The sequence below is a fragment of the Rana temporaria genome, chromosome 9 (genome assembly GCF_905171775.1).
Source record: "Rana temporaria chromosome 9, aRanTem1.1, whole genome shotgun sequence".
NCBI classification, from domain to species: Eukaryota; Metazoa; Chordata; class Amphibia; order Anura; family Ranidae; genus Rana; species Rana temporaria.
This window is the reverse complement of record NC_053497.1, coordinates 184,004,834-184,076,328: the sequence shown is the minus strand read 5'-3', so window position 1 is coordinate 184,076,328 and position 71,495 is coordinate 184,004,834. Positions and strand designations below refer to the sequence as shown.

The following is a 71,495-nucleotide window of genomic DNA, read 5'->3' as shown; positions in this document are numbered from 1 at the left end:
GGGCTTGGTGCAGGGAAGGGGCAGGGGGCTTGGTGCAGGGAAGGGGCAGGGGGCTTGGTGCAGGGGGCTTGGTGCAGAGAAGGGGCAGGGGGCTTGGTGCAGGGAGGGAGCAGGGGGCTTGGTGCAGGGAAGGGGCAGGGGGCTTGGTGCAGGGAGGGGGCAGGGGGCTTGGTGCAGAGAAGGGGCAGGGGGCTTGGTGCAGGGAGGGGGCAGGGGGCTTGGTGCAGGGGGCTTGGTGCAGGGAGGGGGCAGGGGGCTTGGTGCAGGGAGGGAGCAGGGGGCTTGGTGCAGGGAGGGCAGGGGGCTTGGTGCAGGGGTAGGGAAGGATCTTGTGAAGGGATCTCAGTGATGGGATCTCTGTGGGGCTAGGGATCTCGGTGGGGGTAGGGAAGGATCTTGTGAAGGGATCTCAGTGATGGGATCTCTGTGGGGCTAGGGATCTCGGTGGGGGTAGGGAAGGATCTTGTGAAGGATCTCAGTGGGGGTAGGGATCTCGGTTATGGGATCTCGGTGGGTGTAGGGAAGGATTCATGATGGGATCTCGGTGGGGGTAGGGAAGGGTCTCGTGATGGGATCTCGGTGGGGGTGGGGAGGATCTCGTGGTGGGATCTCAGTGGGGTAGGGATCTCGGTGATGGGATCTCTGTGGGGGTGGGATCTCAGTTATGGGATCTCGGTGGATGTAGGGAAGGATCTCGTGATGGGATCTCGGTGGGGGTAGGGAAGGATCTCGGTGGGGTGGGGAAGGATCTTGTGATGGGATCTCGGTGGGTGTAGGGAAGGATCTCATGGTGGGATCTCAGTGGGGGTGGGGAAGGATCTCGTGGTGGGATCTCAGTGGGTAGGGATCTCGGTGGGGGTGGGGAAGGATCTCGGTGATGGGATCTTGGGGGGTAGGGAAGGATCTCGTGGTGGGATCTCAGTGGGGTAGGGATCTCGGTGATGGAATCTCGGTGGGGGTGGGGAAGGATCTCAGTGATGGGATCTCTGTGGGGGTAGCGATCTCGGTGATGGGATCTCGGTGGGTGTAGGGAAGGATCTCGTGATGGGATCTCGGTGGGGGTATGGAAGGAGGATCTCGGTGGGGATGGGGAAGGATCTCTGTGATGGATCTCGGTGGGGGTGGGGAAGGATCTCGTGGTGGGATCTCAGTGGGGTAGGGATTTGGTGATGGGATCTCGGTGGGGGTAGGGAAGGAGGATCTCGGTGGGGGTGGGGAAGGATCTTGTGATGGGATCTCGGTGGGGGGTAGGGATATTGGTGATGCGATCTTGGTGGGGGTGGGGATCTCGGTGGGGTAGGGATCTCGGTGATGGGATCTCGGTGGGTGTAGGTAAGGATCTCATGATGGGATCTCGGTGGGGAAGGATCTCGTGGTGGGATCTCAGTGGGGTAGGGATCTCGGTGATGGGATCTCGGTGGGTGTAGGGAAGGATCTCATGATGGGATCTCGGTGGGGGTAGGGAAGGAGGATCTCGGTGGGGATGGGGAAGGATCTCTGTGATGGATCTCGGTGGGGGTAGGGAAGGAGGATCTCGGTGGGGATGGGGAAGGATCTCGTGGTGGGATCTCGGTGGGGGTGGGTGGGGAAGGATCTCGTGGTGGGATCTCAGTGGGGTAGGGATCTCGGTGGGGGTAGGGATCTCGGTGGAGGTAGGGATCTCGGTGATGGGATCTCGGTGGGGAAGGATCTCGTGGTGGGATCTCGGTGATGGGATCTTGGTGGGGATCTCGGTGACGGGATCTCAGTGGGGGTGGGGAAGGATCTCGGTGCAGTAAGCGGATGCGGTCTGCTCTCTCCCCTCCCCCAGGCTGGGTGTGTCTCCTGAGAGAAGGGTGTAACTATCAGTGTGATGAGGAAGTGCAGAGAAGAAGGACGGACACCATGAAAAAGGCTTCCAGGTACACAGGGACTGGGAGATGACTGTAGGGACGAGGGACGCTGTGTAGGGATGAGGGTGAGGGACGCTGTGTAGGGATGAGGGACGCTGTGTAGGGATGAGGATGAGGGACGCTGTGTAGGGACGAGGATGTGGGGCGCTGTGTAGGGACGAGGATGTGGGGCGCTGGTGTAGGGACGAGGATGAGGGACGCTGTGTAGGGACGAGGATGTGGGGCGCTGTGTAGGGACAAGGATGTGGGGCGCTGTGTAGGGACGAGGATGAGGGACGCTGTGTAGGGATGAGGGACGCTGTGTAGGGATGAGGGACGCTGTGTAGGGATGAGGATGAGGGACGCTGTGTAGGGACGAGGATGAGGGACGCTGTGTAGGGACGAGGATAAGGGAGCTGTGTAGGGACGAGGACGAGGGACGCTGTGTAGGGACGAGGATGAGGGACGCTGTGTAGGGACGAGGGACGCTCTGTAGGGACGAGGATAAAGGAGCTGTGTAGGGACGAGGATGAGGGACGCTGTGTAGGGATGAGGGACGCTGTGTAGGGATGAGGATGTGGGGCGCTGTGTAGGGACGAGGATGTGGGGCGCTGTGTAGGGACGAGGATGAGGGACGCTGTGTAGGGACGAGGATGAGGGACGCTGTGTAGGGATGAGGATGAGGGACGCTGTGTAGGGACGAGGATGTGGGGCGCTGTGTAGGGACGAGGATGAGGGACGCTCTGTAGGGATGAGGGACGCTCTGTAGGGATGAGGGACGCTGTGTAGGGATGAGGATGAGGGACGCTGTGTAGGGACGAGGATGAGGGACGCTGTGTAGGGACGAGGATGAGGGACGCTGTGTAGGGACGAGGATGAGGGACGCTGTGTAGGGACGAGGATGAGGGACGCTGTGTAGGGACGAGGATGAGGGACGCTGTGTAGGGATGAGGATGAGGGACGCTGTGTAGGGACGAGGATGAGGGACGCTGTGTAGGGACGAGGAACGCTCTGTAGGGTGGAGGATGAGGGACGCTGTGTAGGGACGAGGGACGCTCTGTAGGGAAGAGGATAAAGGACGCTGTGTAGGGATGAAGGACGCTCTGTAGGGACGAGGATAAGGGACGCTGTGTAGGGATGAGGGACGCTGTGTAGGGATGAGGGACGCTGTGTAGGGATGAGGATGAGGGACGCTGTGTAGGGACGAGGATGTGGGGCGCTGTGTAGGGACGAGGATGTGGGGCGCTGTGTAGGGACGAGGATGAGGGACGCTGTGTAGGGACGAGGATGTGGGGCGCTGTGTAGGGACGAGGATGAGGGACGCTGTGTAGGGATGAGGGACGCTGTGTAGGGATGAGGATGAGGGACGCTGTGTAGGGACGAGGATGTGGGGCGCTGTGTAGGGACGAGGATGTGGGGCGCTGTGTAGGGACGAGGATGAGGGACGCTGTGTAGGGATGAGGGACGCTCTGTAGGGATGAGGGACGCTGTGTAGGGATGAGGGACGCTGTGTAGGGACGAGGATGAGGGACGCTGTGTAGGGACGAGGATAAGGGACGCTGTGTAGGGACGAGGATGAGGGACGCTGTGTAGGGACGAGGGACGCTGTGTAGGGACGAGGATGAGGGACGCTGTGTAGGGACGAGGGACGCTCTGTAGGGACGAGGATAAAGGACGCTGTGTAGGGACGAGGATGAGGGACGCTGTGTAGGGACGAGGATGTGGGGCGCTGTGTAGGGACGAGGATGTGGGGCGCTGTGTAGGGACGAGGATGAGGGACGCTGTGTAGGGACGAGGATGAGGGACGCTGTGTAGGGATGAGGATGAGGGACGCTGTGTAGGGACGAGGATGTGGGGCGCTGTGTAGGGATGAGGGACGCTGTGTAGGGATGAGGATGTGGGGCGCTGTGTAGGGACGAGGATGTGGGGCGCTGTGTAGGGACGAGGATGAGGGACGCTGTGTAGGGACGAGGATGAGGGAGCTGTGTAGGGATGAGGATGAGGGACGCTGTGTAGGGACGAGGATGTGGGGCGCTGTGTAGGGATGAGGATGAGGGACGCTGTGTAGGGATGAGGGACGCTCTGTAGGGATGAGGGACGCTGTGTAGGGATGAGGATGAGGGACGCTGTGTAGGGACGAGGATGAGGGACGCTGTGTAGGGACGAGGATGAGGGACGCTGTGTAGGGACGAGGATGAGGGACGCTGTGTAGGGACGAGGACGAGGGACGCTGTGTAGGGACGAGGATGAGGGACGCTGTGTAGGGATGAGGGACGCTCTGTAGGGTGGAGGATGAGGGACGCTGTGTAGGGACGAGGATGAGGGACGCTGTGTAGGGACGAGGATGAGGGACGCTGTGTAGGGACGAGGATGAGGGACGCTGTGTAGGGACGAGGATGAGGGACGCTGTGTAGGGACGAGGAACGCTCTGTAGGGTGGAGGATGAGGGACGCTGTGTAGGGACGAGGGACGCTCTGTAGGGAAGAGGATAAAGGACGCTGTGTAGGGATGAAGGACGCTCTGTAGGGACGAGGATAAGGGACGCTGTGTAGGGATGAGGATGACGGCTGTGCTGTGGGATGCTCTGTAGGGATGAGGGACGCTCTGTAGGGATGAGGGACGCTCTGTAGGGATGAGGGACGCTCTGTAGGGATGAGGATGAGGGACGCTCTGTAGGGATGAGGGACGCTGTGTAGGGATGAGGGACGCTGTGTAGGGATGAGGGACGCTCTGTAGGGATGAGGGACGCTCTGTAGGGATGAGGATGAGGGACGCTCTGTAGGGATGAGGGACGCTGTGTAGGGATGAGGGACGCCGTGTAGGGACGAGGATGAGGGACGCACTGTAGGGATGAGGGACGCTGTGTAGGGATGAGGGTGAGGGGCGCTGTGTAGGGACGAGGATGAGGGACGCTGTGTAGGGGTGAGGATGAGGGAAGCTGTGTAGGGATGAGGGACGCTGTGTAGGGATGAGGGACGCTGTGTAGGGATGAGGGACGCTGTGTAGGGATGAGGGACGCTGTGTAGGGATGAGGGACGCTCTGTAGGGATGAGGGACGCTGTGTAGGGATGAGGGTGGGACGCTGTGTAGGGATGAGGGACGCTCTGTAGGGATGAGGGACGCTCTGTAGGGATGAGGGGCGCTCTATAGGGATGAGGGACGCTCTGTAGGGATGAGGGGCGCTCTGTAGGGATGAGGGGCGCTCTGTAGGGATGAGGGGCGCTCTGTAGGGATGAGGGGCGCTCTGTAGGGATGAGGGTGGGGGACGCTCTGTAGGGATGAGGGACGCTGTGTAGGGATGAGGGACGCTCTGTAGGGATGAGGGACGCTGTGTAGGATGAGGGTGAGGGACGCTCTGTAGGGATGAGGGACGCTTTGTAGGGATGAGGATGAGGGACGCTCTGTAGGAATGTGGGGCGCTCTGTAGGGAGGGACGCTCTGTAGGGATGAGGGACGCTCTGTAGGGATGAGGGACGCTTTGTAGGGATGAGGATGAGGGACGCTCTGTAGGGATGAGGGACGCTTTGTAGGGATGAGGATGAGGGGCGCTCTGTAGGAATGAGGGGCGCTCTGTAGGGATGAGGGACGCTCTGTAGGGATGAGGGACGCTCTGTAGGGATGAGGGACGCTCTGTAGGGACGAGGATGAGGGACGCTGTGTAGGGACGAGGGACGCTCTGTAGGGATGAGGGACGCTCTGTAGGGATGAGGGACGCTCTGTAGGGATGAGGGTGAGGGACGCTCTGTAGGGATGAGGGTGAGGGACGCTCTGTAGGGATGAGGGGCGCTCTGTAGGGATGAGGGACGCTCTGTGACAATCTCTTATTTTCTGTCTTTACAGCAAAACCAAGCAGGTCGTCTTCCTCCCGGGTGAGTGACATCATAACACTGCATGTAGATGAAGGGTGGTAATTAGTGGCGGCGGGGGAGGTGAGACTCCCGGGGGGGGGGGGAAGATCTCGTCCTCATTAGGAGACCCCGCGAGACTCGGTGGAATGTGGCGGAGATGGAGAATGTCGCCGTCTGTCATTGTTCTAATCTGTGATCACCACTGTATACAATCCCCCCCCCCCACTGTACAAAATCCCCCCCCACTGTATATCACGTGCCCCCCCCACTGTATATCACGTGCCCCCCACTGTATATCACGTGCCCCCCACTGTATACAATCCCCCCCACTGTATATCACGTGCCCCCCCACTGTATATCACGTGCCCCCCACTGTATACAATCCCCCACTGTATATCACGTGCCCCCCCATGTATATCACGTGCCCCCCACTGTACACAATCCCCCCCGCTGTATATCACGTGCCACCCGCTGTATATCACGTGCCCCCACTGTACACAATCCCCCCACTGTATATCACGTGCCCCCCGCTGTATATCACGTGCCCCCCACTGTACACAATCCCCCCACTGTATATCACGTGCCCCCCACTGTACACAATCCCCCCCACTGTATATCACGTGCCCCCCACTGTATATCACGTGCCCCCCACTGTACACAATCCCCCCGCTGTATATCACGTGCCACCCGCTGTATATCACGTGCCCCCCACTGTACACAACCCCCCCCACTGTATATCACGTGCCCCCCGCTGTATATCACGTGCCCCCCACTGTACACAATCCCCCCACTGTATATCACGTGCCCCCCACTGTACACAATCCCCCCCACTGTATATCACGTGCCCCCCACTGTATATCACGTGCCCCCCACTGTACACAATCCCCCCCGCTGTATATCACGTGCCCCCCGCTGTATATCACGTGCCCCCCACTGTACACAATCCCCCCACTGTATATCACGTGCCCCCCACTGTATATCACGTGCCCCCCACTGTATATCACGTGCCCCCCACTGTACACAATCCCCCCCCACTGTATATCACGTGCCCCCCACTGTATATCACGTGCCCCCCATGTATATCACGTGCCCCCACTGTACACAATCCCCCCCATTGTATAGCACGTGCCCCCCACTGTATATCACGTGCCCCCCCACTGCACGTCGGGCCATATACAGTGGTATTGGGGCACACAGTCGGCCGGTTGGATTTTTTTTATCACACTTGCTCCGGAACCCCCCCCCTCAAGGAATGGATCTGTATTCACTCGACGTGAATGTAGAAGGCGGATTCACCGGCCACGAGCGGGTTACAGAGCGCGCCGCGTTCACACCTTTCCCAGAATCCTCCTGTCTGAACGGCGGCTGTTTTTAGCCCTCGCTCCCCGGTGGCAGCTGATTCATAATTTAGTTCTCTGCGTTCCGCCGCCGCCTCCTCATCCCGATTATTCCGGAACAAATACAAGACGTCACCATCCAGGCCGGAACAATAGATACCAAGATCCACAGCCTTCCGGAACAATAGATACGAGATCCACAGCCTTCCGGGACAATAGATACCGAGATCCACAGCCTTCCGGAACAATAGATACCGAGATCCACAGCCTTCGGAACAATAGATACCGAGATCCACAGCCTTCCGGAACAATAGATACCGAGATCCACAGCCTTCCGGAACAATAGATACCGAGATCCACAGCCTTCCGGGACAATAGATACCGAGATCCACAGCCTTCCGGAACAATAGATACCGAGATCCACAGCCTTCCGGAACAATAGATACCGAGATCCACAGCCTTCCGGAACAATAGATACCGAGATCCACAGCCTTCCGGGACAATAGCTACCGAATCCACAGCCTTCCGGAACAATAGATACCGAGATCCACAGCCTTCCGGGACAATAGCTACCGAAATCCACAGCCTTCCGGACAATAGATACCGAGATCATCAGCCTTCCGGAACAATAGATACCGAGATCCACAGCCTTCCGGAACAATAGATACCGAGATCCACAGCCTTCCGGAACAATAGATACCGAGATCCACAGCCTTCCGGAACAATAGATACCGAGATCCACAGCCTTCCGGAACAATAGATACCGAGATCCACAGCCTTACCGAGACACAATAGATACCGAGATCCACAGCCTTCCGGAACAATAGATACCGAGATCCACAGCGGAACAATAGATACCGAGATCCACAGCCTTAACAATAGATACCGAGATCCACAGCCTTCCGGGACAATAGATACCGAGATCCACAGCCTTCCGGAACAATAGATACCGAGATCCACAGCCTTCCGGAACAATAGATACCGAGATCCACAGCCTTCCGGGACAATAGATACCGAGATCCACAGCCTTCCGGAACAATAGATACCGAGATCCACAGCCTTCCGGAACAATAGATACCGAGATCCACAGCCTTCCGGAACAATAGATACCGAGATCCACAGCCTTCCGGGACAATAGCTACCGAAATCCACAGCCTTCCGGAACAATAGATACCGAGATCCACAGCCTTCCGGGACAATAGCTACCGAAATCCACAGCCTTCCGGAACAATAGATACCGAGATCATCAGCCTTCCGGAACAATAGCTACCGAAATCCACAGCCTTCGGAACAATAGATACCAAGATCCACCTCACCATGTCTGAGGAAGACCCTCGACCCAAGAACCTTCCCATCATGTCCACAGATGACCCCCCCTGTACCAGAGATCCCTCCCGCCATGTCCTCAGATGACCCCCCCCCCCGTACCAGAGATCCCTCCCACCATGTCCACAGATGACCCCCCCTGTACCAGAGATCCCTCCCACCATGTCCTCAGATGACCCCCCCCCGTACCAGAGATCCCTCCCACCATGTCCACAGATGACCCCCCCTGTACCAGAGATCCCTCCCGCCATGTCCTCAGATGACCCCCCTGTACCAGAGATCCCTCCCGCCATGTCCTCAGATGACCCCCCCCCCGTACCAGAGATCCCTCCCACCATGTCCACAGATGACCCCCCTGTACCAGAGATCCCTCCCGCCATGTCCTCAGATGACCCCCCCTGTACCAGAGATCCCTCCCGCCATGTCCTCAGATGACCCCCCCCCGTACCAGAGATCCCTCCCACCATGTCCACAGATGACTCCCCCCCCGTACCAGAGATCCCTCCCACCATGTCCACAGATGATCCCCCCGTACCAGAGATCCCTACCATGTCCTCAGATGATCCCCCCGTACCAGAGATCCTTCCTGCCATGTCCACAGATGATCCCCCCCACAATATCTGAGGAAGACCTTTGACCCAAGAACCACCCCACCATGTCCACAGGTGACCCTCCGTACCGGGGATCCTTCCCACCATAACCACAGGTGACCCCCCCTCCCCGTACCGGAGATCCCTCCACCATAACCACAAGTGACCCCCCCGTACCGGGAATCCCTCCCACCATGTCCACAGATGACCCCTGTACCAGAGATCCCTCCCACTATGTCCACAGATAACACCCACCCCGTACCAGAGATCCCTACCACCATGTCCACAGATAACCCCTGTACCAGAGATCCCTCCCACCATGTCCACAGATGCCCCCCCCCCGTACCAGAGATCCCTCCCTCCATGACACCCTTGTCAATCTAATGCCACATGTAACAATGCCACCTAGTGACAGAAGAGAGAGGTGCATCAAACCCAGATGAAAACATCTGGTACACTTCACCACGGGGCCTCGGACTGGATATTAGGCACCCCCTGTTGGGTGAACGGTGTGGTATTGTGGCACCCCTGTTGGGTGAACGGTGTATAATGTGGCACCCCCTGTTGGGTGAACGGTGTGGTATTGTGGCACTCCCTGTTGGGTTAACGGTGTGTATTGTGGCACCCCCTGTTGGGTGAACGGTGTATAATGTGGCACCCCCTGTTGGGTGAACGGTGTGTATTGTGGCACCCCCTGTTGGGTGAATGTGGTGTGGTATTGTGGCACCCCCTGTTGGGTGAACGGTGTGTATTGTGGCCCCCTGTTGGGTGAACGGTGTGTATTGTGGCACCCCCTGTTGGGTGAACGGTGTGTATTGTGGCACTCCCTGTTGGGTGAACGCTTGTGGCACCCCCTGTTGGTGGTGAACGGTGTGGTATTGTGGCACCCCCTGTTGGGTGAACGGTGTATAATGTGGCACCCCCTGTTGGGTGAACGGTGTGGTATTGTGGCACCCCTGTTGGGTGAACGGTGTGTAATGTGGCACCCCCTGTTGGGTGAACGGTGTGTAATGTGGCACCCCCTGTTGGGTGAACGGTGTGTATTGTGGCACCCCCTGTTGGGTGAACGGTGTGTATTGTGGCACTCCCTGTTGGGTGAACGCTTGTGGCACCCCCTGTTGGGTGAACGGTGTGTATTGTGGCACCCCCTGTTGGGTGAACGGTGTGTATTGTGGCACTCCCTGTTGGGTGAACGCTTGTGGCACCCCCTGTTGGGTGAACGGTGTGTATTGTGGCACCCCCTGTTGGGTGAACGGTGTATAATGTGGCACACCCCTGTTGGGTGAACGGTGTGTATTGTGGCACTCCCTGTTGGGTGAACGCTTGTGGCACCCCCTGTTGGGTGAACGGTGTGTATTGTGGCACCCCCTGTTGGGTGAACGGTGTGTATTGTGGCACCCCCTGTTGGGTGAACGGTGTGTATTGTGGCACTCCCTGTTGGGTGAACGCTTGTGGCACCCCCTGTTGGGTGAACGGTGTGTATTGTGGCACCCCTGTTGGGTGAACGGTGTATAATGTGGCACCCCCTGTTGGGTGAACGGTGTGTATTGTGGCACCCCCTGTTGGGTGAACGGTGTGTATTGTGGCACTCCCTGTTGGGTGAACGCTTGTGGCACCCCCTGTTGGGTGAACGGTGTGTATTGTGGCACCCCCTGTTGGGTGAACGGTGTATAATGTGGCACCCCCTGTTGGGTGAACGGTGTGTATTGTGGCACCCCCTGTTGGGTGAATGGTGTGTATTGTGGCACCCCCTGTTGGGTGAACAGTGTGTATTGTGGCACTCCCTGTTGGGTGAACGCTTGTGGCACTCCCTGTTGGGTGAACGGTGTGTATTGTGGCACTCCCTGTTGGGTGAACGCTTGTGGCACTCCCTGTTGGGTGAACGGTGTGTATTGTGGCACCCCCTGTTGGGTGAACGGTGTTGTAACGGCTACCCAGGCTAGTGAGAGGGTATCAGCCGTTGGAGAAGTCCTTTTCCCTGGCAAGCTGCGATATGCAGGTACCGCCGGTATATCCCATCGAACGCCCTTTCAAGAAACGAGACGGGCTACGTTTGCAGAGTCAAGCAGGACTGATTTTTAATGGTTCACTCTGAGATTTTATACAGTATTCAAGGCACAACAATCAAACTGTCCCCACCCACACATCACACCGTGGGGAAGCTTCAATCACCTTCTTTGAGCTAATTATAAACATTTCTTCATTACCAGAACTCAAACACAATGATCTCCTTGAATCAATCAGTCTCTAGACGTTCCGGCACCGAGATCTACTTAACATGACCTGGCCGGGCACATTCCTTTCTCAATAGAATTCAATTAACCTTTAGAACAATATACACTCACAGATCATCACGTTAGCATACACCTGGCAGGAGGCTGTTACTACACAAAGGAGAGTCCATTAGCTATGCAAAGGGAATATTAGCATTCAGCAGTGGAAAAAGTCACTCTACAATTAACCCTTTGAGCTCAGAATAGTTCATAGGTCCGTTACACTCCCCTTTTGTGGAACACTCCGGCAGACCGGATTGATCCTTTTCGGGTCAACTTGGGGATGTCCGGTCTGCTGTTAAGGTAAAAGTTCCGTTTGCCTGGACAGTCCGTCGGCCTTCCCATTGGCTTACCAGGTCGGTAGCTGATGGTGACGGTGAATAATAGCATTCAGTTCTGGAACAGTCACTTGCTTTGCTCTCTCAATGGCTCCCAAAACCTGTTGCTGATGCTCTTGGGACAGATACGGCACCACCTGGATGCAAATCCCATTTAATCTTTTGACAATTTCCGCCTGTTTGTGCATTTCAATGTTCAAGCCACGGGACATCTCATAATACATGACATAGTGTCGTTGCATCTCTGATTTCTCGCTGGCCAACTTGTCACATTCCCATTTTAGACTGTGATATTGTGCCGGATCTACAGTACATGTCGGGGAAGGTAGTCTTACCCGGTTCTCAGCAGCAAGCGGTTGATTCCAGCAACGCGGGTGGTCCCGGGACAAGCAGCAGCAGGTGTAGGTAAATAAGCCGAAGTCAGAGGGCCAATGTCGTTGCCCAGCACCACCTCGGCAGGTAGGTTGTCCATGATACCAACTGTGGTCTTTCCTGACCCGGCTCCCCAGTCTAAGTGCACCCGGGCGGTGGGTACGCGAAATACAGCACCCCCTGCGACCCGGACGGCAACTGTGCGAGTGGACACGTTCTCTGGCTTTACCAGATGTTTTTGAATCAGAGTGATAGTAGTCCCGGAATCTCTTAGGCCTTGTGCTACTTGTCCATTCACCCGTACCTCCTGACGGTGATGCTGACGGTTATCCGGAGAGGCCGCTTGTATTGGGTCTGCCTCATACCAAATTCCCAGACATTCCTCAGGGCCCCCCTCGGTCTCCAGGCAGTGGGCCGCAGAGGGACGTGATGGAGTGACCTCTGTGTTGGGTGTTGTGCGTCTCCAGTTGTTATTTGTAGCTCTCAAAGGGCAATAACGAGCAATATGTCCCGTGTCGCTGCAGTGATGGCACGTCACCCTAGGCGAATCCCGGGGGTAGTTGCTAGGCCCCTGAGGACGTGGTGGGACTGGAGCCCGAAACTCTGGGCGTGGGGTGACGGTTGGAGTACGGTTCTACCTTCTGAGCCAGCCGTGTAGTACCCTGGCTTACTTTCCTTGTCTCCGCGTACTCATCTGCTAGCCGAGCCGCCTCGTTTAAGTTAGCGGGACGGCGATCTCGTACCCAGTCTTGTATGTCTGCGGCCAGGTCTTGGAAGAAATGTTCCATTAGGAACAGCTGCAATACTTCCTCCCCGGTGTTGGCCTTGCACCCTTGGACCCAAAGGGATGCCACCCTTTGTAACTGGTTGGCCCATTCCATGTGGGAGTCCACAGCCTTCTTCTTGGACTCCCGGAAGCGCCGGCGGTAGGCTTCTGGCGTTACGGCATATCGGGTTAGCAGCGCCTTTTTAACTTGCTGATATTGTAAAATATCCTCTGGAGCGAGAGCCCGAAAGGCTTCATTGGCTTTGCCCGACAATTTCCCCGACAAAATAGTGACCCATTGGTCTGGTGGTACCTGGTGTAGTGAGCACTGCCTCTCAAAATCCGCCAAATATCCATCGATTTCCTCCTCACTTTCTACAAAAGCTTTAAATGCAGTGAACGGTATTTTCTTTCCTGTAGCCGCGGGTGGGGGGGTAGGAACTGCATGTGTAATGGGCTGTCTCGCTCTTACCAGTTCCAGTTCTTGTCCCCTCTTCGTTTGTATCTCTCCCTTGCTTCCCGGAACAGCTGGTTGATTAGTTCCACGGACGTTTCTGGATACAAGGATAATCTCCGCTGTACAATCCCAGTAATTACATCTTCTCGCTGACCGGTGCAAGGGGCTCCGTTCCTTCCATGGATCCATCCATTTCGTCCAGCTCCAGCAGGTCAGCTATCAGCTCCCTCCGTGGTCTGTTGCTGGCGCTCCTACCACGACTCTAATATCTTTTAGTGTGGATCTTTTCAGCCTGGCGTACTGCGACTCCATTCAGAACTTGCTCTTTGGATAAAAGGACCATCCCGCTGCTGCCAACCAATGTAACGGCTACCCAGGCTAGTGAGAGGGTATCAGCCGTTGGAGAAGTCCTTTTCCCTGGCAAGCTGCGATATGCAGGTACCGCCGGTATATCCCATCGAACGCCCTTTCAAGAAACGAGACGGGCTACGTTTGCAGAGTCAAGCAGGACTGATTTTTAATGGTTCACTCTGAGATTTTATACAGTATTCAAGGCACATGAACAATCAAACTGTCCCCACCCACACATCACACCGTGGGGAAGCTTCAATCACCTTCTTTGAGCTAATTATAAACATTTCTTCATTACCAGAACTCAAACACAATGATCTCCTTGAATCAATCAGTCTCTAGACGTTCCGGCACCGAGATCTACTTAACATGACCTGGCCGGGCACATTCCTTTCTAATAGAATTCAATTAACCTTTAGAACAATACACTCACAGATCATCACGTTAGCATACACCTGGCAGGAGGCTGTTACTACACAAATGAGAATCCATTAGCTATGCAAAGGGAATATTAGCATTCAGCAGTGGAAAAAGTCACTCTACAATTAACCCTTTGAGCTCAGAATAGTTCATAGGTCCGTTACAGGTGTGTATTGTGGCACCCCCTGTTGGGAGAACGGTGTGTATTGTGGCACCCCCTGTTGGGTGAACGGTGTGTATTGTGGCACCCCCTGTTGGGTGAACGGTGTGTATTGTGGCACCGATCATTATATACAGTGATATCTGACTTCTTTCCTCTTCTCTCCATACAGAAGAGGGCCTGGTGAAGTTGTATTTAAGGGGGCGCTCCGTCCCCCTATATGTTCCGGATTCGCTGGTCGCCTCCTACAATATAGAAGCCAAAGGAGAACCTCCATCAAGGGAGCTGCAGCTGGAATGGGTGTATCCTTCACTGTAATATCGTGTACATGTCTGTCTGTCCCTCTTTGTAGATGTCTGTCTGTCTGTCCCTCTTTGTAGATGTCTGTCTGTCTGTCCCTCTTTGTAGATGTCTGTCTGTCTGTCCCTCTTTGTACATGTCTGCCTGTCTGTCCCTCTTTGTAGATGTCTGTCTCTCTTTGTAGATGTCTGTCTCTCTTTGTAGATGTCTGTCTGTCTGTCCCTCTTTGTAGATGTCTGTCTGTCTGTCCCTCTTTGTAGATGTCTGTCTGTCTGTCCCTCTTTGTAGATGTTTGTCTGTCTGTCCTTCTTTGTAGTTGTCTGTCTGTCTGTCCCTCTTTGTAGATGTCTGTCTGTCTGTCCCTCTTTGTAGATGTCTGTCTGTCTGTCCCTCTTTGTAGATGTCTGTCTGTCTGTCGGTCCCTCTTGTAGATGTCTGTCCCTCCTTGTAGATGTCTGTCTGTCTGTCGGTCCCTCCTGTAGATGTCTGTCCCTCTTGTAGATGTCTGTCCATGCTCCTTAACCATAGCTGTGCACAGATACGGGTACAGAGGTCGGGACTGCCGCAGTAACCTCTACATCCTGCCATCGGGAGAGTTGCTGTACTTTACAGCTGCGGTCTGCGTCTTGTATGACCCCGTGGCCGGCACCCAACGCCACTACCGAGGGCACACGGATGATATCAAAAGGTAGGCACTTCAAACCTCTCACCTGGGTCACTTCCACATAATGCCCATCAATTTTACCGATAAGAAAGTCTTTGTGTGTGTGAAATAACGTTTGTCCGTCTTCCCCCAGCCTGGCCGTCCACCCGGACTCCGTCACCATTGCCAGCGGGCAAGTGGCTGGCAACTCCCATGATGGCAAGGTAAGTCACGGGGAGGCCCTTCCCAGTTTGACGCTCTTGATGTTGGCTCCCCACCAATGAGACCCCTCCATGAGCCTGCGTTTCTCGGTGAATACATAAAATATTTGTGTGTCGCAGTTCTTTCACCTACATCAGCGGCGGCGTTTGATGGGGGGCCCCCCCCCCAAAAAAAAATCCCCCCCCAAAAAAATTGGAGCACCAGTCGCCACTGGGTCTTATAGTAGCGAGTTGTTATTTTCTGTATTCTTCCCGCAGGCTCTGCCTCCTCATGTCCGCATCTGGCACTCGGTCAGCCTCTGCACCCTTCATGTCATTGGAGTCGGCCATTTTGACCGAGCTGTGTCTTGTCTGAGCTTCTCGAAGACGGTGAGTGTTCCCACCATAGAGCCACCCCCCCTTCTTAAACCATGTGACTAGCGCGAGTGTCTCTTCTCCTCACAGGATGGAGGCGGCCATTTGTGTGCATGTGATGAGTCTGGGGACCACGTCTTGTCTGTGTGGCAGTGGCAGCGCGAGCAGAAGGTGACCGAGGTGAAGGTAAGTACTCCTCAACATTTATCAGAACTAATCCGAGTAATTAAAATGCCATCAAACCGCTGACACTCTCTTCATTCCCAGTGCTCCACAGAGCCGGTGCTGGCCGCCATCTTCCATCCCACCGAACCCAACCTGATTATCACCTGCGGCAAGTCCCAGCTGTATTACTGGAGCCTCGAAGGGGCCACAGGAGCAGGGGCCGCAGGAGGAACCGCCCTGTTAACTAAGAGGCAGGGGGTATTTGAGGTAAGAGGTGTTGTGGAAATTTTACGAAGATGTATTTAATATATATTGTGATAGCGTCGCCCAGTGTTGGTTTTCCCGCAGCCCGCTCTAAAGAGCTGACTGGAGCAGACTGATGCTGGTTGAGTCCCGTCTGGTAGTGGAAAACTTCCTGGGATTTAGGAGAGATGTTTGCAGAGTGGGAATATGTCCGCCAGCAAAAGGTCCCCTGTGCATTAGCACAGACATTTGTCTGGGGGGGTATGTTCGCTCTGCAAGGACATTATCGGTTAAGGGGGAATTGGCGCTCTTGTCTCTGATCAGCACAGGTAGAAATTCGTAGCGTTCAACTGCAGATAACCTCCCGTCCACAGGAACGGTAGTATAATCTGGGTATGTGTTGTTCCAGTGAACGGAAAAATACGGGAGTCTTTGAGTTGTTTTGGTCAGAGACAGAGTCCATGTTTGAAATCCATGCAGCTTCTTTTAAGAACATGCATGCACCCGGTCTCTGCTCAGACACGCCCATAGGACTCCTTTAGCCATTATTCATTGGTTGTTTGTATTAACTCATCCTGTTGGAAGGATTTCCTGTTGGGTCACTTCCTGTGTGGAGGTCATTTCCTGTGATGTCACTTCCCATGGAGGAAGCGATTGGCTGCTGGAGCCTATTGACACAGGAGAAATGTTGCGCGCCCGGCGTACAGCCTTATCACCACGACAGAGGGTTGTTACTCTGGACTATAACAGGAACACAAACAAGAAAATGTGTTGGAAACCAAATATCCAATCCAATGGTCGCAGATCATGAATGCAGCCTATTGAGGCTCTAAGATCCCCCTTTGAATGAAGAGAAAGCCTTGCGATTCATAGAAGACGCACGGCCCACCTGCTCAGTTTATTGTATTCAGGTGTCGTTGTACTGCGCCCGTCCATCGTGTGCCGCCTTCTGTCAGTGAGATGGGAACTCTGATTATAATGCAGGATGGGAATTCCCACCTACAGGCACTATATCGTGAACCTCCTCCAATCAGATTCATCCCTGTTGTGAAAGTCAGAATGTGATTGGTAAAGAATTCACACACAGGAAGTACACTCCCAATGACCATTTGTGGAGATGTATGAAGCTTGGTTACAGAGTAAAAAAGAATAAGGGCCACCATTGCTAAAACTGATCTGAAATGCTAGTTCCCTGGCTGTCTGACTCCATACACGAAGGCCAGGAAAGTGATGTCAGAGTGTATAAACCAGTGACTCTAAAAGAACCGATGCCAATGGATCAACATGACAGCCAGGGAACTCATTTATATTCAGAAAAGGAAAGATGGCAGACTTGGCTCTTCCTCGGTTCTGGATTGTGATGCAGTGTTTGCCGGGAAATCCTCCCTGTGTAATTCTCATAGTAGATGGACACAGGAAACGGCCAATGAATGACCGGCACCAGATTGTGACACTAATGCTGACATTTCTCCCTCCGCAGAAATACGAGAAACCGCGTTTCGTCCTGTGTGTGGCATTTGCAGAGAACGGGGATGTGGTCACTGGAGACTCCAATGGGAACTTGTTCGTGTGGGGTAAAGGTGAGGACAGGTAGACGCCAATCACATGTGGGGGGAGGTGAGGACAGATGGACACCAATCACATGGGGGGGGGGTTGCTTAAAGGTGAGGACAGGTAGACATGAATTACATGTGTGGGGGGATGGGGACAACTGGACACCAATCACATGGGGGGGGGTGAGAACAGATGGACACCAATCGCATATGGGGGGGAGATGAGGACAGATGGATGCCAATCACATGTCGGGGGGGGTAAAGTAAAGGACAGATAAATATGATTTACATGTTTGGGGGGAGGCGAAAATAGATGGACAACAATTACATGTGGGTGACGGTGGGTAAAGGTAAGGACAGGTAGACATGAATTACATGTATGTGTGGGGGGGGGGTGAGGACAGATGTACACCAATCACATGTGGGGGGGAAAGGTGAGGACAGATGGACACCAATCACATGGGTGGGGGGGGGTGAAGACAAATGACAGTCATACATGAAAGGTAAGCTGACACAACTGTCTCTTGCAGGCAGTCACCGGATCTCTCATGCCGTGTGCGGCGCCCATGATGGCGGTATTTTTGCTCTCTGTGTATGTAGGGATGGCACTCTTCTTTCTGGAGGTGGCAAAGATGGCAGAATCATTCTATGGGACCGAGAATACAAGAAAGTGCAAGAGACCCGGGTACAGTTGGACAGGGGTGGGGATTTGGAATTCTGGGTGTGGTTGGACAGGGGTGGGGATTCTGGGTGTGGTTGGACAGGGGTGGGGGTTCTGGGTGTGGTTGGACAGGGGTGGGGGTTCTGGGTGTGGTTGGACATGGGTGGGGATTCTGGGTGTGGTTGGACATGGGTGGGGATTCTGGGTGTGGTTGGACAGGGGTGGGGATTCTGGGTGTGGTTGGACGTGGGTGGGGATTCTGGGTGTGGTTGGACAGGGGTGGGGTTTCTGGGTGTGGTTGGACATGGGTGGGGATTCTGGGTGTGGTTGGACAGGGGTGGGGATTCTGGGTGTGGTTGGACAGGGGTGGGGATTCTGGGTGTGGTTGGACAGGGGTGGGGATTCTGGGTGTGGTTGGACATGGGTGTGGATTTGGGAATTTATGGTGCGGTTGGACAGGGACGGTGATTTGGAATTTTGGGTGTGGTTGGACAGGGGTGGGGATTCTGGGTGTGGTTGGACAGGGGTGGGGATTCTGGGTGTGGTTGGACAGGGGTGGGGATTCTGGGTGTGGTTGGACAGGGGTGGGGATTCTGGGTGTGGTTGGACAGGGGTGGGGATTTGGGATTTTTGGTGCGGCTGGACAGGGGTGGGGATTCTGGGTGCGGCTGGACAGGGGTGGGGATTCTGGGTGCGGCTGGACAGGGGTGGGGATTCTGGAGTCTGGGTGCGATTGGACAGGGGTGGGGCTTCTGGAGTACAAGGAAGAGATTAATATTGTTATATGTGCTTTCATACTTCAGATTCCAGAGTGTTTTGGGCCGGTCAGGACCATTGCAGAGGGCCGAGGGAGTGACACGCTGTATGTGGGGACCACAAAGAACTGTGTGATGAGCGGCAGTCTCCAGAGCGGCCTGAATTGTCTGATGCAGGTAGTGTGTCTCTTGTGTGTATTACAAGACTGGAAACTCATCCTCGTTCTGAGGAAGAGCTCAAACCAAGCAAGAGCCTGGGACCTCACAGTCCCTCAGACCACCAGATCATACACCTTGGCAAACCATAGACCTGAAATGGACCTTACTATTCTATAGACCTTAAATGGACCTTACTATTCTTTAGACCACCAGATCATACACCTGGACACACCATACACCTGAGATCAGGGGCGGCTCTAGGCTTTGTGAGGCCTTAGGAAAAACCTAGACATGAGGCACCGGTCTCTGTCTCGGTGCTCTTTGTCTCTGTGCTGGTGTTGGTCGCGAGGCCCCTGTAAGCTCGAGGTCTTAGACTGCCTTATTTGCCTTTGGAGAGCCGCCTCTGCCTGAGATGGACCTCACAATCCTTCCCACACCTTGGCAGACCATAGACCTGAGATGGACCTCACAATCCCTCACATAACCAGATCACACACCTTGGCAGACCATAGACCTGAGATGGACCTCACAATCCCTCACTCACCCATATCATACACCTTGGCAGACCATAGACCTGAAATGGACCTTACAATTCTTTAGACCACCAGATCATACACCTGTGCAGATCAGACTCGAGATGGATCTCACAATCCCTGATACACCTGGGAAGACTATAGACCTGAGATGGACCTCACAATCTCTCAGACCGCCAGATCATACACCTTGGCAGACCATAGACCTGAAATGGACCTTACAATTCTTTAGACCACCAGATCACACACCTGGGCACACCATAGACCTGAGATGAATCCCTCACATAACCAGATCACACACCTTGGCAGACCATAGACCTGAGATGAATCCCTCACATAACCAGATCACACACCTTGGCAGACCATAGACCTCACACACCTGGGCAAACCGTAGACTGGAGACCGACCTCACAATCCCTCAAACCCCAAGATCACACACCTGGGCAGACCATAGACCTCACACACCTGGGCAAACCGTAGACTGGAGACGGACCTCACAATCCCTCAGACCACAAGATCACACACCTGGGCAGACCATAGACCTGAGATGGACCTCACAATCCCTCAGACCCCCAGATCATTATTTTTATTATTATACAGGATTTATAGAGTGCCAACAGTTTGCACAGTGCTTTACAACATCTGGGCAGACCGTACAATCCAATTCAATACAGGAGGAATCGGAGGGCCCTGCTCGTTAGAGCTTACAATCCAATAGGAAGGGTCAATTGGTACAAAAGGTAATAACTGCGGGGGATGGGCGGATGGAGAAAATTTAAAGTACAGTTGTTTCGGGGGAGAATGAATAGGCTTCTCTGAAGAGAAAAGTATTTTTTCAGGGATTGCCTAAAAGTGGACAGAGTTGGAGATAGACAGATTGGGGTAGGGAATTCCAAAGGATGGGAGAGGCTGGAGAGAAGTCCTGGAGGCGAATATGGGAGGAAATGACAAGGGAACTAGATAGTAGGAGGTCTTGGGAAGAACGAAGAGAAAGATTTGGTTGGCATTTTGAGACTGTGTTTAGCGATGCAGCTGGGGGGCCAAGTTGTGATTGGCTATGTAACCTATTGTTTATGTATTTTGAACTTAATTTATTGTGTGAGTGTCAGCCAATGGAGGGATTGGCAGAGAGGGGTAGCAGACGTTGAGCGATTTATAAGGTGGATGAGTCTGGAAGCGGCATTCATGGTGGACTGAGAGGGGAGGAGCCTATGTAAAGGTAATCCAATGAGGAGGGCGTTGCAATAATCGAGGCGAGCGATGACCAGGGAGTGAATTGAAAGCTGTATGGTGTCATTGGTTAGGATGGGGCGTATTCTGAAGACGTTGTGGAGGTTGACGTGACATGATTTGGAAAGTGATTGAATATGGAAGGAGAGTTCAGAGTCCAGGATAACACCTAGCACCGTGGCGAGCGGGGAACCGGCTGATAGCTGTGCCATTGATCCTAGCAGGGAAGTCGGGGGAAGAGGCAAGTAGGGGACGGAATATTATGAGCTCGATTTTGGATCGATTGAGTTTGAGGAAGTGATGTGACATTCAGGCTGATATATCTGTTAGTAAATTAGTGATGTGTGAGGATACTGATGGCGTAAGCGGAGGGACGGAGAAGGTGCAGTGGTATAAGTAGGTGGGAACCAGCAAAGAGCACAGTCATGGAGACCAAGGGGGCAAAGTAGTGTCCATTGGTTTTTGCTGTTGGCGAGTTTTAGGAGAGCAGTTTCTGTGGAGTGTTGAGGGCGAAATCGTACACCTTGGCAGACCATAGACCAAAAATGGACCTTATAATTCTTTAGACCACCAGCTCACACCTGGGCAGACCATAGACCTGAGATGAACCTCACAATCCCAGACCACCAGCTCACACACCTGGGCAGACCATAGACCTGAGATGAACCTCACAATCCCAGACCACCAGCTCACACACCTGGGCAGACCATAGACCTGAGATGAACCTCACAATCCCAGACCACCAGCTCACACACCTGGGCAGACCATAGAGCTGAGATGAACCTCACAATCCCAGACCACCAGCTCACACACCTGGACAGACCATAGACCTGAGATGAACCTCACAATCCCAGACCACCAGCTCACACACCTGGGCAGACCATAGACCTGAGATGAACCTCACAATCCCAGACCACCAGATCACACACTTTGGCAGACCATAGACCTGAGATAGTCCCAGACCACCAGATCATACACCTGGGAAGACCTGAGATGAACCTCACACACACAGATCATATCCCTTGGCAGACCATAGACCTAAGATGAACCTCACAATCCCAGACCACCAGATCATACACTTTGGCAGACCATAGACCTGAGATGGACCTTACAGTCCCTTAGACCACCAGCTCACACACCTGGGCAGACCATAGACCTGAGATGAACCTCACAATCCCAGACCACCAGTTCATACACTTGGGTAGAACATAGACCTGAGATGGACCTCACAATCCCTCTGACCACTAGATAATACACCTGGGCAGTCTGTAGACCTGAGATGGACCTTACAATTCCTCACACACCCAGATCATACACCTGGGCAGACCATAAACCTAAGATGGACCTCACAATCCCAGACCACCAGATCATACACCTGGGCCGACCATAGACCTGAGATGGACAGATTAGGGTAGGGAAATTCAAAGCATAGGAGAGGCTCAAGAGAAGTCCCGGAGTCAAGTTTGGGAGGAGATGACAAGTAACTAGAGGGCAGGAGGTCTTAGGAGGAACGAAGATAACGATTAGGTTGGTATTTGGAGACTAGGTTGATGATGTAGCTGGGGGCAGAGTTGTGGATGGCTTTGTAAGTTTATTATTCATACTTTGAATTTAATTAGTTGGGTGAACGGCAGCCAATGGAGGGATTGACAGAGAAGGGTAGCAGACTCTGAACGTTATGTAAGGTTGATGCGTCTGGCATCATGGTGGACTGAAGGGGGTGGGGGGATAGCCTATGGAGAGGTAAGCCAATAAAGAGGGAGTTGCAGTAGTTGAGGAGAGAGATGACCAGAAGGCAGCATGATTTGGACAGTGATTGGATATGGAAAGGAGAGTTCAGAGTCCAGGATTGCACCTATCACCCTGGGGGTGGGGAATGGGCTGATAGCTGTGCTATTGATCTTGACAGAGAAGTCAGGGAAAGGGGCACGGGGGGGGGGGGGATATTATTAGCTTGGTTTTGCATAGATTGAGTTTGAGGAAGTGATGTGACATCCAGACTAATGTCTGTTATTAAATTGGTGATACGTGAGAAGACTAATGGAGTGAGCTGAAGGGTGGAGAGATCGATAGAGGTGGGTGTCATCAGCGTAGAAATGATATTAAAAAGCCATGGGAGAAAATCAGCTGACCCAGGGAGGAGGTGTAATTGGAGAATAGGAGAGGTTCAAGAACAGCACCTTGGGGGACCCCAACGGAGGAAGGAAGAGGAGAGGAGGAAGTAGAATTGTAAGTGACACTGAAGGTGTGGTGGGATAGGAAGTGTGAGGACCAGTGAAGAGAGCAGTCATGGAGACCGGAGGAAGTAACTTTTTTTTTATTTTTTTGAGGACGAGGAGGAGGTCAACTGTATCAAAGGCAGCAGAAAGGTCCAGAAGCAAGAGTACAGAATAGTGCCCATTTATTTTTGCTGTTAGTAAGTCGTTTGTGAGTTTTAGGAGAGCAGTTTCTGTGGAGTGTCGAGGGCGAAATCCTACACCTTGGCAGACCATAGACCTCACAATCCCTCACACACCTGGGCAGACCATAGACCCGACATGGACCTCACAATCCCTCACACACCTGGGCAGACCATAGACCCGACATGGACCTCACAATCCCTCACACACCTGGGCAGACCATAGACCCGACATGGACCTCACAATCCCTCACACACCTGGGCAGACCATAGACCCGACATGGACCTCACACACCTGGGCAGACCATAGACCTGAGTTGGACCTCAAAATCCCTTACACACCTTGGCAGACCATAGACCTAAATTGGACCTCACAATCCCTCATACACCTTGGCAGACCATAGACCTAAATTGGACCTCACAATCCCTCACACACCTGGGCAGACCATAGACCTGAGATGGACCTCACAATCTCTTACACACCCAGATCATACACCTTGGCAGACCAAAGACGTGGGATGGACCTCACAATCCTTCACACACCTGGGCAGACCATAGACCTGAGATGGACCTCACAATCCCTCAGACCGCCAGATCACACACCTGGGCAGACCATAGACCTGAGATGGACCTCAGACCGCCAGATCACACACCTGGGCAGAAGGTAGACCTGAAATGGGGGTCAGAAGGTCAAATACATTTTTTGCATAATAGTGTTGGGGGATGTGTGTGTTTATGCCCTTTGCAGGTAACTCTGACACAACCTTGATTTGGGGAGAACAGTGTCTGTCCAGCGAAAACCAGTCAACACAATCAATATAGTGTCCACAGACATGCAATTGTTTTTCGATTACTTGACATGCAGGTTCAGAAAATGACCATTTAAAGTGTTCAGGTGACTTCAGTGTAGTCACACGATGGAAAACAAAAAAATCCAATCCATATGATACAGTGAGGTTGGTTTCCTGAAAATAGAGAGTGCAAAACCTGATGTAGCTGTGCATGGTAACCAATCAGCTTTCAGAACAAATTTGAAGTTCGAAGCTGATTGGCTCACAGCTGCACCAGATTTTGAACTCTCCAGTTTTAGTAAATCATCCCCATGGTGTCTGACCAATCAGATATTCCGAGTCCTCGGACTGATTTATTTCATGGCACTCGTACTCGTCATCACCCTTCCTGTGGTGCCATAAGTGGAGGACTGAGAGTTCTCGGAACATGACCCATTAGCTTCTCCTCTGCTCTCTCTTTTAGGGTCACACGGATGAACTGTGGGGTCTTTGCTGCCACCCGTCTCTCGATCTCTTCCTGACCTGTGGCCATGACAAGCAGGTTCATCTCTGGAACAGCAAAGAGCATCAACCGGTCTGGAGCACCACACTGGAGGTGAGACCCTGGGATTGGGACCCTAAGGGCTGGAATTTGTAAAGGCTGGGGTAGTCGATATCTAGTATAAATGTACTTCTCCCCTTTGGTCCCTGGTCTGCTTCAATACACTGCGAGATTACACTACGAGCAACCAGAACCCTCGTCCAACAGAGCATGGGGGGGGGGGGCAGAATCCAGTGAGCAATCCCAGCACGGGCCAGTACTCCTGTATGGGAGGGGTGGTGTCTAAGACATGTTCCTGGTATGGGGCAGTACTCCTGTATGGGAGGGGTGGTGTCTAGGACATGATCGTGGTATGGGGGGGGGGTGTGTCTAGGACATGTTCCTGGTATGGGGGAAGTACTCATGTATGGGGCTGAGTGGCGCAGGAAGTAGAAGGATGAGTACAATTTTGGTTGGGGGGGGGGGGGCAGAGCGTCCTTATACGATGGGACTGGACGGGGAAGTGATCAAGCCCACGCTCTGTATCCTCGGGTTCCTCTGTGCCGAAGTCACACTGCTCACTGGAGACGCACTTAACATTGTCAGATGGAACCAATAAATGTTACTTCACCTTCTTCTAATTGTCTGTTTAAAAATGGCGTTTTATTATGACTGTAATTTGTCTGGTACCTCTCGATCAATACTGCGTTCGTTACAGGTACACTTTAGTAGGCTGAACTCTGCATACTTTATATAACATTTTCTCTCCATTATTCCCCCCCCCCCCCATAGGATGCTGTGAGAGTGGCTGGCTTCCACCCATCCGGCAGTGTCGTAGCTGTGGGGACCTGTACTGGAAGGTAAGGAACCGTATACACAAGGATAGCCCTTAACTGTACCCCATTAGAAGTCATGGTCCTCCTCTGTACTCCATTAGAGGTCATGGTTCTCCTCTGCACTCCATTAGAGGTCATGGTTCTCCTCTGCACTCCATTAGAGGTCATGGTTCTCCTCTGCACTCCATTAGAGGTCATGGTCCTCCTCTGCACTCCATTAGCGGTCATGGTCCTCCTCTGCACTCCATTAGCGGTCATGGTCCTCCTCTGTACTCCATTAGAGGTCATGGTCCTCCTCTGTACTCCATTAGAGGTCATGGTTCTCCTCTGTACTCCATTAGAGGTCATGGTTCGCCTCTGTACTCCATTAGAGGTCATGGTTCGCCTCTGTACTCCATTAGAGGTCATGGTTCGCCTCTGTACTCCATTAGAGGTCATGGTTCGCCTCTGTACTCCATTAGAGGTCATGGTTCTCCTCTGTACTCCACTAGAGGTCATGGTTCTCCTCTGTACTCCATTAGAGGTCATGGTTCTCCTCTGTACTCCATTAGAGGTCATGGTTCTCCTCTGTACTCCATTAGAAGTAATGGTTCGCCTCTGTACTCCATTAGAAGTAATGGTTCTCCTCTGTACTCCATTAGCGGTCATGGTTCTCCTCTGTACTCCATTAGCGGTCATGGTTCTCCTCTGTACTCTAGTATAGATCATGGTCCTCCTCTGTACTCTAGTATAGGCGATGGCCCTCCTCTGTTCTTGGTAATAATTGATGGTCATTATAGGGGTGATATGGTCCGGTCTGTATAACACTCCAGTCTTCTGTCTTGCAGGTTCCTGGTGCTGGACGCTCAGTCCCATGTAATAGTGACCAGTATCTCAGACGCTGGGGAGCAGATCAGTTGTATCTCCTACAGTCCCGGTACGTTCCTTGTCTCCTGTGACACACTCCCCGTGTATTGATTGCTCTGTGATGCTCATGGTCCTCATGTCTCTGTCATAGATGGTCAGTATTTGGCTGTTGGGTCACACGACAACTTCACTTATCTCTACGAAGTGGCAGAGGAAGGGCGCGAGTACCGGCGCGTAGGCAAGTGTATGGTGAGTGACATCTATCCACCGCAGGCTACTGGTGGGGTGTATGGACGGTGTACAGGAGGGGGGGTGTATGGACGGTGTACAGGAGGGGGGGGTGTATGGACGGTGTACAGGGGGGGTGTATGGACTGTATATCATATGTGGATCGATATACAGCCCAGTCCTTTGTATTTCCAGGGTCACTCCAGCTACATCACACACCTGGACTGGGCTTCAGACAGTTCCAGCTTCATGACCAACAGCGGAGACTACGAAGTCCTATACTGTGAGTCCCAGAGAGTCTGTATAAATGTCGCTGGATAGCCGCCAACTGATCGAGTTCTCTACAACCAGCCTGAGTCCTCCAGCAGTGCAGAGTATTTCAGGAGAGGAGAGTTATAGAGGAAGGAGCAGAGTCCTCTAGCAGAGTATTTCAGGAGAGTTATAGAGAAAGGAGCAGAGTCCTCCAGCAGTGCAGAGTATATTAGGAGAGGAGAGTTATAGAGGAAGGAGCAGAGTCCTCTAGCAGAGTATTTCAGGAGAGTTATAGAGAAAGGAGCAGAGTCCTCCAGCAGTGCAGAGTATATTAGGAGAGGAGAGTTATAGAGGAAGGAGCAGAGTCTTCTAGCAGAGTATTTCAGGAGAGTTATAGAGAAAGGAGCAGAGTCCTCCAGCAGTGCAGAGTATATTAGGAGAGGAGAGTTATAGAGGAAGGAGCAGAGTCCTCCAGCAATGCAGAGTATATCAGGAGAGGAGAGTTATAGAGGAAGGAGCAGAGTATATCAGGAGAGGAGAGTTATAGAGGAAGGATCAGAGTCCTCCAGCAGTGCAGAGTATATCAGGAGAGGCGAGTTATAGAGGAAGGAGCAGAGTCCTCCAGCAGAGTATATCAGGAGAGGAGAGTTATAGAGGAAGGAGCAGAGTCCTCCAGCAGAGTATATCAGGAGAGGCGAGTTATAGAGGAAGGAGCAGAGTCCTCCAGCAGAGTATATCAGGAGAGGAGAGTTATAGAGGAAGGAGCAGAGTCCTCCAGCAGTGCAGAGTATATTAGGAGAGGAGAGTTATAGAGGAAGGAACAGAGTCCTCCATCAGAGTATATCAGGAGAGGAGAGTTATAGAGGAAGGAGCAGAGTCCTCCAGCAGAGTATATCAGGAGAGGAGAGTTATAGAGGAAGGAGCAGAGTCCTCCAGCAGAGTATATCAGGAGAGGAGAGTTATAGAGGAAGGAGCAGAGTCCTCCAGCAGTGCAGAGTATATCAGGAGAGGAGAGTTATAGAGGAAGGAGCAGAGTCCTTCAGCAGAGTATTTCAGGAGAGGAGAGTTCTAGAGGAAGGAGCAGAGTCCTCCAGCAGAGTATTTCAGGAGAGGAGAGTTCTAGAGGAAGAAGCAGAGTCCTCCAGCAGGCAAGAAGTGTGGCTGATCCTCTAGACGGTGTCTGGGTATTGGTTGTACATTGTATATAGATGCAAGTAGATGATGATCTCTTTTCTCTGTCTCAGGGGATCCGACTCGGCGACGAAGCAGATTGTGAGCGCAGCGAGTGTGAGGAACGCGGATTGCTGAGAACGCTTCCTGTACTCTCAAGCTTCCATGTGTTGGGTAAGTGAAAGTGCGGTTAAAAGATGCGGTCAGGCCGGAACGCTCTGCAACAGGATAACAAATTTCCCATGGAGGAAGCGATAGCGCTTGTTGGAGCCATCACTCCTGTTTGTCATAGCTTTTGTTGTAATGTTGGAATAAATCACAAGGGCCTGCTGGGGACGAGGCCAGAAGAGCATGTTGCTGAGAACGTAAACTGTAGTGATGTCTGTTTATTTGGGGATATACGGGCAATAGAGTTGTATGTAAGATGTAATTAGACGGAATGTGTGCTTATTAGCACAGGCGATATGGTAGTGCGCTCAGCATACAGCCACATTTCCATAAAAACAAGGCGAGCCAGGGTAGGAGTGAATAGGTCTTCCTTAGCATCGGACCAAGAAGAGGGAGAGAATGGATCATGGTCCGATGTGTTAGGGAGGCTCTGTATCTTTGATAGATGAAGGGGGGGGGGTGATAGGAAGTGTGTGTGGTATTGATTAAATTACGATCAGATCACATTTTATGAGCCATCTGAAGAAATTCCCTATAATGGTTCACAGCCTTCTGTTAAGTGCGGTCCATGACACCGACATGTGACTGCAGATGGTGATGATTTGGGGTGTCGGTGCAGAGATGATGCTTATGGGGGGTTCAGTTGAAAGAGATGGTGGCAGGCTGGGCTGAGCCTAAAAAGGAAACAAATGAGATCGATTGTGACCTACTGACCAGTAGGGGGTGATGAACCTACAAAAGGGTTTTCCACTTAGAAGTTATAACAGAGGCCATACAATAACACAACGAGGCCTGAGCCAATCCCGAGTGATGGACATAATCCGAGGACCTGGAATGTACCCAGCAGGCCTCCCTGCTAAAGTGGAACTCCGGGCAAAGCCAAAGATGATCTTTATGATTAGGTGAGCGCTGCAAGCATCCCCGCCACTGCTTCTATGGTTTGTCCCCCCCTCCCCTATGATGGTCACTTTACCTGGACAGAATTGGCAGGGGGTGTAATGCTCCACACTGTCATTTAGTGGTTTGAACACCATAGAGTGACCAGATGATCCCCCCTCCCCTTCCTACTAACGCATTTCTCTTCTCCAGGGGTGTGGCCGAATGGAGCGGATGGGACAGATATAAAATTCCGTCACCAAGTCACATGACCGGAAGCTGTTGGTCACAGGAGATGACTTTGAGGAGTGCGTTTGTTCAGCTACCCCTGTGTGGTCCCTAGGGTAAGGGCGCTCCTCATATGTGAGGATATGTCTGTGTGTTGCTGTATGTAGGAAGGTAGTTCTCTGTACAGTATAGTTATATTGTCATAGCCAACGTGCATGAACGGAGGAGGAATACTCTGCACTCAGACACCCCGATCAGCCATAATATTGGGTAGGTCCCCTTTTCCTGACCCATCCAAGCATGGCCTCCACTAGACCTTGAGGGTACGCTGTGGTATCTGGCACCGAGCTGTCACTAGCAGATCCTTTAGGGCCTGTATGTTGTGAGGTGGGGTCTCTATGGATCGGGCTTGTTTTTCTCGCACATCCCACAGATGCTCCATTGGATTGAGATGTGGAGAATTTGGAGTCAACGCCTCAAACTTGTTCAGCCTATTCCCCACCTCCATTACTGAGCCTTCCCCTCCCCACCTCCATCAATGAGCCTTCCCTCCCCCACCTCCACCAATGAGCCTTCCCTCCCCCACCTCCATCAGTGAGCCCTTCCCTTCCCCACCTCCATCAATGAGCCCTTCCCTCTCCCACCTCCATCAATGAGCCCTTCCCTCTCCCACCTCCATCAATGAGCCCTTCCCTCTCCCACCTCCCTCAATGAGCCCTTCCCTCTCCCACCTCCATCAATGAGCCCTTCCCTCTCCCACCTCCATCAATGAGCCCTTCCCTCTCCCACCTCCATCAATGAGCCCTTCCCTCTCCCACCTCCATCATGAGCCCTCACCTCCCCACCTCCATCAATGAGCCTCCACCTCCCCACCTCCATCAATGAGCCCTTCCCTCTCCCCTCCTCCATCAATGAGCCTTACCCCTCCCCCACCTCCATCAATGAGCCTTCCCTCCCCACCTCCATCAATGAGCCTTCCCTCCCCACCTCCATCAATGAGCCTTCCCTTTTGTTTTTCTTTTATCGTTCAACAAGTATTGTTAATATTCTATATATGTAATTTTTTTTTTTTATAAAAATGGAAATGTTATTAAGTTCATGGTCCATTAAAGTCCCACCCTTGAGGAACCTTGTTGCACACTGATGTTTGTTTCCGTTAAACTATGGGGAAGGTGATTGGTTCTGGGCAATTTCGGGGGATGGGATTTGTTCTGGTCATGATGGGGGGATGATTGATTCCAGTTATGATTGGGGGAGGAGATTGGTTCTGATCAGGTGGGGGTGATTTGTTCTGGTCACTATGGGGGGGGGGGGGGTGGGATGATTGGTTCCGGTCACTATGGGTGATGGGATTGGTTTCAGTCGCTATGGGGGAGGAGATTTGTTGCTGTCACTATGGGGGGGGGGGGGGACTGGTTTTCAGTCGCTATGGGGGAAGGAATTGGTTCTGGTCACTATGGGGGGATGGGATGATTGGTTATGGTGACACTGACCCTTGCCTCCATTGTCTCGATCCAGGCTCCCAGTCACCGGTATGGTGGACACAGCAGTCACGTGACCCGCCTCTCCTTCCTGCACGATGACAGCGCTCTGATCTCTGTTGGCGGAAAGGACAGCACCATACTGCAATGGACGGTCATGTGACCTGGTCCCGCCAGCAACGTCCTGCACAGCACCTCCAGCCTTCTTCTTCCCTGTAGCTCCGCCCTGTCCCCCCCCCCCCCCACCCGTTCCTGTAGCGGGCTTTTGATATGCACAGTTTTTTGCTTCCAGCTGATTGGTTGACACACTCAAGGCACCTCCTATTTCCTGTGGACAGACGGAAAGCATGTTACCACGGACAATCTCCACTCTAGACCCCGCCCTCCCCCAGATGGTGGGGGGAGCACCTCGTCTTAGACATAGAACCGCACACAGGCCTGACTGCAAATGTCCTGCAATAAAGAATGTCAGAGATCCCTGACTCCACTCTATTATTTTAACCCGTCAGAGAGGGGCCCCAGGCATGGCAGTGGCTTGGGGCCCCCGAAACTTTTGTATAATATGAATTAGGATTAAAATAGGTACAGAGAAGCTGCCCCCCCCCCCCCCCCATATACATTGGCTCTCACCAACTGTGCTACCCGCTGGTGAGGTGACAGCCAGGCGCATGGCGCTCACCAGTTGGAGGTTGTAGCTGGCCTCCTGGACATCCTCCCGGGCCATTTAAAGAAAGCCTTGACCTGGACCCTAGAAATGTCCCCGGCTGCCCTAAGCTGAGAGATGGGGATCATTAGGGGTGGAGTCTCTGGTGTAGCTGTGCATGGCAGCTAATCAGTTTCTAACTTCAGCTTGGAAGCTGATTGGTTTCTATGCAGAGCTGCACCAGATTCTGCACTCCAGAAATAGTAAATCTTCCCCCTCTGGGGTGACATTAATGAGAGTTAAATACAAAGGAAAACTGTGACAATGAGGACTCTTTGGTGCCAGAGCCATGGAGGACAGACAATGGGGGGAGGAGGAGGGGAGATACAACAATCAATATGAAAAATAGATGATGAACGTCCTCCGATGTCGCCAAACCTGTTCTCACCACAAGACGTCCCATCATCACACCCTCCAAAAGAGGAACTTCACTCCCCCACCCTCCTCGTATCTTTTCCCTCGTCTTTGTCTATCACTCCCCCACCCTTCATCTATCACTCACCTGTCCAGAGGGACCCAGCCTTGTCCTACTGCACTCTGTCCTACAACTATCTCAGAACCATCCTGAGCCGCCATCTTGGTTCACCTCAATGGGGGGGGAATCTGAATTTATGGTGTGAAAGAAAGAGGAGAAGACAGAAAGACGCCCAGGAGAATGAAGGTCATAAGAGTCTGGCCACTTCCCACCTTATCACCATCATCTCCAGAGACCCGACCCCCCCCCCCCCCGTGTCACCATCATCTCCAGAGACCGACCACCCCTCACCTTATCATCATCATCTCCAGAGACCGACCACCTTATCACCATCATCTCTAGGGACCGACACCCACCCAATATCACCATCATCTCCAGAGACCGACGACCCCTCACCACCCACCATCATCTCTAGAGACCAACCCCCACCCCGTATCACCATCATCTCCAGAGACCGACCACCCCCCTTATCACCATCATCTCTTGAGACCAACCCCCACCCCGTATCACCATCATCTCCAGAGACCGACCACCCCTCACCACCCACCTTATCACCATCATCTCCAGAGACTGACCACCCCTCACCTTATCACCATCATCTCCAGAGACCGACCACCCCCCTTATCACCATCATCTCTTGAGACCAACCCCCACCCCGTATCACCATCATCTCCAGAGACTGACCACCCCTCACCTTATCACCATCATCTCCAGAGACCGAGCACCCCTCACCACCCACCTTATCACCATCATCTCCAGAGACCGACCACCCCTCACCTTATCGCCATCATCTCCAGAGACTGACCACCCCCTCCGGTATCGCCATCATCTCCAGAAACCGACCACCAACCTTATTACCATCATCTCCAGAGACCGACCACCCACCTTATCACCATCATCCCCAGAGACTGACCACCCCCTCAACACCCACCTTATCACCATCATCTCCAGAGACCGACCACCCCTCACCACCCACCTTATCACCATCATCCCCAGAGACCGACCACCCCTCACCACCATCATCCCCAGAGACCGACCCCCACCCCGTATCACCATCTTCTCTAGAGACCGACCACCCACCCTGTATCACCATCATCTCCAGAGACTGACCCCCCCCCCCCCCGGTATTACCATCATCTCCAGAGACCGACCACCCCCTCAACACCCACCTTATCACAATCATTTCCAGAGACCGACCACCCCTCACCACCCACCTTATCACCATCATCTCCAGAGACCGGCCTCCCACCTTATCACCATCATTCCCAGAGACCAACCCCCACACCGTATCACCATCATCTCCAGAGACCGACCACCCCTCACCACCCACCTCATCACCATTATCTCTAGAGACCGACCCCCACCCCGTATCAATATCATCTTTAGAGACCGACCACCCACCCCTTATCACCACCATCCCCAGAGACTGACCACCCCTCACCACCTCTCCTTTTTACTATCATCTCCAAAGACCGACCCCCCCCCCTCACCACCCACCTTATCACCATTATCTCCAAAGACTAGCCACCCCTTACCCCCCTCCTTATCATCTCCAGAGACCGACCACCCCATCAGCATTTTCATCTCCAGAGACCAAATGCCTCTCACCACCACCTCCATTCTACTATCATTTCCCCCTTACTACTCCTCCTTATAGCGATTGTCTCCAAATACTAGCAGCCCCCCTAATTCCTCCACTTACTGCTCTTGTCTCTAGAGAACCGGATCATCACCCCTCCTAATGATATCACCTCCAGAGACTGGGCGCCATCTTACTACCCTATGTTACTGTGCTTGATTACAGAGAATGGGCACTATCCTGCCAATCTCCTGTGTACATAAAACATGTATAAATAGGATGAGTGTACTGGGTGGAAGTTGTCTCTGTTTTCCATTAATATCTTAATCATTAAACCTCAGAATGTTTGAAAAAGCCTCACGGCACTGCCATGGTAACCGCATCCTCTATTGCTTGGCACAGTACTAATTAAAGGGATTGCTCATGATGTTTTAAAATTGAGTTCTTGGACCAAATGTACAATGAACCTTTCTGTCTGTCTACTGGACAATGCAAAAGGGAATGAACATGTGCAATATGCAGTAACCCATAGCAACCATTAAAGTCGTATTTTAACTGTCCAAACTACAGTAAACTAATTGCAACAGGTTAGCTGGGTCCCTGGCTTGGCACTCACAGATACTCCTGAAGCTTCGCCCCTGCTGACAGCTGAGGTCCCTGGCTTGGCACTCCACAAGCGTCACCTCTGCTGTCCCACTGGGTTCCTGACTCGGCACATGCTGAAGTTTCACCACTTCTTCACCGTCCCCGGCTGGCGAGAAGTCTGCTCTGGTACTGGCCTCAGCTTACTCACAGTGGTCTCCAGTAACAAGGTAGATGGTGTCTTAGTGGTGACAGTTTCCACTCTACCTCCGACTACGACAGGTTCCCCGGCCGGCAGGACCGTTACCTCTGGATGGACTACAAGCGTGCAGTCCCAACCCTACGCTGTATTTCCAGACAGCCTAACAGCCAAATGTCTCCGGGATAGGCCTTTGGGTATCTGGCCTAGCCAGTGGCAGCTAGTGCTCAAAATGTTTGGGGGGAGGGGGGCGAAAACAAACTGAAAAAAAAAATGGGTGCAGATTCCAGGCGTGTTCTATGTACAGGGTGCGGATTCCAGGCGTGTTCTATGTACAGGGTGCGGATTCCAGGCGTGTTCTATGTACAGGGTGCAGATTCCAGGCATGTGCTATGTACAGGGTGCAGATTCCAGGCGTGTGCTATGTACAAGGTGCAGATTCCAGGCGTGTTCTATGTACAGGGTGCGGATTCCAGGCGTGTTCTATGTACAGGGTGCAGATTCCAAGCGTGTGCAATGTACAGGGTGCAGATTCCAAACGTCTGCTATGTACAGGGTGCAGATTCCAGGCGTGTGCTATGTACAGGGTGCAGATTCCAGGCGTGTGCTATGTACAGGGTGCAGATTCCAGGCGTGTGCTATGTATAGGGTGCAGATTCCAGGCGTGTTCTATGTACAGGGTGCAGATTCCAGGCGTGTGCTATGTACAGGGTGCAGATTCCAGGCGTGTGCTATGTACAGGGTGCGGATTCCAGGCGTGTGCTATGTATAGGGTGCAGATTCCAGGCGTGTTCTATGTACAGGGTGCAGATTCCAGGCGTGTGCTATGTACAGGGTGCAGATTCCAGGCGTGTGCTATGTACAAGGTGCAGATTCCAGGCGTGTTCTATGTACAGGGTGCGGATTCCAGGCGTGTTCTATGTACAGGGTGCAGATTCCAAGCGTGTGCAATGTACAGGGTGCAGATTCCAAGCGTGTGCAATGTACAGGGTGCAGATTCCAAGCGTCTGCTATGTACAGGGTGCAGATTCCAGGCGTGTGCTATGTACAGGGTGCAGATTCCAGGCGTGTGCTATGTACAGGGTGCAGATTCCAGGCGTGTGCTATGTACAGGGTGCAGATTCCAGGCGTGTGCTATGTATAGGGTGCAGATTCTAGGCGTGTGCTATGTACAGGGTGCAGATTCCAGGGGTGTGCTATGTACAGGGTGCAGATTCCAGGCGTGTGCTATGTGCAGATTCCAGGCGTGTGCTATGTACAGATTCCAGGTTTGTACTATGCCAGTATGCATTGAGCGGCTGTGTATAACCCGCCCCCTCCTCTGTTGTATAATGCAGAGCTGGGCACAACCTGTGCGTACGCCTATAGATGACCCCTTGCCGATCCCTGATTCCAAAGGGGGGGGGGCAAATGCCCCTACCTGCGGACGTCCATGGACGTGGGACAGCAGCACCATGGAGGTGCATATAAAAGTTTATTATACTTCTTTAATAATGAAAGCGGTGACTGAAGTCGTGCTATGAGGAGGTTGCAGCACCACGTAGATTCCAGGCCGGATGTGTAACGTGCAGCAGATGAGTACAGGACAGACTGGTCAGGTCACACTGATAAGGCCAATTATCTATAGCTATGAACTTCTCAGTGTTTGACTTCGCTGAGTCTCCTGGTAACTGTCCCATCTTCCTCTGCCTGTAATTTCCCGACTATCTCTCTATGGGAGATAAGAGAGATTAGAGCGTTGGCTGGAACCAGATGAGACTGTCCTAGGCTGGACCCGAGCCCCAGGACCACAATTATAATTTATTGTTATGATACGGGATAAAAAAAAAGGAGGAGGAAGGCCATGCACGTGAGGGCACACATGGGCACATAAACATGGACAGACAGGAGTGAGGACATATGGAAGATGTGTCCACACACACACACAACAATCCGTGATCACAATGTGCCTGTGGTGGGATCGGCTATTCATACTATGGTTACCAATAATCCATTCATTTATAAATAGGGAAACACAGGACATCAGTAAATGATGGAGTTCAGGGGTCTCCAGGGAAGGGTCCTGGTGATTCTCCATCATACAAAGACATTGTAGACTATTGTGCTCTTCCATCCTTGTGGTAACAGTTTAGTGAAGACCCTTTTCTGTTACAGCCCAAAGCCAGCTCCATAAAGACATGGGGTGACCAGTTTGGTTCAGCTCCATAAAGACATGGGTTGACCAGTGTGGATCAGCTCCATAAAGACATGGGGTGACCAGTTTGGACCAGCTCCATAAAGACATGGGTTGACCAGTGTGGACCAGCTCCATAAAGACATGGTGTGACCAGTTTGGACCAGCTCCATAAAGACATGGGGTGACCAGTTTGGACCAGCTCCATAAAGACATGGTGTGACCAGATTGGACCAGCTCCATAAAGACATGGGTTGACCAGTTTGGACCAGCTCCATAAAGACACGGGTTGACCAGTTTGGACCATCTCCATAAAGACATGGGGTGACCAGTTTGGACCATCTCCATAAAGACATGGGCTGACCAGTTTGGACCAGCTCCATAAAGACATGGGTTGACCAGTGTGGACCAGCTCCATAAAGACATGGGGTGACCAGTGTGGACCAGCTCCATAAAGACGTGGGCTGACCAGTTTGGACCAGCTCCATAAAGACGTGGGGTGACCAGTGTGGACCAGCTCCATAAAGACATGGGGTGACCAGTTTGGACCAGCTCCATAAAGACATGGGGTGACCAGTTTGGACCAGCTCCATAAAGACATGGGTTGGCCAGTTTGGACCAGCTCCATAAAGACATGGGTTGACCAGTTTTGGACCAGCTCCATAAAGACATGGGTTGACCAGTTTGGACCAGCTCCATAAAGACATGGGTTGACCAGTTTGGACCAGCTCCATACAGACATGGTTTGAACAGTTTGGACCAGCTCCATACAGACATGGTTTGACCAGTTTGGACCAGCTCCATAAAGACTTGGGGTGACTAGTTTAGACCAGCTCCATAAAGACATGGGGTGACCAGTTTGGACCAGCTCCATAAAGACATGGGGTGACCAGTTTGGACCAGCTCCATAAAGACATGGGGTGACCAGTTTGGACCAGCACCATAAAGACATGGGGTGACCAGTTTGGACCAGCACCATAAAGACATGGGGTGACCAGTTTGGACCAGCTCCATAAAGACATGGGGTGACCAGTTTGGACCAGCTCCATAAAGACATGGGGGGACCAGTTTGGACCAGCTCCATAAAGACATGGGGTGATCAGTTTGGACCAGCTCCATAAAGACCTGGTGTGATCAGTTTGGTGTGGAGGAACTTGAGTGCCCTGACCTCAACCCTACTAAACACATTTGGGGTAGATTGGAACTCCAATTGTGACTATGGGCTTTTTTTTTTTTTGGTGCCCAATGTTGGGTCCAACATGTGAGCCAGGTCTTCTCTTCCAACTTCAGTATCTGACCTTACAAATGGGAACACATTTTTCACAGACGACCTCCAAAATCTTGTAAGAAGCCTTTCTAGAAGAGTGGAGTCAGCTCCATAAAGACATGGTGTGACCAGTTTAGTGTGGAGGAACTTGAGTGTCCTGCACAGAACCCTGACCTCAACCCCACTTAACACCTTTGGGGTGGATTGGAACTCCGATTTTGAAGGGCTTCTTTGTCTTGGGTAAAAAGTTTCTATGGCAACAGTATCTAACAGTTCCCAACACAAAGTTCAACAGTTCTCTCAGCTTCACTACAAGGTCCACTTGTAGCTCTTCAGCCCTTTGAGCTCCTTGTCTCTCCCTGGACTCTCTTATTCACTGACTGTCAGGGTTGGGCTCAGCCCTTCCTTCTCTGAGCTGGCTGCTAATTGCCAGCTCCTGTCTCTCCACAGTGACCCACCTGTTGATGATCCTGCTCGTCAGTCCTGCCTTCTTAAGCCGTCCAGTCCAGGTGATCTCTGCCTTCGCCTTGGTCAACATCAGTGAGACTTTCTCCTGCGTTCCTGTTAAAGACTTGCTTGGCTGACATCCCTTCTGGCTCCTGATCCTGCTTGCTGTTCCACTACGCTAATCTCTGGCTCCCTGACAATTGTCTGACTTTCCGTTCTGGTCCCTGAACCCTCGCTATGTTTTGACTACGTTTACTCTGTTTATCTTTTTTTATTATTATTATTAAACAAGTGTGATTTAACTGTACTTCTGTCTCGGTCTGATTCATGGTTTCTGACACTGACTCCTGCGAGCTCCTCAAGGCTTTTGTGGCTGCTAACCGGGTTGGTCCCTGGCTTGACACACAAAGCTGCTCTGCAGGCGTCACCTCCGCTGGTTGGGTCCCTGACTTGATCACCGCTTGAAGTTTCCCGATTCTCCACCGTGCCCGTTTGGTAAAAATGTCACTCCGGTACTCGCTTCAGTTACTCACTGTGGTCCCTGGTAACGGTGGTTGGTCCCTTAGTGGCGGCAGCTTTCCTTCTACCTCTGACCACGACAGGTTCTCCGGCCGGCAGAACCGTCACTTCCGGTTGGACTGCAAGTCCCAACCATGCTCTACCCTTTTACTTCTGGATAGGTCCTCACACTCAGCCTGGAGCAGACGGCAGTCTGGGTGGCACAGAACACAGATCACCAGACTCCTCAGACTCATCACTATGGGCTCTGACCAGGCTCGTCACTATGGGCTCCGCTCAGGCTCGTCACTATGGGCTTTGCTCAGGCTCGTCACTATGGGCTCCGCTCAGGCTCGTTACTATGGGCTCCGCTCAGACTCATCACTATGGGCTCAGCTCAGGCTCGTCACTATGGGCTCCACCCGCAGGCTCGTCACTATGGGCTCCGCTCAGGCTCGTCACTATGGGCTCCGCTCAGGCTCGTCACTATGGGCTCCGCTCAGGCTCGTCACTATGGGCTTTGCTCAGGCTCATCACTATGGGCTCCGCTCAGACTCATCACTATGGGCTCAGCTCAGGCTCGTCACTATGGGCTCCCCCCGCAGGCTCGTCACTATGGGCTCCGCTCAGGCTCGTCACTATGGGCTCCGCTCAGGCTCGTCACTATGGGCTCCGCTCAGGCTCGTCACTATGGGCTTCTCTCAGACTCGTCACTATGGGCTCTGCTCAGACTCGTCACTATAGGCTCCGCTCAGGCTCGTCACTATGGGCTCCGCTTAGGCTCGTCACTATGGGCTCCGCTCAGGCTAGTCACTATGGGCTCCGCTCAGGCTCGTCACTATGGGCTCCGCTCAGGCTCGTCACTATGGGCTTCTCTCAGACTCGTCACTAAGGGCCCCGTTCAGACTCATCACTATGGGCTTTATTCAAGCTCATCACTATGGGCTCCTCTTAGGCTCATCACTACGGGCTCCTCTTAGGCTCATCACTACGGGCTTCTCTTAGGCTCATCACTACGGGCTCCTCTTAGGCTCATCACTATGGGCTCCTCTGAGGCTCAGAACTTCTTCACAGCCCAGTACTGTGAAGAAACCACAAATCCATTACTGCTGGCGATCCTCTAGACTGCGGCTTTGTCTGAAGGAAAACGATCCATTCTGTATTACTATTTCTAACTTCTCTAAACAACTTCACATTTGCACTGCGGGGACAGCAGGCTGCGATGTGATGCAAGTTCCTCACTCAGTTTGGGTTCTCTAATCAGTCTGCTCCACACATGGTTAATGTTTAGCCCAACCTCCAGGACTCTCTTCTCCATCCCAGAAGCTGAACCTATGTGCCAGCTCCAGTCTGCCCAGAGCACTCTTCTAAGTAGGAGACTCCTCTGCGAGCCAGAAGACGGAGCTGTGCCTACAACCTGGATCTGCGCCTAGAAGACGGAGCTGTGCCTGGAAAACGGAGCTGTGCCTAGAAGATGGAGCTCTAGAAGACGGAGCTCTAGAAGACGGAGCTCTAGGAGTTTGACTTGCGCATAGAAGACGGAGCTCTAAAAGACGGAGCTCTAGGAGACGGAGCTGCGCCTAGAAGACGGAGCTCTAGAAGACGGAGCTCTAAAAGACAGAGCTGTGCCTAGAAGACGGAGCTCTAGAAGACAGCTGTGCCTAGAAGACGGAGCTCTAGAAGACGGAGCTGTGCCTAAAAGATGGAGCTGTTCCTAGAAGACGGAGCTCTAGAAGATGGAGCTTTGCCTAGAAGACAGAGCTGTGCCTAGAAGACGGAGCTCTAGAAGACGGAGCTGTGCCTAGAAGACGGAGCTCTAGAAGACGGAGCTCTAGAAGACAGAGCTCTAGAAGACAGAGCTCTAGAAGACAGAGCTCTAGAAGACGGAGCTGCGCCTAGAAGACGGAGCTGCGCCTAGAAGACGGAGCTGTGCCTAGAAGACGGAGCTGTGCCTAGGCATTCAACAGGACAGTCTGCTGGGACAGGACTGAGCTGAAGAGGAGCGGAGGAGGGGAAAGCCTATCGTGGGAGACACAGGTAACAAAACACTTTACTAAAATATTATACTCTATAAAATATACTACAATATAAAGTATACTACAAAATACAACACACTATACTATAATATACTAAATAATACCCTGCAAAATATTATACTACACTATACTACAATACAAAACACTATATACTATACAACATTCTATACTACACAATGCAATACTGTGTTGCGTTAAACAAACACATGCACCAAACAATACACTGTGCTAGAAAGTAGTATATACTCTACAATACACAATATACAGCGCACTCCACATCCCCCCGTCCGGGGACGGAGCGTTCATTCTGAAACATTCCGGGACAACAATAGTTTCGGCGGCAGAGTGCAGATCAGGAGAGGAGGATCACGTTGTACTCCTGCACTTCCCCATCGATCTTTATTCCTTTCCTGGTCCAGCACAGTATAGAAGAGTATAGATCAGGAGAGTGTAAAAGCGTATATAGATCAGGAGAGTATAGAAGAGTATAGATCAGGAGAGTATAGAAGAGTATAGATCAGGAGAGTATAGAAGAGTATAGATCAGGAGAGTATTGAAGAGTATAGATCAGGAGAGTATAGATGAGTATAGATCAGGAGAGTATAGAAGAGTATTGATCAGGAGAGTATAGAAGAGTATATAGATCAGGAGAGTATAGAAGAGTATTGATCAGGAGAGTATAGAAGAGTATTGATCAGGAGAGTATAGAAGAGTATAGATCAGGAGAGTATAGAAAAGTATTGATCAGGAGAGTGTAGAAGAGTATTGATCAGGAGAGTATAGAAGAGTATTGATCAGGAGAGTATAGAAGAGTATCGATCAGGAGAGTATAGAAGAGTATTGATCAGGAGAGTATAGAAGAGTATTGATCAGGAGAGTGTAGAAGAGTATAGATCATGCGAGTATAGATCAGGAGAGTATAGAAGAGTATAGATCAGGAGAGTATAGAAAAGTATTGATCAGGAGAGTATGGAAGAGTATTGATCAGGAGAGTGTAAAAGAGTATATAGATCAGGAGAGTGGAGAAGAGTACATAGATCAGGAGAGTGTAAAAGAGTATTGATCAGGAGAGTATAGATCAGGAGAGTATAGAAAAGTATTGATCAGGAGAGTATAGAAAAGTATTGATCAGGAGAGTGTAGAAGAGTATTAATCAGGAGAGTATAGAAGAGTATTGATCAGGAGAGTATAGAAGAGTATTGATCAGGAGAGTATAGAAGAGTATAGATCAGGAGAGTATAGAAGAGTATAGATCAGGAGAGTATAGAAGAGTATTGAACAGGAGAGTGTAGAAGAGTATATATCAGGAGAGTATAGAAAAGTATTGATCAGGAGAGTGTAGAAGAGTATTAATCAGGAGAGTATAGAAGAGTATTGATCAGGAGAGTATAGAAGAGTATTGATCAGGAGAGTATAGAAGAGTATAGATCAGGAGAGTATAGAAGAGTATTGATCAGGAGAGTGTAGAAGAGTATAGATCAGGAGAGTATAGAAGAGTATAGATCAGGAGAGTATAGATCAGGAGAGTATAGAAGAGTATAGATCAGGAGAGTATAGAAGAGTATAGATCAGGAGAGTGTAGAAGAGTATAGATCAGGAGAGTATTGAAGAGTATAGATCAGGAGAGTATAGAAGAGTATAGATCAGGAGAGTGTAGAAGAGTATAGATCAGGAGAGTATAGAAGAGTATAGATCAGGAGAGTGTAGAAGAGTATAGATCAGGAGAGTATAGAAGAGTATTGATCAGGAGAGTGTAGAGGAGTATAGATCAGGAGAGTATAGAAGAGTATTGATCAGGAGAGTATAGAAGAGTATAGATCAGGAGAGTATAGAAGAGTATTGATCAGGAGAGTATAGAAGAGTATTGATCAGGAGAGTATAGAAGAGTATAGATCAGGAGAGTATAGAAGAGTATTGATCAGGAGAGTGTAGAAGAGTATAGATCAGGAGAGTATAGAAGAGTATAGATCAGGAGAGTATAGATCAGGAGAGTATAGAAGAGTATAGATCAGGAGAGTATAGAAGAGTATAGATCAGGAGAGTGTAGAAGAGTATAGATCAGGAGAGTATTGAAGAGTATAGATCAGGAGAGTATAGAAGAGTATAGATCAGGAGAGTGTAGAAGAGTATAGATCAGGAGAGTATAGAAGAGTATTGATCAGGAGAGTGTAGAGGAGTATAGATCAGGAGAGTATAGAAGAGTATTGATCAGGAGAGTATAGAAGAGTATAGATCAGGAGAGTATAGAAGAGTATTGATCAGGAGAGTGTAGAAGAGTATAGATCAGGAGAGTATAGAAGAGTATAGATCAGGAGAGTATAGAAAAGTATTCATCAGGAGAGTGTAGAAGAGTATTATTCAGGAGAGTATAGAAGAGTATTGATCAGGAGAGTATAGAAGAGAGGAGAGTGTAGAAGAGTATTGATCAGGAGCGTATAGAAAAGTATTGATCAGGAGAGTATAGAAGAGAGGAGAGTGTAGAAAAGTATAGATCAGGAGAGAGTAGAAAAGTATTGATCAGAGGAGTACAGAAGAGTGTACCTGAGTATTGACCAGAGTATAAATGAGTATTGATTAGGAGGGTGTAGATGAGAATTGATCAGGTGCGTATAGAAGTGTATAGGTCAGGAGAATGTAAAAGAGTGTAAATTAGGGTAGTATAGATCAGGAGAGTGTAGAAGAGTATAGGTCAGGAGAGTATAGAAGAGCATTGATTAGGAGAGTGTAGATGAGTATTGATCAGGAAAATATACATCAGTACAGATCAGGAGAGGAGGATCACGTTGTACTCCTGCCCTTCCCCATCGATCCTTATTCCTCTTCTGACCCAGCACAGTATAGAAGAGTATATGTCAGGAGAATATAGAAAAGTATTGATCAGGGGAGTATAGATCAGGAGAGTATAAAAGAGTATAGATCAGGATAGTATACAAGAGTATTGATTAGGAGAGTGTAGAAGAGTATTGATCAGGAGAGTATAGAAGAGTATTGATTCAGAGAGTATAGAAGAGTATTGATCAGGAGAGTATAGAAGAGTATTGATCAGGAGAGTATAGAAGAGTATTGATTCGGAGAGTGTAGAAAAGTGCAGATGAGTATAGATCAAGAGAGTATAGAAGTGTATAGATCAGGCGAGTATAGAAGAGTATTGATTAGGAGAGTATAGAAGAGTATTGATCAGGAGAGTATAGAAGTGTATAGATCAGGCGAGTATAGAAGAGTATTGATTAGGAGAGTGTAGAAGAGTGTAGATGAGTATGGATCAGGAAAATATAAATCAGTACAGATCGGGAGAGGATCATCACGTTGTACTCCTGCCCTTCCCCATCGATCCTTATTCCTCTCCTGATCCAGCACAGTATAGAAGACTATAGGTCAGGAGAGTATAGAAAAGTATTGATCAGGAGAGTATAGAAGAGTGTACCTGAGTATTGATCAGGAGAGTAAAAAGAGTATTGATTAGGAGAGTGTAGAACAGTGGTTCTCAACCTGGGGGTCGGGACCCCCTCGTGGGTCAAATGACAAGTTGCCAGGGGTCACCGAATACTGGGCTGTTCCTGAAGCCGCAGCACTCTCAGCTTTTTCGCAGCCACCCAGCTGGGATGCTCCTGGAGCCCTTGCCCGCCCTTTCAGTTCACAGCATGGCTGTGGGGCAGAGACTAGAGGTCAGCTACTCCACTACAGGCCTAGTGACAAGGTGATCACAGACCTTAAAGCGGGAGTTCACCCATAAACAATTTTTTACCCTTAGATTGAGGCTCATTTTGTGAAGGGGAATCGGCTAGTTGTTTTAAAATCGAAGCTGTACTTACCGTTGTAGAGGGCGATCTTCTCCGGCGCTTCCGGGTATGGGTCTTCGGGACTGGGCGTTCCTATTTTGATTGACAGTCTTCCGACAGGCTTCCGACGGTCGCATCCATCGCGTCACGAGTAGCCGAAAGAAGCCGAACGTCGGCGCGGCTCTATACGGCGCCTGCGCACCGACGTTCGGCTACTTTCGGAAAATCGTGACGTGATAGATGCGACTGTCGGAAGCCTGTCAATCAAGAAGGAACGCCCAGTGCCGAAGACCATACACGGAAGCGGCGGAGAAGATGTATCTCTAAAACGGTAAGTACAGCTTTGTTTTTAAAAAAAACTACCCGATTCCCCTTCACAAAATGAGCCCCAATCTAATTGTAACGGTCATCCTGTTACACTAATCTTAAAAAAAAAATTTGAGGGGCAACTACAGCTTTAAGTGACAATATTGCAATATTAAACTGCATCCACTGTAGGTAAGTAGAGTAGCAGCAATATTAGCTGTGGATCAACACCACCCAACTAATGTACAAACAAATAGGTCGATCAGATACCATCTAAAAAAGGACTGCTTGAGCACCCCTAGTTTGGCACTGAATACCTATATACGTGGTGGTGCTTCCCCCGTAGTGTCCTTACACACCAGAAAAACGAACCCCGTACAGGGATACAATGGTAACAACACATTGACCTAAAGACAGTCAATAAATGAGTGTTCATAAAGAACTATCGGGGTGACACTATTGGTGTGAAGCGCTGTGTGGTGATAGACCATACATACAGATAGAATACATTGTGTAATGCCAACTGTAATATTCTATAACAAAAGTCCCAAACAAGGTGAGAGATGAGTCCATACACCGTGACAGTGATCGGAGTAGGTTCCCCTCGATCTGGACAAGATGCATATTCCCAGATGCAATCCACAGTTGTTATAAACAGGTATGAATTAGGTACCCTTACCGGATGACGTGGACCCTCAACTCACCATATGGTGGGGGGGTCTCAAAGGTTTGTGTGGGCCGATTGCCCTCTCCGATCACCGTCAGGATGGTTGTCCTAGGCGTAGTTGATGTTTGATGTATTCAAGATGCACTTGTAAATTTCACTCCGGTAAGTAGATAGGCACCGTAGTAGCGCCCAATCAATTCCAGGGGCAAGTAGGAGGAAAAGAAAAAAAGCTCCTCATAGTGTGAAATTATAAAAAATGTAATAAAAAGTTTCCAGTGTACACCCCTGTTGAAGTCTCCATTAGACGAAACCGGTCGGGGACGCTGGTCCTACCATTTCTCCACTGCACAATTTTTGGATTACATCTGTCCATCCATCCAAGGTGGAGAGTCGCTGTGTGATTTGTTTTTCACGTGTGGTTTTAAGATTTTTTGATACTTGTTCCTGTCACCAGTGTGAGTTTTGAAAACTTTTTATTACATTTTTTTAAATTTCACACTATGAGGAGCTTTTTTTCTTTTCCTCCTTCTTCCCCCTGGTATTGATTGGGCGCTACTACGGTGCCTATCTACTTACCGGAGTGAAATTTACAAGTGCATCTTGAATACATCAAACATCAACTACGCCTAGGACAACCATCCTGGCGGTGATCGGGGAGGGCAATCGGCCCACACAAGCCTTGGAGACCCCCCCCCCCCCCCACCGTGTGGTGAGTTGAGGGTCCACGTCATCCGGTAAGGGTACCTAATTCATACCTGTTTATAACAACTGTGGATTGCATCTGGGAATATGCATCTTGTCCAGATCGAGGCGAACCTACTCCGATCACTGTCACGGGGTATGGACTCATCTCTCACCTTGTTTGGGACTTTTGTTGTAGAATTTTACAGTTGGTGTTACAAAATGTATTCTATCTGTATGTATGGTCTATCACCACACAGCGCTTCACACCAATAGTGTCCCCCTGATAGTTCTTTATGAACACTCATTTATTGACTGTCTTTAGGTCAATGTGTTATTACCTTTGTATCCCTGTACGGGGTTCGTTTCTTCTGGTGTGTAAGGACACTACGGGGGAAGCACCACCACGTATATAGGTATTTACTCTCTCTCCTCTGTGATCTGCACTCTCTCTCCTCTGTGATCCTGCACTCTCTCTCCTCTGTGATCCTGCACTCTCTCCTCTGTGATCCTGCACTCTCTCCCCTCTGTGATCCTGCACTCTCTCTCCTCTGTGATCCTGCACTCTCTCTCCTCTGTGATCCTGCACTCTCCTCTGTGATCCTGCACTCTCTCTCCTCTGTGATCCTGCACTCTCTCTCCTCTGTGATCTGCACTCTCTCCTCTGTGATCCTGCACTCTCTCTCCTCTGTGATCTGCACTCTCTCTCTCCTCTGTGATCCTGCACTCTCTCTCCCCTCTGTGATCCTGTACTCTCTCCCCTCTGTGATCCTGCACCCTCTCTCCCCTCTGTGATCCTGCACTCTCTCCTCTGTGATCCTGCACTCTCTCTCCTCTGTGATCCTGTACTCTCTCTCCTCTGTGATCTGCACTCTCTCTCCTCTGTGATCTGCACTCTCTCTCCTCTGTGATCCTGCACTCTCTCTCCTCTGTGATCCTGCACTCTCTCCCCTCTGTGATCCTGCACTCTCTCCTCTGTGATCCTGCACTCTCTCTCCTCTGTGATCCTGCACTCTCTCTCCTCTGTGATCTGCACTCTCTCCTCTGTGATCCTGCACTCTCTCCCCTCTGTGATCCTGCACTCTCTCCCCTCTGTGATCCTGCACTCTCTCTCCTCTGTGATCCTGCACTCTCTCCCCTCTGTGATCCTGCACTCTCTCCTCTGTGATCCTGCACTCTCTCTCCTCTGTGATCCTGCACTCTCTCTCCTCTGTGATCCTGCACTCTCTCCCCTCTGTGATCCTGCACTCTCTCCTCTGTGATCCTGCACTCTCTCTCCTCTGTGATCCTGCACTCTCTCTCCTCTGTGATCCTGCACTCTCTCCCCTCTGTGATCCTGCACTCTCTCTCCTCTGTGATCCTGCACTCTCTCTCCTCTGTGATCCTGCACTCTCTCTCCTCTGTGATCCTGCACTCTCTCCCCTCTGTGATCCTGCACTCTCTCTCCTCTGTGATCTGCACTCTCTCCCCTCTGTGATCCTGCACTCTCTCTCCTCTGTGATCCTGCACTCTCTCCCCTCTGTGATCCTGCACTCTCTCCTCTGTGATCCTGCACTCTCTCCCTCTGTGATCCTGCACTCTCTCTCCTCTGTGATCCTGCACTCTCTCCCCTCTGTGATCCTGCACTCTCTCCTCTGTGATCCTGCACTCTCTCCCCTCTGTGATCCTGCACTCTCTCTCCTCTGTGATCCTGCACTCTCTCCCCTCTGTGATCCTGCACTCTCTCTCTCTGTGATCCTGCACTCTCTCTCCTCTGTGATCCTGCACTCTCTCTCCTCTGTGATCTGCACTCTCTCCTCTGTGATCCTGCACTCTCTCTCCTCTGTGATCCTGCACTCTCTCCCCTCTGTGATCCTGCACTCTCTCTCCTCTGTGATCCTGCACTCTCTCTCCTCTGTGATCCTGCACTCTCTCTCCTCTGTGATCCTGCACTCTCTCCCCTCTGTGATCCTGCACTCTCTCTCCTCTGTGATCTGCACTCTCTCCCTCTGTGATCCTGCACTCTCTCTCCTCTGTGATCCTGCACTCTCTCTCCTCTGTGATCCTGCACTCTCTCTCCTCTGTGATCCTGCACTCTCTCTCCTCTGTGATCCTGCACTCTCTCTCCTCTGTGATCCTGCACTCTCTCTCCCCTCTGTGATCCTGCACTCTCTCTCCTCTGTGATCCTGCACTCTCTCTCCTCTCTGTGATCCTGCACTCTCTCTCCTCTCTGTGATCCTGCACTCTCTCTCCTCTCTGTGATCCTGCACTCTCTCCCCTCTGTGATCCTGCACTCTCTCCCCTCTGTGATCCTGCACTCTCTCCCCTCTGTGATCCTGCACTCTCTCTCCTCTGTGATCCTGCACTCTCTCCCCTCTGTGATCCTGCACTCTCTCTCCTCTGTGATCCTGCACTCTCTCTCCTCTGTGATCCTGCACTCTCTCTCCTCTGTGATCCTGCACTCTCTCTCTCCTCTGTGATCCTGAACTCTCCTCTGTGATCCTGCACTCTCTCTCCTCTGTGATCCTGCACTCTCTCTCCTCTGTGATCCTGCACTCTCTCTCCTCTGTGATCCTGCACTCTCTCTCCTCTGTGATCCTGCACTCTCTCTCCTCTGTGATCCTGCACTCTCTCTCCTCTGTGATCCTGCACTCTCTCTCCTCTGTGATCCTGCACTCTCTCTCCTCTGTGATCCTGCACTCTCTCTCCTCTGTGATCCTGCACTCTCTCTCCTCTGTGATCCTGCACTCTCTCTCCTCTGTGATCCTGCACTCTCTCTCCTCTGTGATCCTGCACTCTCTCTCCTCTGTGATCCTGCACTCTCTCTCCTCTGTGATCCTGCACTCTCTCTCCTCTGTGATCCTGCACTCTCTCTCCTCTGTGATCCTGCACTCTCTCTCCTCTGTGATCCTGCACTCTCTCTCCTCTGTGATCCTGCACTCTCTCTCCTCTGTGATCCTGCACTCTCTCTCCTCTGTGATCCTGCACTCTCTCTCCTCTGTGATCCTGCACTCTCTCTCCTCTGTGATCCTGCACTCTCTCTCCTCTGTGATCCTGCACTCTCTCCTCTGTGATCCTGCACTCTCTCTCCTCTGTGATCCTGCACTCTCTCCCCTCTGTGATCCTGCACTCTCTCTCCTCTGTGATCCTGCACTCTCTCTCCTCTGTGATCCTGCACTCTCTCTCCTCTGTGATCCTGCACTCTCCTCTGTGATCCTGCACTCTCTCTCCTCTGTGATCCTGCACTCTCTCCCCTCTGTGATCCTGCACTCTCTCTCCTCTGTGATCCTGCACTCTCTCTCCTCTGTGATCCTGCACTCTCTCCTCTGTGATCCTGCACTCTCTCTCCTCTGTGATCCTGCACTCTCTCTCCTCTGTGATCCTGCACTCTCTCTCCTCTGTGATCCTGCACTCTCTCTCCCTCTGTGATCCTGCACTCTCTCTCCTCTGTGATCCTGCACTCTCTCTCCTCTGTGATCCTGCACTCTCTCTCCTCTGTGATCCTGCACTCTCTCTCCTCTGTGATCCTGCACTCTCTCTCCTCTGTGATCCTGCACTCTCTCTCCTCTGTGATCCTGCACTCTCTCTCCTCTGTGATCCTGCACTCTCTCTCCTCTGTGATCCTGCACTCTCTCCTCTGTGATCCTGCACTCTCTCTCCTCTGTGATCCTGCACTCTCTCCCCTCTGTGATCCTGCACTCTCTCTCCTCTGTGTTCCTGCACTCTCTCTCCCTCTGTGATCCTGCACTCTCTCTCCTCTGTGATCCTGCACTCTCTCCCTCTGTGATCCTGCACTCTCTCTCCTCTGTGATCCTGCACTCTCTCCCTCTGTGATCCTGCACTCTCTCTCCTCTGTGATCCTGCGCTCTCTCTCCTCTGTGATCCTGCACTCTCTCTCCTCTGTGATCCTGCACTCTCTCTCCTCTGTGATCCTGCACTCTCTCTCCTCTGTGATCCTGCACTCTCTCTCCTCTGTGATCCTGCACTCTCTCCCTCTGTGATCCTGCACTCTCTCTCCTCTGTGATCCTGCACTCTCTCTCCTCTGTGATCCTGCACTCTCTCTCCTCTGTGATCCTGCACTCTCTCTCCTCTGTGATCCTGCACTCTCTCTCCTCTGTGATCCTGCACTCTCTCTCCTCTGTGATCCTGCACTCCCTCCTCTGTGATCCTGCACTCTCTCTCCTCTGTGATCCTGCACTCTCTCTCCTCTGTGATCCTGCACTCTCTCTCCTCTGTGATCCTGCACTCTCTCTCCTCTGTGATCTGCACTCTCTCCTCTGTGATCCTGCACTCTCTCCTCTGTGATCCTGCACTCTCTCTCCTCTGTGATCCTGCACTCTCTCTCCTCTGTGATCCTGCACTCTCTCTCCTCTGTGATCCTGCACTCTCTCTCCTCTGTGATCCTGCACTCTCTCTCCTCTGTGATCCTGCACTCTCTCCCCTGTGATCCTGCACTCTCTCTCCTCTGTGATCCTGCACTCTCTCTCCTCTGTGATCCTGCACTCTCTCTCCTCTGTGATCTGCACTCTCTCTCCTCTGTGATCCTGCACTCTCTCTCCCTGTGATCCTGCACTCTCTCTCCTCTGTGATCCTGCACTCCTCTCCTCTGTGATCCTGCACTCTCTCTCTCCCTGTGATCCTGCACTCTCTCTCCCCCTCTGTGATCCTGCACTCTCTCTCCCTCTGTGATCTGCACTCTCTCTCCTCTGTGATCCTGCACTCTCTCTCTCCCCTGTGATCCTGCACTCTCTCTCCTCTGTGATCCTGCACTCTCTCTCCTCTGTGATCCTGCACTCCCTCCCCTGTGATCCTGCACTCTCTCTCTCCCCTCTGCGATCCTGCACTCTCTCTCCCCTCTGTGATCCTGCAGTCTCTCTCCCCTCTGTGATCCTGCACTCTCTCTCCCCTCTGTGATCCTGCACTCTCTCTCCTCTGTGATCCTGCACTCTCTCCCCTCTGTGATCCTGCACTCTCTCTCCTCTGTGATCCTGCACTCTCTCCCCTCTGTGATCCTGCACTCTCTCTCCTCTGTGATCCTGCACTCTCTCTCCTCTGTGATCCTGCACTCTCTCTCCTCTGTGATCCTGCACTCTCTCTCTCCTCTGTGATCCTGCACTCTCTCTCCTCTGTGATCCTGCACTCTCTCTCCTCTGTGATCCTGCACTCTCTCTCCTCTGTGATCCTGCACTCTCTCCCCTCTGTGATCCTGCACTCTCTCTCCTCTGTGATCCTGCACTCTCTCTCCTCTGTGATCCTGCACTCTCTCTCCTCTGTGACCTGCACTCTCTCTCCTCTGTGATCCTGCACTCTCTCTCCCTCTGTGATCCTGCACTCTCTCTCCTCTGTGATCCTGCACTCTCTCTCCTCTGTGATCCTGCACTCTCTCTCCTCTGTGATCCTGCACTCTCTCTCCCCTCTGTGATCCTGCACTCTCTCTCCTCTGTGATCCTGCACTCTCTCCTCTGTGATCCTGCACTCTCTCTCTCCTCTGTGATCCTGCACTCTCTCCCCTCTGTGATCCTGCACTCTCTCTCCTCTGTGATCCTGCACTCTCTTCCCTCTGTGATCCTGCACCCTCTCTCCTCTGTGATCCTGCACTCTCTCCCCTCTGTGATCCTGCACTCTCTCCCCTCTGTGATCCTGCACTCTCTCTCCTCTGTGATCCTGCACTCTCTCTCCTCTGTGATCCTGCACTCTCTCTCCTCTGTGATCCTGCACTCTCTCCCCTCTGTGATCCTGCACTCTCTCCTCTGTGATCCTGCACTCTCTCCCCTGTGATCCTGCACTCTCTCTCCTCTGTGATCCTGCACTCTCTCCTCTGTGATCCTGCACTCTCTCTCCTCTGTGATCCTGCACTCTCTCCCCTCTGTGATCCTGCACTCTCTCTCCTCTGTGATCCTGCACCCTCTCTCCTCTGTGATCCTGCACTCTCTCCCCTCTGCGATCCTGCACTCTCTCCCCTCTGTGATCCTGCACTCTCTCTCCTCTGTGATCCTGCACTCTCTCTCCTCTGTGATCCTGCACTCTCTCTCCTCTGTGATCCTGCACTCTCTCCCCTCTGTGATCCTGCACACTCCTCTGTGATCCTGCACTCTCTCCCCTCTGTGATCCTGCACTCTCTCCCCTCTGTGATCCTGCACTCTCTCCCCTCTGTGATCCTGCACTCTCTCTCCTCTGTGATCCTGCACTCTCTCTCCTCTGTGATCCTGCACTCTCTCTCCTCTGTGATCCTGCACTCTCTCTCCTCTGTGATCCTGCACTCTCTCCCCTCTGCGATCCTGCACTCTCTCCCCTCTGTGATCCTGCACTCTCTCTCCTCTGTGATCCTGCACTCTCTCTCCTCTGTGATCCTGCACTCTCTCTCCTCTGTGATCCTGCACTCTCTCTCCTCTGTGATCCTGCACTCTCTCCCCTCTGTGATCCTGCACACTCCTCTGTGATCCTGCACTCTCTCCCCTCTGTGATCCTGCACTCTCTCTCCTCTGTGATCCTGCACTCTCTCTCCTGTGATCCTGCACTCTCTCTCCTCTGTGATCCTGCACTCTCTCTCCTCTGTGATCCTGCACTCTCTCCCCACTGTGATCCTGCACTCTCCACTGTGATCCTGCACTCTCTCCCCACTGTGATCCTGCACTCTCTCCCCACTGTGATCCTGCACCCTCTCTCCTCTGTGATCCTGCACTCTCTCCCCTCTGTGATCCTGCACTCTCTCCCCTCTGTGATCCTGCACTCTCTCCCCTCTGTGATCCTGCACTCTCTCTCCTCTGTGATCCTGCACTCCCTCTCTCCTCTGTGATCCTGCACTCTCTCTCCTCTGTGATCCTGCACTCTCTCTCCTCTGTGATCCTGCACTCTCTCCTCTGTGACCCTGCACTCTCTCCTCTGTGACCCTGCACTCTCTCCTCTGTGACCCTGCACTCTCTCCTCTGTGATCCTGCACTCTCTCCTCTGTGATCCTGCACTCTCTCTCCTCTGTGATCCTGCACTCTCTCTCCTCTGTGATCCTGCACTCTCTCCCCTCTGTGATCCTGCACTCTCTCCCCTCTGTGATCCTGCACTCTCTCTCCTCTGTGATCTGCACTCTCTCTCCTCTGTGATCCTGCACTCTCTCCCCTCTGTGATCCTGCACTCTCTCCCCTCTGTGATCCTGCACTCTCTCCCCTCTGTGATCCTGCACTCTCTCTCTCCTCTGTGATCTGCACTCTCTCTCCTCTGTGATCCTGCACTCTCTCTCCTCTGTGATCCTGCACTCTCTCCTCTCTGTGATCCTGCACTCTCTCTCCTCTGTGATCCTGCACCCTCTCTCCTCTGTGATCCTGCACTCTCTCTCTCTCCTCTGTGATCCTGCACTCTCCTCTGTGATCCTGCACTCTCCCCTCTGTGATCCTGCACTCTCCCCTCTGTGATCCTGCACCCTCTCCCCTCTGTGATCCTGCACTCTCCTCTGTGATCCTGCACTCTCCCCTCTGTGATCCTGCACTCTCCCCTCTGTGATCCTGCACTCTCTCTCCTCTGTGATCCTGCACTCTCTCTCTCTCCTCTGTGATCCTGCACACTCCTCTGTGATCCTGCACTCTCTCTCCTCTCTGACCTCTCAGTCATATTTTGCATTGTCTGCACTCCTTCATGCTGGTTCTTATCTTCCTTTATTATCTGTCGCCTCCTCTATCTTATCCTGCAGAACAGATCCCACCCTCCCGTTCCACACCATCTCCCTCATTCCAGACTTCCTCGCCGGGTTCTGCTCTCGCTGTAAGTCACTTTCTAATCACTTCCAGTATGTAAATATTTATATACAAAGCAGGCAGCTCATTAATTATTGACACAGCTACCCCGTGCCCCGGTCCTAACATTCTGGAAGCTTCTATCCCTCTCCCATGACGGATAGAGTGTCAGAGAAGTCTCATTTGGTGTATTATCCAGACACAAAAAACTGAGATCACGAGGCAGCCGAGAGCAGCAACTTTTCTATCAACTCGACTTTTCTATCAACTCTCCGAAGACCTTCTCCTTCACAGATAACCCGTCCGCCCGCCCGTCCGCACCCATAACTGATAATAAATACCGCAGACAATACACCCCAACCGAATACAGGCAGCCCCCGAGTTACGGACATCCGGCTTGCGAACGACTCCTACTTACGAACGGGAGGCGTCGTGACGTCAATGCCGTTCTGCGCATGTGCGGCCACTTTTTCGATGGCGGACACCTTTGACAGAACATCGGAAAACGACGTCTCTTACGAACATATTCGACTTAAGAACAAACCTACAGTCCCTAACCCGTTCATAACTCGGGGACTTCCTGTACAGCCTCCCCCCCCCCACACTTTCCTAGAGCAGCCAATCTCAACCAGCAATCCATGGAACCTTCCTTCAGAGGTTCCTAGAGCTGTGGTTGATTGTCCTTTTGCCGATTTCCAGGTTCATCAACACTTGGCAGAGCCATTAGAACCAATGATCTTTGAAGGGCTATCACTGTAAGGACGGCAATCCTCCCAACTAGCCTTCCACTCGCCTACTCGCATGTTGCGAGTGGAAAATGAGGGCTGACGAGGAGCTGGGCTGCCTGGGAGTGGGGGGGGGGGGGCAAGCACCGCCAGTAGGTGGGGATGATCGGGAGCCATTCTCCTGGTGGAAGAGTGACTTGCAGCCTCACAGTGCCCCCATTGCAGCCTCACAGTGCCCCCATTGCAGCCTTACATTGGCCCCCATTGCAGCCTTACATTGGCCCCATTGCAGCCTTACATTGGCCCCATTGCAGCCTTACATTGGCCCCCATTGCAGCCTTACATTGGCCCCCATTGCAGCCTTACATTGGCCCCCATTGCAGCCTTACATTGGCCCCCTTGGCAGCCTTACATTGGCCCCCATTGCAGCCTTACAATGGCCCCCATTGCAGCCTTACAATGGCCCCCATTGCAGCCTTACATTGGCCCCCATTGCAGCCTTACATTGGCCCCCATTGCAGCCTTACATTGGCCCCCATTGCAGCCTTACATTGGCCCCCATTGCAGCCTTACATTGGCCCCCATTGCAGCCTTACATTGGCCCCCATTGCAGCCTTACAATGGCCCCCATTGCAGCCTTACAATGGCCCCCATTGCAGCCTTACATTGGCCCCCATTGCAGCCTTACAATGGCCCCTATTGCAGCCTTACATTGGCCCCCATTGCAGCCTTACATTGGCCCCCATTGCAGCCTTACATTGGCCCCCATTGCAGCCTTACATTGGCCCCTATTGCAGCCTTACAATGGCCCCCATTGCAGCCTTACATTGGCCCCCATTGCAGCCTTACATTGGCCCCCATTGCAGCCTTGCAATGGCCCCCATTGCAGCCTTACATTGGCCCCCATTGCAGCCTTACATTGGCCCCGTTGTGGCCTTGCCAGGGCGAAGGAAGTGAGAGGGGTGGCCAGAGTTAGAGGAGAGCCGCGGGATCACAGAGTCCACCACTTTAGTGTGCACCACCCACACCCCCTGGGAAGATGAGACTGGGCCTCATTCTAAAATACATAGACCAGTCTCTGCTCCCCCCGGCCCAGGCTCCCCAGTTTTAAATATATTGTCTACTCTTCCTGTTGTCACGTCCTGAGGTTGAGAGGTTGCCATGCTGAGAAGAGCGGAGGTAGGGAAAGGTTGCCATACTGAGTAGAAGAGGTGACTGGGAAAGGTTGCCATACTGGAGTAGAAGAGTGGAGTGGGGAGAGGTTGCCATACTGAGGAGAAGAGCGGAGTGGGGAGAGGTTGTCATACTGAGGAGAAGAGCGGAGTGGGGAGAGGTTGTCATACTGAGCAGAAGAGCTGAGTGGGGAAAGGTTGTCATACTGAGGAGAAGAGCGGAGTGGGGAAAGGTTGTCATACTGAGGAGAAGAGCGGAGTGGGGAGAGGTTGACATACTGAGAAGAGGGGAATGAGACGAGGTTGCCATACTAAGGAAAAGAGTGGAGTGGGGAAGAGGTTGCCATACTGAGGAGAAGAGTAGAGTGTGGAGAGGTTGCCATGCTGAGAAGAGTGGAGTGGAGAGAGATTGTCATACTGAGGAGAAGAGCGGAGTGGGGAGAGGTTGCCATACTGAGGAGAAGAGTGGAGTGGAGAGAGGTTGTCATACTGAGGAGAAGAGTGGAGTGGGGAGAGGTTGCCATACTGAGGAGAAGAGTGGAGTGGGGAGAGGTTGTCATACTAAGGAAAAGAGTGGAGTGGGGAGAGGTTGCCATACTGAGGAGAAGAGCGGAGTGGGGAGAGGTTGTCATACTAAGGAGAAGAGTGGAGTGGGGAGAGGTTGCCATACTGAGGAGAAGAGCGGAGTGGGGAGAGGTTGCCATACTGAGGAGAAGAGCGGAGTGGGGAGAGGTTGCCATACTGAGGAGAAGAGCGGAGTGGGGAGAGGTTGCCATACTGGAGGAGAAGAGTGGAGTGGAGAGAGGTTGTCATACTGAGGAGAAGAGCGGAGTGGGGAGAGGTTGTCATACTGAGGAGAAGAGCGGAGTGGGGAGAGGTTGCCATACTGGAGGAGAAGAGTGGAGTGGAGAGAGGTTGTCATACTGAGGAGAAGAGCGGAGTGGGGAGAGGTTGTCATACTGAGGAGAAGAGCGGAGTGGGGAGAGGTTGCCATACTGAGGAGAAGAGCGGAGTGGGGAGAGGTTGCCATACTGGAGGAGAAGAGTGGAGTGGAGAGAGGTTGTCATACTGAGAAGAGCGGAGTGGGGAGAGGTTGCCATACTGAGGAGAAGAGCGGAGTGGGGAGAGGTTGCCATACTGAGGAGAAGAGCGGAGTGGGGAGAGGTTGCCATACTGGAGGAGAAGAGTGGAGTGCGGAGAGGTTGCCATGCTGAGAAGAGCAGAGTGGAGAGAGGTTGTCATACTGAGGAGAAGAGCGGAGTGAGGTTGCCATACTGAGGAGAAGAGCGGAATGGGGAGAGGTTGCCATACTGAGGAGAAGAGCGGAGTGGGGAGAGGTTGCCATACTGAGGAGAAGAGCGGAGTGGGGGGAGGTTGCCATACTGAGGAGAAGAGCGGAGTGGGGAGAGGTTGCCATCCTGAGGAGAAGACCGGAGTGGGGATTTTTTCTTTGGGTGGGAGGTTAGATACACTTTAAATCTACACATGCAGTACATTGGTCTGTTGGGTGTTGGGTTGGGGGTTATAATTGGGTTGGGTGTTGGGTTGGGGGTTATAATTGGGTTGGGTGTTGGGTTGGGGGTTATAATTGGGTTGGGTGTTGGGTTGGGGGTTATAATTGGGTTGGGTGTTGGGTTTGGGTTATAATTGGGTTGGGTTGGGGGTTATAATTGGGTTGGGTGTTGGGTTGGGGGTTATAATTGGGTTGGGTGTTGGGTTGGGGGTTATAATTGGGTTGGGTGTTGGGTTAGGGGTTATAATTGGGTTGGGTGTTGGGGGTTATAATGAAATTGCCTCTTCTATTAGAATTACAACACACAGGACTGGAGTTGATACTTTAAATGGAGAATATCAGGAAATGCAAAAAAGGAAAACAATTGCATTCCACATCTGGATGCATCGCACTGAGCAGATACATCGACTCCGCCTCCCTTAATCTGCAGATCTTTCCCTCGTCTCCATTTACGGCACAGTTATTGTGGATTTCGGTTGCATCACCAAAACTGAAACATCCAATAAAATGTCTCTCTGCCGGTAATTCACTTTGTTTCGTATTAGAGGAGATCCCGGTGTCTTGCTTTATGGTTTCTCTACCTAATACAGACCTCTGGTATAGGTGAGTAGGGATGAGCCGAACACCCCCCCCTGTTCGGTTCGCACCAGAACTTGCCAACACACCAAACGTTCGTGTGAACTTTAGAACCCCGTTAAAGTCTATGGGACTCGAACATTTGAAATCTAAAGTGCTCATTTTAAAGGCTAATATGCAAGTTATTGTCCTAAAAAGTGTTTGGGGACCCGGGTCCTGCCCCAGGGGAGTGTTTGGGGACCCGTGTCCTGCCCCAGGGGAGTGTTTGGGGGACCCGGGTCCTGCCCCAGGGGGAGTGTTTGGGGACCTGGGTCCTGCCCCAGGGGAGTGTTTGGGGACCCGAGTCCTGCCCCAGGGGAGTGTTTGGGGACTCGGGTCCTGTCCCAGGGGAGTGTTTGGGGACTCCGGTCCTGTCCCAGGGGAGTGTTTGGGGACCCGGGTCCTGCCCCAGGGGAGTGTTTGGGGACCCGGTTCCTGCCCCAAGGGAGTGTTTGGGGACCCGGGTCCTGCCCCAGGGGAGTGTTTGGTTTCCTGCACCAGGGGAGTGTATCAATGCAAAAAAAATCTTAAAAACTGAGTTTTTTTAGGAGTAGTGAATTTAATAATGCTAAAAGTTAAACAATAAAAGTGAAATATTACTTTAAATTTTGTATCTGGGGGGGTGTATAGTATGTCTGTGAAATATCGCATGTTTCCCGTACTTAGAACTGTCCCTGCACAAAGTGTCATTTCTGAAAGGAAAAAAAGTCATTTAAAACCGGACTTGCGGCTCTAATGAATTGTCGGCTCCCGGCAATACAAAGAGAATTCATTCATAAAAAAAAAAAAAAGCGTGGGGGTCCCCCCAAATTCAATTACCAGGCCCTTCAGGTCTGGAATGGATATTAAGGGGAACCCCGCCGTCAATTTAAAAAAAATTACGTGGGGTTCCCCCCAAATATCCATTCCAGACCCTTCAGGTCTGGTGTGGATTTTAAGGGGGACTCCACCACAATTTTTTTTTTAAATGGCGTGGAGTTCCCCCAAAAATCCACACCAGACCCCTTATCCGAGCACGTTAACCTGGCCGGTCGCAGAAAAGAGGGGGGGACAGAGTGTGGCCCCCCCCTCTCCTGAACCGTACCAGGCCACATGCCCTCAACATGGGGAGGATGTCCCCATGTTGATGGGGACAAGGGCCTCATCCCCACAACCCTTGCCCGGTGGTTGTGGGGGTCTGCGGGCGGGGGGCTTATCAGAATCTGGAAGACCCCTTTAACAAAGGGGACCCCCAGATCCTGGCCCCCCCCATGTGAATTGGTAATGGGGTACATTGTACCTCTACCATTTCACGAAGGAAGTGTAAATAGTTGTAAAAAAACACACACACACACCATAGAAAAAAAATTACATGCAAGGGGGCGAGGAGTGGATTAAGCGGAAGTTCCACTTTTAGGTGGAACTCCGCTTTAAAGCAGCCGATGTGACTCCGTGCCCCTCCTGGCCATTGTTATGATAAATCAGGATGTCACTACAGGTCAGACTTGTTGTCACCAAGCTTCACACAGTAGATGATACATTATCATAAGTATAAACAGAGGACACCTCCTCACAATAGCAGGAGCTCCAGCAGGAGTCGGCCCGTCTCCTACATTGTACAGAGGCCAATGTGATCGGCTCTCTCACCTAACATGTTGAGTTCAGAATCAAACAAAGTAGGAAAAGTCTTTACATCTATCCTGGGAGATATGGTGGATAAATATTACTGTCCAATTTTAAGTAATCCAAGATTTATTTTCTCAGTCACCCTGTGCCAGGATGGGAATGCCAGGATGGACGGCACAGGGTGACTTAGACATAAGGGGCCAGATTCACAAAGAGATACTCCGGTGTATTATCTACAGATATCTCCTGATCCCCCATCATATCTCTGACTTACACTGGTCCTATCTATGCGCCTCATTCATAGAATCACATACACATAGATAGGACTAAGATCTGACAGTGTTACACTGTGTTACACTGTCGGATCTTTTTTTTAAATTTAAAAATGGCGCCGGGGGCGTTCCCGCTGATTTACGATAAATAATATGTAAATCAGCGAGATACGCAAATTCACGAACGTACGCGGACCCGTCGCAGTCTTCTTACGTCGTTTCCATAGCGGTTTTCCGTCGTATACTTACCCCTTCTTTTATCAGGCGCAGCCAATGTTAAGTATAGCCGGCGTTCCCGCGTCGAATTTGAATTTTCCTACGTCGTTTGCGTACGCCGATTCACGAACACGCGCGTCGCAAGTCCCGCTCACGTCGCAACCACTGACGTCCTAGAGACGTCAGTGGGAGCAATGCACGCCGGGAAATTCCACGGACGACGCATGCGCATTTAAATCGGCGCGGGAACGCGCCTGATTTAAATATGACACTCCCCTAGCCGCGGAATTTGAATTCCGCCGGGGGATTTAGGATCCGCCGTCGCAAGTTTGGAGGTAAGTGGTTTGTGAATTAGCCACTTGCCTCCTAAACTTGCGGGAGCGGATCTTAATTCACATAGATCGAGCGGATCTATAGATCCGCTGAGCTACGTGAATCTGGCCCAAGAGGTGCATGGGGAGCTGAAACCAGGGTTTCCCAACCTTTCCAAGGGATTCTGGGTTCCACCGGCCCTCCCGTCACACTACACTTTGTTTTGTGTTAGAAGAGATCTCAGTGTCTTGCTTTATGGTTTCTCTACCTACTACAGACCTCTGGTATAGGTGGGCGCTACGTTGGCGCGCCTCTTCCCAGTCATTAGGTAGGGACTTTCTACACTCTGTGCCAATCTTCACTCGTTACTACATTGGAAGTCTCGCTTCCCCTTCGGTATCATGTAGAGAACACCGACGTCTCTATATTAGGATAACTTATCTTCACTACTTGCCAATGTGTTTTCAATATCAGGGGGGGGGGGGGGGAGAAAAAAGTGTTGTTGAAAAGGGACGAAACATGAATGGAATGTTTTTATTGGGAATGGAAATCCATTCCAGACTGAACCTACAGGAAAAGGTCGGCGTTGTACTTTCTCGGCCTTTTTTACCCTTCAGGAACCCTTGGCGTGACATTCTGTAACTCGTGGTTCCTTATTGCCGTTTTGTAGCGTTAGTGCATTGTGCTCATTGGTGGGGAGTGGAAACCTCGAGTTATATTTCGGAGTGTGAATGTTATTCTTAGCGGTGTGCCGGCGGGTCGTGATGTTAATGTTAAACCTCCAATAATGTTAAACCTCTAATAACATTAAGCTCTCACCCGCCATTCTTGACATGCCATTCAGCGGAGAGAGGTCACTGGCTTTCTAAGCATTTTGTGTTGTTTTAGGTGAAGCTGATTGCTGCTGAAATGCATTCTAGGACAGCGCTTCTCAACTAGGGTGATGTCGGGGGTTCCCCTGGGGTGCTGCGAGCAGGGGACCCAGTGTGCTCTCGATCAGTGCCATGAGTTGTCAAGGTGTGGGCGGGCCGGCCACCAGCACCATACCAATCACTGACTCTATGATAGAGGGACTGTGTGATTGGGGTGCTCTGTGATGGGTGGGGGGGCTGTTTGATTGGGGGACTCTACACTGGGATGTATAGGGGGCCTTTGATGTATAGGGGTGTATCTGACACGAAGAGGGGTCTCCTGACATGATGGGGAACCACTAAGCTGATGGGGGTCTCTTATATGAATAATGTGATGGGGGACCCTCTGATGTGATGGGGGGACCTCTGATGTGATGGGGGGACCTCTGATGTGATGGGGGAACCTCTGATGTGATGGGGGAACCTCTGATGTGATGGGGGAACCTCTGATGTGATGAGGGACCTCTGATGTGATGGGGGACCTCTGATGTGATGGGGGGGGCCTCTGATGTGATGGGGGATCTCTGATGTGATGGGAGAAACCTCTGATGTGATGGGGGAACCTCTGATGTTATGGGGGAACCTCTGATGTGATGGGGGACCCTCTGATGTGATGAGGGAACCTCTGATGTGATGAGGAACCTCTGATGTGATGGGGGGACCTCTGATGTGATGGGAGGACCTCTGATGTGGTGGGAGAACCTCTGATGTGATGGGGAGGCCTCTGATGTGATGGGGAGACCTCGTATGTGTTGGGAGGACCTCTGATGTGTTGGGAGGACCTCTGATGTAATGGAGGACCTCTGATGTGATGAGGAACCTCTGATGTGATGGGGGGACCTCTGATGTGTTGGGAGGACCTCTGATGTGATGGGGGAACCTCTGATGTGATGAGGAACCTCTGATGTGATGGGGGACCCTCTGATGTGATGAGGAACCTCTGATGTGATGGGAGGATCTCTGATGTGATGAGGAACCTCTGATGTGTTGGGAGAACCTCTGATGTGATGGGGAGGCCTCTGATGTGATGGGGAGACCTCGTATGTGTTGGGAGGACCTCTGATGTGTTGGGAGGACCTCTGATGTAATGGAGGACCTCTGATGTGATGAGGAACCTCTGATGTGATGGGGGGACCTCTGATGTGTTGGGAGGACCTCTGATGTGATGGGGGAACCTCTGATGTGATGAGGAACCTCTGATGTGATGGGGGAACCTCTGATGTGATGAGGAACCTCTGATGTGATGGGAGGACCTCTGATGTGATGGGGGGCCTTGATGTGATGAGGAACCTCTGATGTGATGAGGGACCTCTGATGTGAATGAATGAAATGAATGAAAAAAACTTATATAGCGCGGCACATGCGAACTGAATCGCCTCTGGGCGCTTGTTGTTTGTGTCTCATGCCTTTCAGAAAAGCAGGGTTTTGATCTGCCCTCTGAAAGACAGGTGGTTTTGCTCCAACCGAATGCTGGTTGGTAAAGCATTCCAAAGCCTGGGGCCCTGGAAAGCAAACCTTCTTTCTCCTTTGGACTTGTATTTGGTTATAGGAACCTTGACCAGATTTTGGTCGGTGGAACGCAGAATGCGGCTGCAATTGTGCGGTTTGATCTTGTCGCATAGATATCTAGGAGCCTTCCCATGGATGCACTTATGTGTCAGGCAGAGTGCTTTGAATGCAATTCTGTCTTTCACTGGCAGCCAGTGAAGGGATCTCAGTGAAGGTGAGATTGATTCCCAAGATTTTTTCCCAGTCACCAGTCTAGCGGCCGTATTCTGTACGACTTGGAGACGAGCGATTTGGTACTTGGGTAGCCCGAGGTAAAGGGCATTTGCATAGTCCAGTCTGGAATTCACGATAGATCCCACCACGACTGCTACGTCTTCTTTGGGAATAAATGGAATCAGTCTGCGTAGTAGGCGCATCAAATGGTGCGCCCCGCTGACTACTGACCCTATTTGTGCGTCCATTGTCATGAAGGTGTCAAACGTGACTCCCAGACTTTTGACTTTGGAGCTAGGGGCGATGATTTGTCCCAGGATGGGAGATGGTGTCCAGTTTGTTGTGATGTGATGAGGAACCTCTGATGTGATGAGGAACCTCTGATGTGATGAGGAACCTCTGATGTGATGAGGAACCTCTGATGTGATGAGGGAACCTCTGATGGGATGGGGGAACCTCTGATGTGATGGGGGAACCTCTGATGTGATGAGGAACCTCTGATGTGATGGGGGAACCTCTGATGTGATGGGGGAACCTCTGATGTGATGGAGAACCTCTGATGTGATGAGGAACCTCTGATGTAATGGGGGAACCTCTGATGTGATGGGGGAACCTCTGATTTGATGGAGGAACCTCTGATGTGATGGGGGAACCTCTGATGTGATGGGGGAACCTCTGATGTGATGAGGAACCTCTGATGTGATAGGGGGACCTCTGATGTGATGGGGGGGGGGCCTCTGATGTGATGGGGGGACCTCTGGTGTGATGAGGAACCTCTGATGTGATGGGGGAACCTCTGATGTGATGGAGAACCTCTGATGTGATGGAGGAACCTCTGATGTGATGGGGGAACCTCTGATGTGATGGAGGAACCTCTGATGTGATGGAGGAACCTCTGATGTGATGGAGGAACCTCTGATGTGATGGGGGAACCTCTGATGTGATGGGAGGACCTCTGATGTGATGAGGAACCTCTGATGTGATGGGGGAACCTCTGATGTGATGGGGGGGACCTCTGATGTGATGGGGGGGACCTCTGATGTGATGGGAGGACCTCTGATGTGATGGGGGGACCTCTGATGTGATGGGGAGAACCTCTGATGTGATGAGGAACCTCTGATGTGATGGGGGAACCTCTGATGTAATGGAGGACCTCTGATGTGATGGGGGGACCTCTCATGTGTTGGGAGGACCTCTGATGTGACGAGGAACCTCTGATGTGATGGGGGGACCCTCTGATGTGATGGGGGGGACCTCTGATGTGACGAGGAACCTCTGATGTGTTGGGAGGACCTCTGATGTGATGAGGGGGACCTCTGATGTGATGGGGGGGACCTCTGATGTGTTGGGAGAACCTCTGATGTGATGAGGAACCTCTGATGTGATGGGGAGACCTCTGATGTGATGGGAGGACCTCTGATGTGATGAGGAACCTCTGATGTTATGGGGGACCTCTCATGTGTTGGGAGGACCTCTGATGTGAAGTAAATTTCCTCCAGGTGGTTGTTTCTATTGTCCCAGGCTCAGGTTTGCTATGAATAAGTAACATTTTTTTACATTTTAGCTTGGGGGGCTCCAGATTTTGTCTGAGTAGCATCAGGGGGGGGGGTGTATGTTCGTCTTATACTTCCATGAGAGAGATGAGCGACTCCTCTCCTTCCATGCTGCTCCCAATGGTGACCTCAGATGCCGGAACCATAGGGCTGATATCCATCCACCAGGTGGTCCTCAGGTACTAAAACTGAAGGCACCATTTGGCGGAGACACAAATCTGTGGCGGCGGTAGTCTGTGGCGGGTTATTGGGCAGATAGGAATACACAGATACAGTGGGCAGTGACAGAACCCCTGAGGATCTCTCACAGGACCCGGGGGTTCCCGGTTGGTAAAACTTGGTGTAGAATTTGGTTGCAGTCTATCCCATGTTACCATCCCAAGTCTCACACTCAAAGGTTCATGAATGTCTGAATTCTTGCAATCTATGAATGGCAACTCTATAAATGTCAAATAAGGAGTAGAAATGTGCGGCTCACCACCGGGTTCCACACACAGGATCTTCGGATTGTCTGCAGAGTGCGGAGGACGGTCACCGCGGCAGCACTGGAGAGACGGGAAATAAACCAAAGTCAATGTTTAGATCTCGGATAGAAGAAACAACAAATGCATTCCATTCACATCCCAATCCTATTCATTTCCAGCACTGAAGACACATTGTCATATCCTGAGGAGAATTCTCCAAATATGTCCCGGCCATTCCATTCATGTGAGAGATGAGCCCCTCCTCGGGTCCCACAATGGTGTCATCAGATACCGTCTCATGAGGCCCGAGATCAATCACATCAGATACAGACATAACAAGCCATGCATCTGCTTGGGGCCCGAGGGTGGGAAGGGGGCCCTGCTAGAAAGGCTGCCTGATGTCTCCATGACAGGATAGCTGAGGTCAGATACCTTACATCTAGAGAAGAGGCCTTATATAGAGGACCACCATTGGGCCGATCTCACAGCTCAGAGAATCTGGAACAGGGGCAGCTGGCGCTCAAAATTTTTTGGGGGGCAAAAAAACTGAAATATTCTGGGGGAAAAAAACATCAATTGCAACCACTGTACCAAAAGCAGCCACTGTGCCCCAAATGCTGCCACTGTGTCACATGTGCTGCCACTGTGTCCCAAACGTTACCACTGAGCCCCAAGTGCTGCCACTGTTCCCCAAATGTTGCCACTGTGCCTTAAGTGCTGCCACTGTGCCCCAAATGTTGCCACTGTACCCCATGTGCCCCAAATGTTGCCACTGTGCCCCAAATGTTGCCACTGTGCCCCAAGTGCTGCCACTGCGCCCCAAATGCTGCCACTGCGCCCCAAATGTTGCCACAAGTGCTGCAACTGTGCCCCAAGTTTTGCCACTGTGCTCTATGTGATGCCATTGTACCCCAAGTTTTGCCACGACCCCGGTATGTGTAATCCCCGGCCACGACCCCGGTATGGGTAATGCCCGGCCACGACCCCGGTATGGGTAATGCCCGGCCACGACCCCGGTATGGGTAATGCCCGGCCACGACCCCGGTATGTGTAATCCCCGGCCACGACCCCGGTATGGGTAATCCCCGGCCACGACCCCGGTATGTGTAATGCCCGGCCACGACCCCGCTATGTGTAATCCCCGGCCACGACCCCGGTATGTGTAATCCCCGGCCACGACCCCGGTATGGGTAATGCCCGGCCACGACCCCGGTATGTGTAATCCCTGGCCACGACCCCGGTATGTGTAATGCCCGGCCACAACCCCAGTATGTGTAATGCCCGGCCACGACCCCGGTATGTGTAATCCCTGGCCACGACCCCGGTATGTGTAATGCCCGGCCACAACCCCAGTATGTGTAATGCCCGGCCACGACTCCGGTATGTGTAATGCCCGGCCACGACTCCGGTATGTGTAATGCCCGGCCACGACCCCGGTATGGGTAATGTCCGGCCACGACCCCGGTATGTGTAATTCCTGCTGCCTGTACTTGGAATATTTTTTCATGAGATCATCCCAGAAGGGATAAGGACCCCGAAACTGTTTATATTAGAGAAGAGCAGGAAGTTCCCCTCATTTGTCATGAAGACGTTCACCAATATAGCACCCGCATATACCGGATCTCAGGCTACAAACAAAGTATATAAAGTGATACTAAAAGTTCAATACAAAATAAAAGAAACATGTTATTACTTACCTCCACTGTGCAGCTCGTTTTGCACAAAGTGGCCCCAATCCTTCTCTTCTGGGGTCCCACGGCGGCTCTTCCCCACAAGAGATAACCCCCTCTTGGAAGCGCTCTCCCGAGGGGGTTACCTTACAGGGGTCCACGTTATTGGATTTGATTGACAGCAGAGGGAGCCAATGGCTGCGCAGCTATCAATCTATCCAATGAAGAGCCGATCAGCCATGGGGAGAACGACGCGGGATCGCGCCCTTGGAAATTCGGGGCTCAGGTAAGTAAAGCTGAGGTCAGATACCTTACATCTAGAGAAGCGGCCTTATATAGAGGACCATCATTGGGCCGTCACCCAGGAGGGAGGAGGCGGCTACCTCCCCTTCTGTATGCAAGGATATTCCCCATTCCAATATACAGTATACTGCCACTGCTCCCTCACTACCTACCCCATATAATTGCCCCTCCTCTCACAGAGTACTTACCACTGCTTCCTCACTACCTACCCCTAATGATTGTCCCTCCTCCCACTGAGCACCTACCACTGCTCCCTCACTACCTACCCCTAATAATTGCCCCTCCTCCCACTAATCACCTACCACTGCTTCCTCACTACCTACCCCATATAATTGCCCCTCCTCCCACTGCTTCCTCACTACCTACCCCATATAATTGCCCCTCCTCTCACAGAGTACTTACCACTGCTTCCTCACTACCTACCCCATATAACTGCCCTCCTCACAGAGTACCTACCACTGCTTCCTCACTACATACCCATAATAATTGCCCCTCCTCTCAGAGTACCTTCCTCACCCCATACCCCTAACAATTGCCCCTCCTCTCACAGAGTATCTACCACTGCTTTCTCACTATTCATAATAACTTCCCCTTCTCTCACGGAGTACCTACCACTGCTTCCTCACTACCTACCCCATATAATTGCCCCTCCTCTCACAGAGTACTTACCACCGTTTCCTCACTACCTACCCCATATAATTGCCCCTCCTCTCACAGAGTACTTACCACTGCTTCCTCACTACCCATAATAACTTCCCCTCCTCTCACGGAGTACCTACCACTACTTCCTCACTACCTACCCCTAATAATTGCCCCTCTTGTCACAGAGTACCCACCACTGCTTCCTCACTACCCTTAATAATTGCCTACCTGCCCCTAAAATTGCCCCTCCTCTCACAGAGTACCTACCACCACTTCCTAGCTACCTTCCCTCAGCCTACCCCTTGTACATGAGCATCTTGCCTTCTCTATAATGGATCCTACACAAGACCCCTGCTGGTCGGTATAGAAACTACGGCCCTCCAGTTGTTCAGGAACTACAATTCCCATCATGCCCAGTCATGTCTGTGAGTTACAATGCCTCATGGGACGTGTAGTTCTACAACAGCTGGAGGGCCGTGGTTTGAGGATCCCTGGTATAGACAGGTTCCTATTGGTCAGTGCAGTCTATGAAAACTCCTCTTCTCAGCCTATATGCAATTTCTCATCCTCTGATATTCTCTTCCTACAGACGCAGTGATGGTCCCGCCCCCGAGGAGTCCTGAAGAAGGAAATGCCCCATAAATGAACCCCCATATAGCACAAAGCGCCCTACAAGGGGCAGAAAGGAGGAGGAGCGACGTGCAGCGGACAAGTGAATGGACACAACTGGTTGTCATCTGGCGCCTTCCCTTCCCTTCACCATGACTAACACCACCCGGGAGGCCTGCAACGTGGACTCAGATCTGGATGGGGTCCTTCCTCCGTCCCTCTATGCCGTGGTGTTTGTGGTCGGTCTTCCGGCCAATCTGCTGGCGCTGTGGGCAGCCTGGATTCAGGTGCGGAAAGGTAAAGAACTGGGAGTGTACCTGCTGAACCTCAGCCTCTCCGATCTCCTCCTTATTTGCGCCCTTCCACCATGGACAGACTATTACCTGCGGCGGGACGTATGGGGCTACGGGCCGGGGGCCTGCCGACTTTTTGGATTCGTCTTCTACACCAATCTGTACGTGGGAGCGGCCTTCCTGTCCTGCGTCTCTGCGGACCGATACCTGGCGGTGGCACACCCGCTGCGCTTCCCCGGCGCCAGGCCCATCCGTTCGGCCGCCGCCATCTCCGCGCTGGTCTGGGTCGTCGAACTGGCCGCCAATACCCCGCCCTTGTTCAGCGACGCGATCACCCGGGACCGCTACAACCACACCTTCTGCTACGAGAGCTACCCCCTCTCAGGAACGGCGGACGCCCTGGCCAACGTGGGGAGGGTACTAGCGGGATTTTTATTGCCCTGGGGGATCATGCTGCTGTGTTATGCCGGATTACTGCGGGCCCTGAAGGACAGCGCGTCGTGTGAGCGAAGGGAGAAGAGGAGAGTGCGAAGACTGGCGCTGGGCCTCCCATGTGTGGCCCTCCTGTGTTACGGGCCCTATTACGTGCTGCTGCTCCTGCGCAGCGTGGTGTTTCTGATCAGCGGAGACGCGGGGGCGGAGGGCAAAAGCTGCGCCCTCGAGGAAAGGCTCTTCCCTGCATACCACGCGGCACTGGCCATGGCCACCCTGAACTGTGTCGCAGATCCCGCCCTTTACTGCCTGGCCTGCCCTGGGGCAAGAGGGGAGGTGGCAAAGGCGATAGGGCGGGTGGTGGCGTGGGTGATGGGGAAGGACAGAACTGGCTGGTTGGACAGGGGAGGGGAAGGGCGGGGGATGGGATATCGAGGAGAAGAAATGGGGATGGTGGAAATGGCTGGAAGACGGGCCGCCTCCATAGTATGAGCCAGGAGGGCAGACGGGCGACGGGGAGAATCTGCACAATGCAATAAATTATTCCAACATCTTCCAGGATAAAGTGTCGGTTATTATGTGAGCGCGGCGTGACCGTACGGCACGCCGGGGAGAGTGTGGGCGATGATCTGCAGGTGGAAGGATGGAATAGTCTGCAGAGTCTGCCATCTGTCTGCTGAGTCAGCGCAGCTTACGCAGACGCCGCCGAGAGGACCGGGGCAATCGAGTTACATGGGAACAGGGGAGAGGGTGAGCGAGGAGTACACAGCTGTCACTGGCGGAGGAGCGGGCTGTACCAGGCCACACATTACACCTCCGCCGTGCCAAGAATCTGCCGCTCATCGCCCTTCACCGGCTGCTCTGCCACCGCCAAACACGAACCGCCATCATATTCACGCACGCCGCCCACCTATAGGATCCCTACACGGGCCGCCTATAGGATCCCTCTACTACACGGGGGGCGCCTATAGGATCCCTCTACTACACGGGCCGCCTATAGGATCCATATACTACACGGGCCACCTATAGGATCCCTCTACTACACGGGCCACCTATAGGATCCATATACTACACGGGCCACCTATAGGATCCCTCTACTACACGGGCCGCCTATAGGATCCATATACTGCACGGGCCACCTAGAGGATCCCTCTACTACACGGGGCGCCTATAGGATCCCTCTTCTACACGGGGCACCTATAGGATCCCTCTACTACACGGGCCGCCTATAGGATCCCTCTACTACACGGGCCACCTATAGGATCCCTCTACTACACGGGCCACCTATAGGATCCCTCTACTACACGGGCCGCCTATAGGATCCCTCTACTACACTGGGCGCCTATAGGATCCCTCTACTACACGGGGCGCCTATAGGATCCCTCTACTACAGGGGGCGCCTATAGGATCCCTCTAATACACGGGCCGCCTATAGGATCCCTCTACTACACGGGCCGCCTATAGGATCCCTCTACTACACGGGCCGCCTATAGGACCCCTCTACTACACGGGCCGCCTATAGGACCCCTCTACTACACGGGCCGCCTATAGGACCCCTCTACTACACGGTCACCTATAGGATCCCTCTACTACACGGGCCGCCTATAGGACCCCTCTACTACACGGGGCGCCTATAGATCCCTCTACTACACGGGTCACCCATAGGATCCCTCTACTACACAGGCCACCTATAGGATCCCTCTACTACACGGGGCACCTATAGGATCCCTCTACTACACGGGGCACCTATAGGATCCCTCTACTACACGGGCCGCCTATAGGACCCCTCTACTACACGGGGCGCCTATAGGATCCCTCTACTACACGGGCCGCCTATAGGATCCCTCTACTACTTGGGCGCCTATATAATCCCTCTACTACACGGGCTGCCTATAGGATCCCTCTACTACACGGGCCGCCTATGGGATCCCTCTACTACACGGCCGCCTATAGGATCCCTCTACTACACGGGGCACCTATAGGATCCCTCTACTACACGGGCCGCCTATAGGACCCCTCTACTACACACGCCGCCTATAGGACCCCTCTACTACACGGCCCACCTATAGAATCCCTACACGGGCCGCCTATAGGATCCCTCTACTACACGGGCCGCCTATAGTATCCCTCTACTACACGGGTCACCTATAGGATCCCTCTACTACACAGGCCGCCTATAGTATCCCTCTACTACACGGGTCACCTATAGGATCCCTCTACTACACAGGTCGCCTATAGGATCCCTCTACTACACAGGCCGCCTATAGGATCCCTCTACTACACAGGCCACCTATAGGATCCCTCTACTACACAGGGCGCCTATAGGATCCCTACACGGGCCGCCTATAGACTCCCTCTACTACACAGGGCGCCTATAGGATCCCTCTACTACACACGCCGCCTATAGTTAGGATCCCTCTACTACACGGGCCACCTATAGGATCCCTATACTACACGGGCCACCTATAGGATCCCTCTACTACACGGGCCACCTATAGGATCCCTCTACTACACGGGGCGCCTAAAGGATCCCTTTACTACACGGGCCACCTATAGGATCCCTTTACTACACGGGCCACCTATAGGATCCCTCTACTACACGGGCGCCTATAGATCCCTCTACTACACGGGTCACCCATAGGATCCCTC

The 71,495-nt window shown here is 52.1% G+C and overlaps 2 protein-coding genes across 3 annotated transcripts in view; both read left to right on the top strand.

Moving 5' to 3' along the window:
* Window positions 1-31,199, top strand: part of EML2 (EMAP like 2) — a gene marked incomplete in the record, with an annotated part of 45,183 nt that extends 13,984 nt beyond the window's left edge. Inside the window, 23 exon segments of the mRNA XM_040325073.1 lie at window positions 5,712-5,740; window positions 14,282-14,411; window positions 14,948-15,097; window positions 15,207-15,276; window positions 15,532-15,642; window positions 15,718-15,813; window positions 15,895-16,059; window positions 17,516-17,615; window positions 18,119-18,273; window positions 19,053-19,181; window positions 24,579-24,710; window positions 25,428-25,495; window positions 26,299-26,387; window positions 26,469-26,566; window positions 26,741-26,828; window positions 28,042-28,049; window positions 28,052-28,102; window positions 28,104-28,124; window positions 28,126-28,141; window positions 29,225-29,259; window positions 29,261-29,312; window positions 29,315-29,355; window positions 30,758-31,199. Of these exon segments, the coding sequence (XP_040181007.1) occupies window positions 5,712-5,740; window positions 14,282-14,411; window positions 14,948-15,097; window positions 15,207-15,276; window positions 15,532-15,642; window positions 15,718-15,813; window positions 15,895-16,059; window positions 17,516-17,615; window positions 18,119-18,273; window positions 19,053-19,181; window positions 24,579-24,710; window positions 25,428-25,495; window positions 26,299-26,387; window positions 26,469-26,566; window positions 26,741-26,828; window positions 28,042-28,049; window positions 28,052-28,102; window positions 28,104-28,124; window positions 28,126-28,141; window positions 29,225-29,259; window positions 29,261-29,312; window positions 29,315-29,355; window positions 30,758-30,883 (1,960 nt within the window).
* Window positions 31,200-39,889: 8,690 nt separating this feature from the next.
* On the top strand, window positions 39,890-69,399 carry GPR4 (G protein-coupled receptor 4). 2 transcript variants are annotated; one of them, XM_040325070.1, is made up of 2 exons: window positions 39,890-40,680; window positions 68,102-69,399. In XM_040325070.1, the coding sequence occupies exon 2, from the start codon at window positions 68,229-68,231 to the stop codon at window positions 69,336-69,338; it is 1,110 nt and encodes a 369-aa protein (XP_040181004.1). In that variant the 5' UTR covers window positions 39,890-40,680; window positions 68,102-68,228; the 3' UTR covers window positions 69,339-69,399. The 2 variants fall into 2 exon arrangements, with proteins under 2 accessions (XP_040181004.1, XP_040181005.1); XM_040325071.1 differs by lacking the exon at window positions 39,890-40,680 and adding an exon at window positions 53,710-53,845.
* Window positions 69,400-71,495: the final 2,096 nt, after the last annotated feature.

What these genes read in the sequence shown, in the direction of transcription:
- GPR4 (XM_040325070.1), top strand. Translation starts at nt 68,229, where the DNA reads ATGGACACAACTGGTTGTCATCTGGCGCCTTCCCTTCCCTTCACCATG.